Here is a 69,628-nt window from a genome sequence, read left to right on the forward strand (position 1 = left end):
TATGTGTTTCAAATCCAAGAAGTGCATGTCACAGCCACACCAAACAATAATTATAAAACACAGACATACTGAAAACAACAAAATTATGCAAAACTTATAGTCCTCAATGATCATTTAAATTAACAATATCCAAAAGTTCACAAATTCAAAGTAACACATTGATACTAGTGTCATCTTGTAATATATTGTAGTATTGTAACGTATCGAATTCTTGTCTATCACTTATCACAGATCATTACATAGTTACACGTGGCACTAGTCTATGAAGTAAGTAACAGAGTTCAATATATTTATTATGCAGTAACTACAATCACTAACATCAGGAATAATTATGTCCTGAAATTATTTTAATCCCCTTCTGTGTATGTTAGCACATATAAGTACACTTTTCTATTTCAGTTAAATTATCTGGTAAAATTACTGGCAATATAGTTATTTTTTGATTATCATGCTCATCTTTGAAAACCTTATGCAAAATCCTTTGAAACAGCTTCTATAAAATTTGGAGCAGACATGAGTATTGTAAATGTGCAAATGATGGCAAAAAGGGTAAATGCAACCAGGCATAATCTGTCTATGACAGCAGCTGCAAACTTCCATTCACTGCAGATCTCTTCACCCTCATCTTGCTTCCTGAACCGCATTGCAATGAACTGGACTTCCTCCAAGATCTTCACAATCACTGGAAGAGTATCCATTAAAGCTTTCTTTTGCACAAGCTCGATGTCTTCTGCTAAGGGGCAAGTCATCTTTCCGCCCTTGCTGCCCAGGTCGTTCTTCTGTGGGCAGCAGGGGCTCTCCATGGCGTGGTAGCTGTAGATGGTGTTGCCATTGCTGGACTGGTGCCCAGGAAGGACGTTCACCTCCATGCTGTTTACACTCAGCTGATGCTTGGAATAGCTGTATTTGCAAGAGAGGGGCTTTATATTCTCCCCAGGTTTTTTCATTCGTAAAAACCAAGCACACCAATTCAGCAGGATGATACGGACCTGAAAGAGAGTTACGATGGCAGAAATACAGGAGACTCTTCATCATTTTAAAAGCTGTTGAAACATTTTGTGACTATTACAATTAGTCTGTGCAGTCTCTTAGAAATACTGATGGATTTCTGTGTTCTTCAGCTATGTGCTTTCAAAATGTTTCTTTGAGGGTTGAGCTTTTTACCTAAGGATAGCTTTTGGTTTTGGATCTGTCTTGAACACAGGGGTGTTCAATGCCCACTTAGCTTATAAAGCAAAAGATATATAAAATTTTACTTTACAAAAGGGTCCTTGGAGACCCATCTTTATCAAACACTCCCAGATCTCTGCAATTGAGAAGACAGCACAAAATCTCCTGTATGGTTTTTAAACATTTCTCAGATTGTAAGGAAAAAGATACAGTTAAATACTTTTGGAGGCCAATGTTTAGATTTTGCTAGAAAAAATCCCTATATGACAGATTTTATAACATTGCTTATCCCCATCGCTACATTAGGTTTACACCTAAATAAAAGACCTCGGTTGGGTTTTTGTGGGTTTTTTGAAGGCTATTTTGTACTTCTTTTGAGGAGCTCAACCACATAATAGAGCAGACTTTTTTCCAAAAGCCTAAATAAATTACATTTAGCAGTTCAAAATCTGAGTGCCACTATTAACTGCTGTCATTTCCCTGTGTGCTGGTGCATCACAAGATGCTGTAATGTGCACATGACAGATTGTGCCTCATATGTTTCTTGTCACCATCACTAAGTGAGCTAACTCCGGAGTGTGCATCCAGAATTTTTTTCCAGTGAACTGATCTTCAGACATTTGGTCTGAAATCTGAGCCTGCTAGTATTCCTACTGGTAACGTTAACTGCGAAATGCAGGAAAAAGGCTATGGATTCAGTAATGTCTTGTGTGAGGAGCAGCTAACTAAATTAGCAAAATCTTGTAATTTTAAGATACTCCAGGTGTTATGCATACAAAATGGGCATTTATAATGTGCTTGAGAGGGTGCCTCCACGCAGACAGGCCTCTTTGATGACTTAATCATCCTGGCTGCAAGCCAAATAATCTGACATCAAGGAGAGAAAAGATGTGGCCTCTGGTTTCCCTTTTGAGCCTTGACTCACAGGACTCCCTGTGTAATCCTGCTCCTATTACATTTTTCATGTTTGACTTGGGACCACACTTTGCCTCCAAAGCTGTTCCAGATGCAAGAAAAATTGACTCCTGTGTTTGCACAGTACAGATGCAGGAATGGGGAAATTACAGCTAGCACTTTGAGTTCCTGCTGTAATTATAAGCATAATTTCAGAAAGGAGGAAGCATTAATAACCACAGATAGAAATAATATTACTAATAATAATAGCCAAAACCAATGACCAGTGAAAGGCAGTTACACAATTTTTTACTTCTGCAATGTGAGCTCTTCTAGGTCACAGCCTCATACCATTTTTTGTGAGCCAATTTGCTTGTCTCCCACTAGTGAATTTTTTGTTCTTCATCATTGTCATGGTTTTGGCTGGAATAGAGTTAATTTTTTTCCTGGTAGCTGGTACAGGGTGGCATTTTAGATGCAGTGTGAGAATAATGCTGATGAAACACTGATGTTTTGGTTGTTGGAAAGTAGTGCTTACCCTGAATCAAGGACTTTTCAGTTTCCTGTGCTCTGCCAGTGAGCAGGTGCACACAATGCCATGGGGAAGCATGATCAGGGCAACTGACCTGGACTAGCCACAGGGATATTCCAAAAGGATATAAAGTATGGGGAGTTGGTTGGAGGCTGTCATTTGCTACCCAAAACCAGGCTGTGCATCAGCCAGCAGGTGGTGAGCAATTGTACTGCGCATCACTTTCTTCTCTTGTATTTTATTACTCTCTCTCTCATCCTTGCCGTTATTATTATTTTTATTATTATTATTCATTACTATAATTAATATTGTTCATATTATTATATTGTGTTCTGTTTCAATTATTAAACTGTTCTTCTCTCAACCCACAAAGTGTCAGAGTTTTTTTCTGATTCTCATCTTCACGAGGGAAGGGAGCTGGGATGTGAGCAAATGGCTGTCTGGTACTCAGATGCTGGCTGGGTTTAAACTATAACAGTCCTGAAAGACTGCTTTCCATTATTAATATTATTTTGCTTTAAATATTTCATTATTTCCTCCACAGTCACCACAAACAAATAGTAATGTATAGTGTTGCAGCCTAAAAAACTGATTCTGCCTTTAATTGAACTTACTTAATTATAATGTGCTCAGACTCCTAATGCACACAAAATGGGACAACATGGAAGAAAATAAAGGTCTTAATTGCTAGCCAAGTGTCAATAGTGTGGGTTGCAAAGGGGAGAGAGAAGCTAACTCTCTAGGTCTGTGAAATTCTAAAACACTAAGTCAGACAAACCTTATTAGAAAATGTTAACATGTTTGCCTTAACTCTGAAAGGAGATGTGAGGTGAAAAAACACTTTTATATAGGAATTCTGCTTTTTCTTTCAAGACAGAGTTTTTATTCCTTAGGGAAATTACATTTATAACTACAGTCAAACCGATTTCCCATAGAAAAATAAATACCCAGAAGACAGTAGCACAGCTTTTAATTAGCTTGGATTTCAAATGCCCTATTTCCTTGAAAACACAGACACTCAGACATCAATCTGTTCTTGTCATACCAACTAATTCAAGAGATAGCTGCAGCATGCAGGTTTTTGGAAAAGAGCTGAGCATGATAATATGAATCTTATACTCTCACCTGCTTTGTCATATTTGGATTTCTATGAAGGAAGTATAGAGGTACAGCTGTCTTCAGAGCCCAATAATCCTTCCGTGAGCCTCTCCTAGCTATAATGCAGATGTACTGCTACCTTTCATCACAGCCACCTGCCTAACCTAGTCCAGAGCAAACAGTCTCCAATTAAAGCTCTCTTGGTAAGGGACATCTGCACCTGAGCAGAACTGTGCATGTCCAGGTTTGAAGCATATCAAAAGAGAAGCCTGAAACATAACAAACTTGCTTTAGGCCCATCAAAGAGCCAGAGTTCTCTTCCCTTTTCCCACAAAACCCCTTCTTCCCTCAGTGCTTGGTCTCTCCATATCTCTCTCTCATGCAACAGTCTCGGCTGTCAGTAGAGAAAGGTCAGTTGAGCTGTTGTCCATACCTGAAGTTATCCACTCCCAAATAGCTCCATAGCTGAGCCTTCTTTAGCATTGTTTTCCATGCTAGCTCAGCGGATATTATCAAAAGTGTCAATCAGCCAGCAGCTCTCATTTCTCAACTGAGTAGCCACCAAATGCCCTGACTGAACCCCTTGGATTTAAATTCCTCTCTTGGAAAAAGCTTTGTAAGTCATCAAAGATTAATAGAAAGGAAGGCACAATTCTAAACAGTGGAATAAGGGAAGCGAACACCTACAGGGAGGAAAAACACTAACAGGCACTCTCCTCCCTCTTCTGTTGCAAAGTGCAAGCACAGACCCCTTGAGAGACAGGCAGGAAAAATAAAGTGCTCAACTGTGAATGGTTTAGAAAGCAGGTGTGTTTAGGAAATGCATCCATTCAAATCTTCTGGGTCTGCAGAAGCTCCCACACATGGCCAATTGTCCAGTGCCTCCCCCTGCAACAGACTCCAGCAGACAAATCCATTTAAGCAGGAGGTGATAACAGCCCTGTAACAATATCCCATTAATCAAGGCTAGAGTTTGCAATAAACTGATGCCTGTCTCTAACAGGAAGAGGACATTGTGGGAAGTAAGTGAATGGTAAGGGCAGCAGCTGGTACTGGAAATTAAAAAAAAATGTAACGTATTTCACTTCAGGGTTGTTTTTTTTTTTTCTGAGCAAAAGTCATTCAAGGTGTCTCTGTAAGAAACACCTGACACAAGTGGACAGGCAAAATTGAAAAACAAACAAAGAAACTAAAACAACAGCAAAAAGAATAGAGAGAATAGAGATAGACTTGAATTCTAATAACTGAGACTTGGCCATGTCTTGTAGAGTAAAAGTGCCTACTTTCGTGAGGTCAGCCTCTTCCCTACATACTTGGCATTCACTCTTTTCCTCTTGAGATCCCTCAGCCCTGTCAGCTTGTCCGGTCTACAGCTTTTATAGTTTATCATCTGCACTCCCCAGTAATGTTTTCCACCGTTTTTGCTTCTTGATGGCATGTTTTGTAATGTAGGCCAGTTCAGTTGTCAAGCCACTGAACAAGATTCCTCCTGAATGAGAATTTGCTGCATGTTGCGTTTCCAGCCAAGAAAACAAGAGACTGGTAGAGAGCAAGAGCTGACTCGCAGGGCCTATGAGCAGGTCTAACATGAACCATTGTGTCTGGGTCCTCAAAAAGCAATCAAATGGGCTCTGTTACAGTGCTGCAGACTCTGTCCATGTAGACAACTGAAGCGTGTTTTCCAGATTTGTGCCCAGAGGTTTTGCCTATGGACAGGTTCATCCAGAATTCACATTCTCTGCTGCCTCAGAAGTAGGAGGCTTTTAAATCATACAGCACTTTGGGAAATAATTGTAAGTAGGCTTAATTGTTATTTGACTTTTAAAAAAATTGCATTGAAGCAGCAGTTTATTTTAAGAGAGGAATTAGAAAGCAGTTCTGAACTTGGGCTGACATTGGTAACCATGTGATACTCAATTATCCAGCATGTCAGGATAATAGTGCAGCATGACAAATGTGGTGAACAAGATATCAGAGGATGTTGTACAACCAGACTCCTACAAACAGGGTGGTAGATATTTGAGTGTGACTATCTGTATCTGCTTCTGCTTTTGTTCTTTTTCATTATGTAAACAAAAGCATACCTTGCCTATTATAAAATCTATTAGGAAAAGGAGAGAGGGGGAAACCCCATATTTTATTTTTTTTAACTTGAAAATCTAAAGGAAACATTCCATTTGAAAGCCAGCTGGCATTAGTTCCAGAGCTCACTGGCCTGACAAAGTCTGCTGCTGCAGAGAAAAGAGGGTCCACATGCTAATGCACTTGGAATAGATCAAATGGCAGCAGAAAAACTGCCCAGAAGAGACTAATGTTTGTTTAGCACATTCTGTCAGTACTGATGTCTGCTGGATAAGAAATTAAAGGTTTGCACTTACAAAGTGAGTGCCAAATGAGATAACTTCGTCATGACTCAACCACTCCATCAAAAGGTTGAAAAGAAAGGCCGAATAGTAAGAACTCTTTTTAATGGAGAATAAGAGGAACTGGTTTTAGTGGAAAAGAACATTTATGTGCTTGTTCTTTCCCTTCAATTGCAAACTACGCTGTTTGTAACTGACTCTTCAGATTAATGGAGAACAACTTCTGCCCCTCACCTGTAATAAGTTTATTGTAGCTTTTAGACAATTTTCTTTCAGTAGTAACCTCCTGAATGTTTATCACCAAAGCTGCTTACCCATTTGGGCATCTTTCCTGCTTGGGGATCATGATGGTGAAACTGCAGAACCAGCACTGTTACCACCACAGACAGACCAACGATGACCATGATGCTAGCAAAATACTGAGCTGCAAACAAAAGGAAAACTTGATTAAGGGTGGAGGGGATAAAAAGAGCATATAATATTCCTTGGCCATGCCTCAAGATCTACATTTGAGAAGCACCGCATCACATCTCAACACCTTCTTCCCTAGTCTGCTGCACTGGAGCATTTGAGGTGTGTATCTGCTCAGCTCCCTCCCCTCTTGTGAAGGAAGGCCTAGAACACATGAAAGGTGAAAATTGTTTGGTTTTTGCCTCTGAAGAGAAATGTAGGGCCTCACAGTAAGAATATCTTTGTGTCAGTTGCCAGGACAGTAAGAAGTTGGGCTGACAACACCCACTGAACACCAGCATTTCCAGTCCTAGGTCTTCCGTGGTACCAGAAGAAGTGCTGGAGGGAGATGCTGTCCTCATGGTGCCTCTAGATCCCTTCAAAAAGTGTCACTAGTTCCCAACCTTTCCCCCACTTCTGCTCCCAGGTGGTTAGGCATATTTCTCATTACTCTTCTTAGCCCTCAAGACCACTTCTTCTAGTTCCTATGAAAGTACACTACAGCCTCCTAGAATGCTAAATTTAAACCTGCTGGTGCAGGAAAGAAACCAAGATCTTGAAAGCCAAAACTGAGGCTTGAAGCCATATCTCTGAAGTGGCAGTACAGCTTCCTCATGCCAGGAGTGAGGCTGATATGCTGGAGTGTAAAGCAGAATTACCCACAGGGGAAATGACATTTGAAAGTTTCAGTGGCAAAATACCAGGGAGCATTACTGCTGGCTGACATAATGGTGCAGTGTGGGAGAGCACATCGCACTGCCCAGACTGCAGCCTCTTCCAACTCCCAGCCCTCCCTCCAGTAGCTTGAAGGAAAAGTAAAAAATGCAACCAAAGCTCCAAAGCAAGTTTTGTTCTGCCTGTATTTCTTCATACCAAATCCCATTGCTGCAGGAGCAAAAAGCTTGTCTAACAATAATGAGGTTCTAAGGCCTTCCTTAAAACAAGGCTGCAACTGCTTCAAGAGGTATGGCTTTTCATGACAAAATTAATTACGTATCTAGATTAGAATAGTCCCAAGGGTGAGATGAATTTAAAGGTCTCTATTGCACTTATTCATAGAGAGGAGAGTCAACAAGCAGGCAGAAGCAGAGCAAGACAGGTTTCAGGGAAGCTGTTACATGCCCCATGTAACAGAAACACAGCAGCGTTGATATTGTTGGTTTAATTACTGCCATGTGTTGTGGGGGTGCTGGTGCCTCTCTCGGAACCCACATCCCGTTTCTGGCTAGCTCTGGCACCGAGCTCGCATTAAAAAGTACGGTTTGCTATGCTAAGATACCTTTCCAATCCTGTAGGTCTTTACCTTTGGCAGGAGGCATGAGCAATGGGGAAGAAGAAGAGAGGACTCTTGTGAGAGGTTCCACAGGGGTTTATTCCACCCGGAAGTGGAACCCAGAAAAACAAGTTCCCCTCTCTGACCCTCCCTTAAGTATGGGGGTGGGGAAAGTGGAAGGGGACAGCCTGGAACCAATCCAGAAGGGGTGGGGGGAGTGACCCAGAACATAAAGGACAATCAATAGAACCTATCGATCAAATTGAGGGAGGGGGAGAACTGGGATCCTGCCAATCCCTCAATGGCCTTCCTGGAATTTTCCAGGCTTCAGGGCGAGGCTGTAAAATGATAGACAGGACCCAATCCTCAGGAGAAACCAAAAAAAGGTTTAACATGGGGTACATAGGGTAAACCATTGTAAAACAAAGAACAGAAGCATGCAGAAACTTGATAAAACCCAAAATGCACCACAACAATGAGTCACTAAATAACTTCCTTAAACTTGACGCATTTTTATGCCACCAGACTTCAAAGGCTTGAAATGGTCCATTTAAAATGACTTTTAGCTAAGATTATTCACATATCTTTGGAAAATTAGTCACCTGGTTAATCTTGGAAACAACCTGATAATATCTGACTCAAAATCCTAGCCAATTATTAGCAGAGGAATTGATGCTCCTAGGTTGTTTTTTTGTGCTATAAACCCAGGAACAGATGTTAGGAAACTGCTGTGTAAATTTGCTAGTAAATAGAAAACAGTTCTCTCCAGAACAAACTGGGAACCAGAGGGGAGCCAGGGACCCATAAAGAAAGATATTTTATAGTTTTGCCTGGTGGTATACAAGGAAGAGGCTGGAGATGCATCATCTGCATTTTGAGGGGATGAGTGGGGTGCTTCTGTTCAAGGTACACTTATGTCTTAGTTGGAAAGTAAGGATGGAGGATATAGTGCATGGTACTTGCGCCCAATGTGTTAGTATGAGGCAGTCAAATGTTTAGAAGATATCTGTGAAATAAGACTGCAGGAGGAAAATGCTTAAAACTCCCTCTAAACACCCCTCTGCATCCTATTTGTAACTCTTAGTTACTAGATCAGCTTGGAGTCTTTAACAATTCCCTTCACTGTGGGAAGTGTAAGGAGCAGCAATCCCAGATCACGATGAACATGAAGGACCAGGGGTCTGGTTGCTGATAATTCACCTGCACTGAGGCAGAGCTCAGAAGTGACTGACACATTCTGGAGAGGAAGTAGCCCATTTGCACTCTGTCTTCGGTAGCTGCCGCAGGCCAGAAAAATGCACCAGAAGATCTGTTTGGAGCTCCTCAATATTCCTGACTTATACAGCAACATTCCTCAGGGATACTGAGGTCTGTACCTGTCACTTCTAAATGCTCTTCATACATTTTAAAACCTGCTTTCTTCCGCTGAGGTGAGTGAACAAAACCAGCTGTTTTGGATGCTTGATTGAACTTCAAGAAATACAAAATATTTGCTCTTGTATAATTTATTTTCTTCCTTTTCTTTGCAGAAGCATTATGTAATATACTATCTGGACAGCAGTTTTAACATCTAGGACTTGTCATCATCTGTCCCAGGACAATCAGAAGATGATCAGGTGCTGCTGTCATAACAAATATGGATCTAATAAAACCACAGATCATCAGAAGGTCTTCTAAAAAGTCAGTGAGAACAGCTGTTCGTTCTTTGCAGGCATAGTTTGATGTCACCTATATTAAAAGGACAGCAGTGATTTGCAATTCATAATTTGAAGAGCATTCAGTACCATTTTTGGATGTTTTGTGTCATTATCTGATGTTAGTGAAGAAATAATTTATAATCCTAAATAATCTTAGGATTATTTTAGAGATGTTTTGAAAGACATACATTGGAAGTGGAACTGGATTAACTTCAAGGACTGATTAGGGACAGGGTAAACAAAACAGAATCCCCAAGGTAGATGTTTTGCATTGATTTTGTCACTGAACAGTGATATCATACTATATCATCATATCATATCATATCATATCATATCATATCATATCATATATTATCATATGCCAGCAGTTATCATATGACCCAGATTTCTTAACATAGTCAATCACAAGAAAGACAGAGCATCTGCACTATGACCAGTTACAGTCTTCTTGTTCCTGTGAAATAGTAGAGGAGGGAGGAAAGTATTGTACTCAGATATTTATATTGATCAAGCTGGATGTTGGATGCCTCCCACTGGTGCTCCTGTTTCTATTCTATCTCTTCAGAAAACATCAGGTTTTGCATGCGAAATGAATAACTGGGTTCGAGCCTCTCTAAGTCCAGTAATTTCAGTCATTCAGGGCTGAATGCTTTGTGCTTCTTGTAAGCTCAGAATGAGATATTCACTGCTCCTCCTTCTGGAAATGGTCCAGGTGAGAGAACTAAAGCCTGTGGAAGTTGATGAAAACCTCAGATACCAGCAGAGGGGCTTCCAACAACACTTCTTTTCTCCTGTGGTAGAGACCAGGCCTGGTGCTGTGCAGATGCTATGGCAGTCTACAAAGGGCAATGGCAGAGTTACTCAGAGGCAAAGAAAATAAAAAGATAGAGGAGAAAGTCTCTTTATGACTTACTGTTGTACACAGACAGCAAAGAAATACAGAAGAGGACATACGATTATGGTACTTGTGCTTTGAAACTCTTCTCCTTCCATATGCTTTTGAAGAATAGAAGTGGGAGTTTGAAAAGTACATCTGTTCTCTTATTTTGTTTGGTTGTATTTTTCTGTGAAGAAAAAGCATCCAAGACTCTTAGCTTTGGGAAAAGCATCCTTGATCATAGGGAATGAAACTAAGAGCTGCCATGAATGAGAATTTCTGTTTCATGAAAGAGATTGAGCAGGGTCCTGATTCTGACAAGGTACCACACAGGACTATGAAAGTATAGGGGGAAAAGCACTCCAAAAACTCAAAAAGGGCCAGAGTAAAGTGAGATAGCATCAGGTGAGAACATACTGGAAGATGACAGAAAATGTAATAGGGATTAATCTAATTTTCTCTCTAGTCAGAAAAACTAATGCCTTATGTTCATAACTTAAAACAATCCGTAACTCGGATTGTTTTAAATTGTCACTGAAGGTGACAAAACACAACATTGCTTCCCTGTCCTAGTAATTTGCAGTCTCATTTACTGTATGACTAAATGCAAGAAATCACCCCAAGCATCTGCTGTAAAAGTACTGAACTACAGTGCAAAGTGTTCAGGCTTACTGAAATGGCATAGGCATGGTAAGGAACACCAAGAAGGAAACATAGCTGGAAATATCATCATGATGGAGCCCTAAGCAGCAAGTAAGTTGTGATTGTTAAGAAAGCAGGAGAGCTTAGCAAAATAAGACAGAGAAATGCAGTTTTGATAACTGGAGATGGAGAAGATAACTTTATTTTTATTGTGCCTTATTTGATACATCCGGACAAAATATCAAGCATCACATGTTAATCATAGGAAGTGCCAGTTCATAATATTTATGAACCTCATGTTCCCCTTTCTAACACTGTCTACACAACAGCCTCCTGGTGTTCCCCACTTTCTGCTATAAACTCCTTTTAAAGCAAAATACAGACTCTTGATCCAAAATCAGTGGTGTTATTTTGGAGAGAGATGGTAGAAAATAAGAATTTGCAGCACTTTGGAATTATTTTGGCATGGAAAACAATCAGAATTATTAACCACTTCTCCTGTGCAAGGGGAAGCCTCAAATTGCAAGGTATTAAATGTGCTTACAGACGAAACAAATCATCTTACTGGTCTGAGACGTCAGAACATCTCCTTTTAAGATTTGACCTTTGGGCAGAAGCACACTTTATCTGGTTTGAAAAAGTTCTTTGAAAGTGATACTTCCTCAGAGCATGGGCTAGGATGGACAGAGAGCTGCTAAGTCAGAGCTTATTGAAGCTTTGGTCTAAAGCTGAAAGAGTCCAGCCATAGGTGCTGCTGGCTGTTCTTCTGTGTGACTGTAGCTTCTGTGCTACCTGGGACCTGAACTCAAGGTCTGCAGAGCTTTAGGTCAATACAAGTGCAAAGAGCTGTGTGGAGTTTTCAAAGCAGGCATTTTAGGGTCTGTCTTTGCACAGTGTCAGCCTGTCCTCACAGTGGTGGGACTACAGCATAGGAAAACAGAGGTGAATGTAATATGGGTGGGTGAAGTAAGTTCTGCACAGCCTGTCTCACTGCAGAATGGAACAAGAGGTAAACCTGTGGCTTACTAGGGCTGGGGACTGGTGTTTTCTTAAAAACAAAGGATCTGGTGCTGGAAGCAGACAAGATCACAGAATGAGGGGAGAAGTGCACACAATGCCGTGTGGCAAAAGTTTTGTCTCTCTGGAAACAGGGGAAAATAAGAGTCAGGATGATGTGCTGGTTAGACTCCTCACAGGCTTGGCCTAAATTTTCCAGAGCAATGGCTTGCTCTGAAGGCCATGTCTGATTTAACATGGACTGTGGATTGATCTGTCTTTCTGAAGCTCTGGCTGATTTTGGTAGGAATGAAATATTACATTAGGACATGAAGTTTTTTAAGTCTATGAACCCAAACTAGCAACCTATCCTGAGGCATTATTGAAGACTTTCCTACAGCAGTGCATGACAAATTTAATTCTGGTTACTGGATGTGAGACCACATGACCACCAACTGTGTAATCTTAAGGAGGCTCCAGCCAAAGGATATTAATGAAAGGTAAGAATTGTAGTTAGGAATGCGTATTGGCTTTGAGGAATTTTTTCCTTAGTGACTTCTTAATGCATGATTTCCTAGTCTTAATTATAAGGTTGCTTTTGGATAGAAAACACAGTTTAATGAAACAGATCAGGGATATGAAGACTTTAAAGGAATTTAGGCGGATGTCTATGGCCTAAGGAAGGAACTCACCCTTTCCTGAGAAATGGCCATATAACTATTACCAAAACCAGATCCTTGTCCACTATTATTTACCTAGAATAACAGAATCATTTAAGTTTGAAAATACCTCTAATATAATTGGGTTCAACCATTCACCTAACATGGATCAGAATGTCTTTTTAAAAATAAAATAGTCCTTACAGTGTAGACCAAAATACCTCAAATGTAGTTTTCAGATGAATTACCTAGTTCTTTAATTTCAAAAGGCAGAGCCTGAGCTTGTACAAAGTCTCTAAAATAACAGTACTTGTTAATAACAGTATTTTTTTAATTTTGATTTATTTGCTGAACCAGGAAATTAACACAGTGGGACATAGTTCTGTCTTCCTATGTAATACACTGCATGAGTGCAATAATAGGGACTGGAAGGTACATGAAATTACTGGCATTTATAGTGCAAAACAAATCTGCATAATTATATAGGTTTTCATAAAGAGAGAAAAACAATTATCTTATACCTGAGCTGTATCACACAGGCTTTGAGATTTTACCCTGTGATTAACACAGTCAGACTAGTAATTTAGTTGTGTAGCACATCTGGAGTACTCTGCATTTCTGCATAGACTTTCCTAAAGTAATGAATTCCAGTTTCCTACTTACATGGACTCTTGGTAAAAGTAACTTTAAAGAGAAAAATTACAAGTAAAATTATGACTGAAGCAAGACACACTTCCTGCAAGGCATGATTAAACTACAGTAGAAAGGGTAAGTTTAGGACACAGTTGCTGCTGTATAGCCGTGGTCTGAAAGACTTTTAGACGCTACACTCCAGAGGTTTTAAGTGCTAGGAGGGACTTCCAGTACCCTGTAGAGAAAGAATCCTTGTTTGTAAAGTTGACTTGTGCTGGATTCTAGCCAAACCATTGTGTTTTTAGATGTCATGGGACTTCAACTCTTTTGATTTAATGGTTGAGCTTATCGCTGGGCTATGGGTGATTAATGTTTTAAACAGAAAGAGGCATTGTTCTCTGGTTCAGCCTTCTCCTTTCACTGGCATCTCTGTGGAAGAGCAGGATTCAACTTCCGAAGTGTTGTGGTGCCTTTCTTTGCATAGATGTGTGCTGTTGAAAACTGGGCTTTGAAAACAAATATTTTCCCCAAAAGGGAGGGTGTGCTAGAGACGGATGGAAGCCAACACATTGCTGGGCAAGGAGCAGCTAGCTACTGATGTGAATGCAAACCCCAAGAAAGCTGAATGAGAGCATGGGGCCAGCCTGTCCAACTGGAATATTTCTTTGCACAGAAAGTGGATTGCTCACTGTGGAAAGGAAAGCTCTACCAATAACCCTGCAGCAGAAGCGGCAGGGTCCTGGTGCTCAAAGGCACTGAGCAGCCTGCTACTGATTCCTAGGTCAAGTCTTGTCACTTGCTCTTTACAGAAAAAGAAGTTGACCTGTTTTAACATATATTAACATGATATGTTAATATGTTAACTGAGAAATGGGAATCTCTCATCTGGGGAAGTTGGTCGTGTGGAGTGAGAGAATCTCTGCTTTAGGAAGCTTTATGAACAGACAGAGAATGCAGAGCATATATCAAGGAATGGGTGGCCCACGTTGCAAAGGTACAAAAAAGCAACTGTATTGTCCCACTTGCATCTTTCTAATTATTTAATCTGAGAAGTGCTTTCTTTAATATAATTTGAGGCTCCTCTTAACTAAGAGGAACTAAGTTATGATTTCCACATTACTCTGTAAATATGTTTCAGATCGCAAAAGCTAGTACTTTTCTTGGTGTCATATTAGACCAGTTCTCCTTTGCTATCTCAATAAAGACACTCCAACAGCAGCTGTGAAATGTTCCCATATTATTAGAGTTCAATAGTTAAAGCCAAGGTCAGAAGAAAAAAGTACGGCATGTTGAAGAAAAAAGTGCAGCATGTTAGGCATTATCAAGAATAGTGTGGCCAGCAGGAGCAGGGAGGTCATTCTTCCCCTGTCCTGGGCACTGGTGAGGCCACACCTTGAGTGCTGTGTCCAGTTCTGGGCCCTCAGTTTAGGAAGGACCTTGAGACGCTTGAGCACATCCAGAGGAGGCAACGAGTCTGGTGAGGGGCTTGGAACACAAACCCTGTGAGGAATGACTGAGGGAGTTGGGGATGTTTAGCCTGGAGGAAAGGAGACTCAGAGGTGACCTTATCACTCTACAACTTCCCGAAAGGTGCTTGTAGCCAGGTGCAGTTGGCCTCTTTCAGTGGGCAGCAACTGACAGAACAAGAGGACACAGTCTTAAACTGCACCAAGGGAAATATAGATTGGATATTAGGAAAACATTTTTTACAGAAAGGGTGATAAAATATTGGAATGGTCTGCCTGGGGAGGTGGTGGAGTCACCATTCCTGGATGTGTTTAAAGAAAGACTGGATGTGGCACTTGGTGCCATGGTTTAGTTGAGGTGTTAGGGCTGGGTTGGACTCAATGATCTTGGAGGTCTCTTCCAATCTTGTGATTCTGTGATTAGTGTCTTTCTGTGATTAGTGTCTTTGAAATAGCAAAGGCTGTGAGGATGCATGCAGATCCAGAGAGGTGTGGATGTGTATTTGTTTTTAAAAACTCAGGCTGTAAGAATATAATGCATATTTTTAAAGCATGTGGAGTGATGTTTTCAAAGTATCTCTGCACACACATGCATGAAGACCAGTAACAGTGACTCTTCAGCAGATCAGCAAGAGATCTTTCTACTCCAAGATCAAATTATATGCATCCTTCACAAACCACATGCTTTAGAAGATTTGTTTATTCCTGCAACTTGCTGCTAACCATGCTGATTCTTCTTTCAAAACCTGAATGAGCTTTCCAAATGTACTCCTTTTCTTCATATTAGTTCTGAGAATTTTAACTGAACCAGAGATCACACTGAAAAACTGTGATCACGACCTGGCATATTCAGTTCAGGAGCTAAAATATCCCATTTGAGATCACCTGTAAGACCACTGTGAGGAAAAGATGCTATGTTACACTGTTAGAGTAAGGATAAGGTTTTCAGAAGTCGAGATTACATAAAAGTGCACATCTCAGCTTTGAGCACTAACTGAATAAGGGCTGTTTGGGTGCAGAAATGGATAAGCAGTCTCCTTGGAAATTTGGAGTCGAGCAAGGAGTTAGTAGAAATACTGTCGAAGGGTGATACCAACCCAAATATAAATGCAGAAGTAGCAGAAAAGGGTGGGAAAAAAGTGGTATTGGGTAGTCAGAACAAGAGAGACCTCAAGAATGGTGAAACAAGGTGGAGGAGCTCACCTCCAGAGTGAGAAAATGCATTAAGTCTGGGGAATATGCAGAACCAACTGAAACTCTTCACATAATCATGATAAAATAAAGTTGCTAGAAAACTGAGATGTTGAGGGATATTTTTCACTACCAGAAGCTCTTCAGGAGAAGAAGTTATATGAAGGAGCCACTTGAATATGAGGGGCATCCTGTCTGGATGGACAAGAGCTGCTGGAGAGCTGGTGGATCAGCTTCAGTGAAGAGACCAACAGGAGTGATTCTATGGTGAGAGGGCATAACAGACCATCCAAAGACAGTAGACAAGGGGACTTCTTAGAACAAGTCAGGGAAACCTCTGTATCACAAACCCTCATTATCACCAGGGGTTGATCTACCCTGATGACTGCTGAAAAGGCAGCACATATATAACGTATAACCAGGGGTGTGCATATTGTGCTTCACTAACAATGAAGAGCTGTTGAGAACATGATAATCACTGGCAACCTAGGCTGGAGTTGTTGTGAAATAGTGAAGCTCAGGACCAAAATCTGAGTGAGGACTGAACAGCAGAGCTATTTAACCTTGGACTTCAGGTGAACAGACTTGTCATTTTTGGGGGGAAATTAGTAGCTGCAATCCCACCAGGGAAGGCTCTGAAAGATAAAGCAGCATAGGAAAACTAAAAGGGCTTAAAGCACAGCACCTCAAAATGCACAAAATAGGTAAGCACACCACTAGATGAGTGTGGCTAATCTGTGAACTCATGTTAAGGCTTCAGTGCAGAAGTGAGGGGGTTGTAGGAAGCAGAGACAGGCCACAAAATGAAAATTTGGAAGCATTATCTGGTCATTAGGGTTGGTTATGGTCATTATGGTCAGAAATGTTAAAACTCATTAATTGAGACTGATGAGGGAATCAAGGGCAACAGGAAGAATTTCTATCACTACACAAACACCACACAAATAGCTGAATAAGGCAAACATGGACTTGCCGCTGAATGGAGGGGATGATTTAGTGACAGTGAACAGTGATAAGGTCAAGGCAGTGTGTACTTTGCCTCAGTTTGCACCATCAAGGTCTCTGACATCTGTTTATTTACAGATGGTTCAAGGATGAGGAATACAACCAGCAATAGGTAAGAAAGGACTCATGGATTGATTGTGAGATCTGAACTTGCCCAAATCCATGGGATCCTTGAGAATCCTAAAGGGATCATTGCAAGACCAAGGAGATGGATAAAGACAGATGATGCATCCACTTCTAAGAGGCTCAGAAAGACAATCCAGAGAACAACAGCTTTGTCATTCTGACTCTGTCCCTGAGTACATCAGGCAACAAGTCCTCACGGAACATTTCTGGACAGTTGAGGAAGAGGATGAGGGCTGGGAATAGCCATCCAACATTTAATAAGAACAAATCACGTCTGACCAACATGACTGTCTTCAAAAACAAATAAAAATATTTGCAGAGAACAAGAGAGTAGTGGATATCATTTACGGCAACCTTAGGAATTCTCTGATAAGCAGAAATTGTCAGTTATTGCAGCATCAAAATCTGCAAAAATACAGAATTATTCATAGCTTTTCTTGGTACAAATCCTACCTTCTATGATAGAAGACTGTATTAGTAGAAACTGTTCAGGTTAAACCTCATGGACTGGCCATATACAAGTGTACCCCTTTGCAAAGTCTAAATGGGATTTTTTATGTATTATACACAGCATAGCAAAGTTAAGTTAGCAGTAGTTCAAGATAGCTTGTGTCTCCTCCCTTCACCCAAGTTTCTCTTAGAATTGTGTCTGTCTCTATTGTGTCCTACATATATGTTCAAAAAGAGGTCTTATTAGTTTTTTGGAAGCTCCCGTATGACTCAAAGCTAAGAGTCCTGCTGACTTTCACTGAGATGTGTATGTTTTTTTGAGGCTTCCAGAAACTCTTACCTATAGGTGCTATGGTCTTTACTCTGGCATGCTTATCCTCTTTCCCCAGAATCAGGCCTAATTTTAAAGCCTTGAAGAGAGATAATGAAGCTGTCTGAGTAAATGGGTTTTTCTGGTCCTAATCATTATATAATGTTTTTGAGGCTTTAATTATACAATTGTGAGGTGTATCTTCCACCAGCACCTAGATATATTGTTGACTATTTTGTAATTTCTACTGTCTAGAATGTATATTTTAGTCATGATTTGTAGTCACAGGTCTTTCAGATAGTGTTAATTCTTTTTTATTTTGTAAAATAGGACAGGTTTATTTTCTCTACCCTGCAATAAGGCCCCATGAGACCAAGGTAAAGGGCTGGTCCTATAAAAACAGAGGCTGTAACAATGTCTGTCTGGCCCACAATCCCAAAATTATGATCTGTCCCATAGTTTTCAGTACATATTAAAAATGCTCCAGTGATATACTTGAATTTTGACTGTTATCTCCTGAATTTCTCTTCAGAGAGAAGAGAGAAGGCAGGAAGGATTTGTGTAATAGCAGGGAGGCGGGGTGATGCACAAGAAGAAAGATGAATTTTCTCCAGTATTGATTCTATGTCCTCACAATCCTTGCAGTTACCTGCTTATCTAATATTCCCAGTGCCTTTTTGTAACCTCATGTATGTCCTTTTCATACATGCATGTGGTGAAGCCCAGGCTGACAATCCTGCATTGCTGAATGCGAAACTGGAGTAACAAAAAGAGTCAGTCCTCAAATTGGCTTTGAACAGCTGTTGAGAGGCATCATACATGGTGCACAAAGCAGTGAAAATTGACTTACCTATTAGTGGGACGGAGTCAGAAGTTGCAGGCATGATCTCAGCCACAAGCAACATGAATACAGTCAGGGAAAGAAGGACAGTGATACCTAGAGGGAGTGAACATATTTAGGAAGAATGAGGAAAATGGACTCTGCAGCTGCTCCTCTGATGTCTTTGCTGTTAAATATAGCTTTGTCCTGAAATACAGCTAAGCCAAACCCATGACTTCATGTCTGTCAATGAAGATTAGAACCTCCACAAAGTGCGAGTAAACACTCACACTCTATCTCCCCTCTTAGATGCAACTCCATCTCTCTCTTCATTTTTATCTAATACACATAAGCCCTTGCTTCTTCAAAAATAATGGAGAAATCTTTTTTGCTAAGTGTAACAAAGCTTGCAAAACTGGTGAACTACACTGCTTTTCCAAAACATTGCACAAAGTGCAAATGGTTGTTAAGGGCTAGGACAGACTTGCACAGACAGCAGCCTAGGTTTTGCTATTGCATATTATATAACATCCCTCAAAGACATGCAGTCTGTTTTAAAAGAAGCTCTTTGTTCTATCTGGAAAGATTGTTGCTAAAACTGATATTGAGAAATCTAAAGGTGAGTGTATGAACATTAGCTTATATTTTTGTGTCAACATCGTACTTCAGCTCTAATAATTATTTTCCTTATCCCCATCCTACATTTCATAGACAGCAATTGTACCCCTTTGTTTTAGTTCTCGTAAGGCAGGCTGCTCAGATACCTTTTATTTTTTAACCAAAAAAACCCACTGAGGACACTTGATATAATTTAGAAGTCTCTGTTCTGAAATAGAATCATGCACAATTAACTCTTAAGACCTCATCTGGGCCAGCCTGGTGTATTTACAGCTCTCCCCTATATTCTCTTGGAAGAACCCTTCCCATTTTTATCAACACAAAGAGCAGTAAATCTCATTTATCCCTTCCATGCCTGTGTTCATAGGGGACTCATGGCTAGGTGTTTTGGGAGCTGAACTTTGAAGGTGAAAATCTGATGCTCAGCTGCGGCTGTTCACAGACCTTCACTCTTTGCTTCCAAGTATGTTCTATCTGAAAAAAAGAGCCAATGAGCTGTGAAGTGCATTGAGGTGTACTAAAGAACATAACAGGCATGACAGAATAATATCACTTCTGCCTGTGCCAGCAACAAGTTCAGCTTCCTCCCATTCCAAAAGATATTACATGTGTAGCACAGGATGTGTGAATGCCAAACAGAAAGCTGTTATCCTTGTTCCTGCAACAAAATAAGTACTTCTGTTGCTCTTCTAGTGAAATCTTTATTCATGAAGCACCATAGGACCATGAGGTATTTGTTTTCCTATTTTGTAGGATACTTATGAAGCAATGAATATTTTAGCACTTACCTAAAGAAATCTTCTCCCCTGAATCAGCTGGCAAAAGAAATACAAGCAGTGCTAAACCAGATATAAGAACACAGGGAATGAGTAAGTTCAAGCCATAGTAGAGGGTGCGTCGGCGCATGGTGATGGTGTACGTCACATCGGGGTATGGTTCTTTGCAGCATTCATAGTACATCTCATTCCTCTTCCCTGGGACACCTAAAGAGAGGGTGATCAGAGGAGAGGGAAGAGGTGCAGGACTCCTGGTTACCTCCCCTGGACAGGACCAAGAAGTGATGGTTTATAAGCCAATGTATGTCACCTCTGCTGTTCTTAGTCCATGTTCTGTATTTTCTAGGATTCACTTTTGTGCCTTCTGAGTCACTTGAACCTATCTTAGCTAATAAAGCTCATCTGGGGCAGAACAAAACAGTCCTGGGCATCACAACCTCAACAAGAAAAATGGGCATTCTGCCCTTCTGCACTCTGTGAATGGTCCCATACCATTGATATGATATTCACTAGCACATGCAACAGATTTTCTGTGTGACAAGTGCCACTGCTTCTTACTTTTCTATGATCCTCTATACAGATTTGCTCTTTTTTTCTCAGGAAAAACAGACAGGGTATGGCTTATTTTTCAAAAAGGATGCTAAGTTAAGCTCAGAGTCTGTCAGATCTGAAGAGGAATAGTTATCCAATATGCATGTACTGCAGGGTTGCCCACGGTGATCCCGCTGCAGCAGATTGCCTGAGATGCTGCGTAACAGGGACTGCCAGGAAGTGCCAGGAGAGCTGGAAGAACTCAGCACCTTGTATCCTCCATGCCAAAATTGCTAACTTCTCTTTTGTTTCTGTGGACATGACAGATGATTTGACAATGTCTGCATTTTGGCAGAGGCTTAGCAAAGTTTTGTTGAAGAATATAGCTGTGGCTTGCCTAAGGTGCTACTTAACACTTTTGTGTATTAGTTAAATAAGTCCCTGATTTGTTCTCCCCTGGTCAGGGTTGAAGGCAGATAATCCACAAACTCTTAATCAGATATACTAAGTTATTAGACAAAAAAAACCCACTATAAAGGAGCACTGGACAAAGAGGATTGCTGTGAAATAGCTGAACTTTAGGAGGACTTCACTATGGAGTCTTCTGGCTTCTCATGAATATGAATATAATTTCTCAAATGCCCTGAATGGTAAAAATAATGCATGCAGTTGGTCAGGGCACATATTTCCTCATCTGCATGTCCAGACAAAGATAAAATATCTTTTTTGTAACCTCTCCTTGCAGTTGTCTAAGTTCCATCAATTTCCATAACATTGCTTGTGACTTACAGCTACATAAATGAGTTCAAAATAACTCACTAGAAGATCACTCTGAATAACTAGTTCTGGGCATAAGTTCTTTTGAAAATGCAGGTATCTTCCAAAGCACAGAAGAGAGACATAATAATCTGTGCGTTCTATGAACTGGTAGATACTTTGATGCTTTTCTTGGTGAGAAAGACCCATTTATGTAAAAGTTTGGCTGAAATACTTTTTACGCCAATCAATTTTGCTTATGTATTAGAATAAATGTGACAGTAGTGTTCCATGAACTTGCATGAGACACATCCAAGTTTAATACTGACAAACTGCTCAGATGTGTCAGGACTAGTAGCTTTCATTTATGTACTCAGTGGCAGGCAATTGCTTCAAAACACAGTGTTTTCAGACACAGTTCAATGAATGTTGCTGAAAGGCTGTCTCTAATCTGTGATTTTTTTCCCCATTCCCTCTTTTTTTGCTTTTTCTTAGATCTAGATTTTTAATATCTGTATTCCATGTCCAATTGATTATTTCTATATATTTGAGGTTTGCCTTTGAAAATTAGACTACTGAAAATTTGTAGGTTGGCCAATTTACCCACTAAATCCCATTCTCCATTTGAGATGTAGTTGGAAATATCAGCCTCAAGCATCTGCAGGTCAATCAACCAGCCACTGTGAGTCCAGGAGCCAAACTTCAAATCACACTTCTGCACATCAAAAGGGAACCAGCGGACATCAATGTAACATGTGCTCTTCAAAATGCCTGTAAATAGAAATCAGTCACAATCAAGCACGTGCAGAGTGCATTTCTTCTTACCCTTATCTGTCTCTGATTGTGAGCAAGCACAGAATTAAAAAGTTCTGTGTGATACAGTCAACCAAACAATTACTGCAGGTGGAAGATGCTGCCATGAGTGAAATAACTTCTTTTCCTCCACCAGTGAAGATCTCTTTCACTGCATCCATGAATTAGGTTGTCTAGGACACTGTGGCCACCTAGGAGCAGCCCGGCCTGTCTCCCAGTGCCAGCTGGCCCTAGCAGATTACAGGCAATGTTGCTTGGTCTGACAGGAGCAAAGAGTACACCCCAGGGACTTACTGTACTGTGACCAACTCTTTGAAAGGAGCTCCCTGGTCAGGCCCTGCCTCAGACCCACAGTGCTTTGAAAATACATTGTTGTGCTAAACCTGCTCAGTGCTGGCCTTTATCATTTGTGTGGTAACCAAGCCTTGAATTTAACTGGATGTGTCTAGTTCTTGTTCTGGGATGCTTTGAAGGTATGGAACAACAGCAGAGCAGCCATCAGGGAAGTTGTTACTAATTCCCCCTGGTTCCTGTGGACTTGCCTGGGGACAATGCTACGCTATAACACAAAGCTTAGGACTTTTTTGTCCACCACAGTGAGGAACTGTGGGATAACCTGTGGAATAACCTGTGTGGTTGCTGGTAAGTCCTGGCTGCTGGACCATGCAGGCAGGGAATCAGCAACACAGGTGAAAAGAGACTGAGACTTGGGCTCAACTGGCTGAGATCAATACCAGTTGGTCTTTTCACCTGGATTTTTAGTCTTGGCTTGGCAGGAAGGGCTTCAATGCTGAGTGAGTACTGCTCTCAGGGTCTCCTCTACTCACAAACCTCTCCACACAACAGAGACCTAGAGGGACTGCATATGAAACATGATGACATGGTGCACACTACCTTACTTAGGTGACACCTTAGGTGGGCCTGTGGATGTTCTGAGCAAACTGCTCAGGAGAACATTTTACTGATTCATAAAGTGTACATACCACTGAAAATGGACTTAAACTTTCTTAGTGGATCTGTCCTGATATTAGAAAGGTTGTAACATTTCCACAGATGGCTTTTAAACACCTTGGTTTCATTAATAAAGAAAACCAGCTTGAAATTATTTGATTAGAAGTAAACAAATACTCTCTCTACCCTACCTGGAGGAATATATTGGCAGGATCCAGAGTAGTTCACCAGCACATTTGTGTGAAAAGTTGCATCAAATCTTTCATCTGCACTGTAACACAGTATAAACAAAACAGAACAAAACAAAGGAAAAGCAAGCTGAAATGTGAGTAAAGATGTAACTGTCAACATAAAAATAACCTTTTGGCTGAATTAAGTCCCTACATCTGGGTGAAGAGTCTACCCTTGACTAATACCTCAGTTCCTTGTAGTTACTGTCAGCCTGCACCTGGGCAGGCTGCTTGCACGATACAATGTCCTAAAAAAAGAGAGATGCAGTGTGTTGCATGTCTCAGAAAAAATGCAGAAGGAAAAGAAGCAAAAGTGTCACATTAGCTGTATCCAAAATCTGGACAGTTGGGACAATGAGGTTTTTCTAGGTCACCCGTCAAAACGAGACAACTCACCACATAAACTGAGTTATCTGTTACCTTACCCAGATACCTGTTGTAAAGCAATGGTGGCCTGACATAACAATTCTGCTGTCTCTGGAGATGCAGAGAGGACATAGATTTGCTTCTAGCATTGGAAGAAACCACTGGAGAGAAGTTATTTTAGGGGCTTGTAGGAGGAGATTCATTGGAATTCCAAGAGCAAAAGGAACCAAGAAAAGAGAATTTCTTTATTATTCCACCAATTCTGAGAAAATTAAAGGAGTTATGAGCCAGACAAGGACCTGATTCTTCAAATGAGCAGGTCTGGGGGCATGTTCTAGAGGGTTTTTGGGAAGAGATTAACTGCAGAAGGCTCCCCTGGCTTGTAGAGTTTTGCCTGTAGTGGCTATGAGCAGGTCTATTCTGCATGACTACACCATACTACATACCCTATCTTTCAACCAGATTTAAAAAATACAGAACCTCCATTACTCTTCTGATCTGTTCTTTATCCATGTCTTGAGTCCTGAATCCTCAGTATTGTCCCCAGCACAAAACAAAGGGGATGCACTGAAAAGCCGAAGTCCAGAACAAGTGATAATTATCAAAGACGTAAAAGACAACTAAAAGGGATTTTATAAATACAAGGAGACAAGGAAAAGACAAAGGATCAGACTGATTCATCACTTGCTATGGGAGGGAAAAAACAACAGGGTGCAGAGAGCTGCAGTATTCTGCACCCTGTGTGCCTCTCTCTCTTTACAACTTGTTCTCACACAGGGGCAGAAGTTGATGGCAGAACAGGGATGAACAGGTTAAGAAAATGTAGATAAGACAGATTCTACTCAGCAGAGCTGATGAAATTTACTCTCAAGAACTGAAAGGACTGGCCAAAATACCCTCTGAAACATTAACAATTATCTGTGAGGGCTTGTGGAGAAGAGGGAAGGACATGATGAATTAGGGGAGATCGAAGAGAATTCTGACTTCATCTAAATGTGAAATTATAGACACATCAGCCTGACTTAAAAGAAAATGGGGTGAAACATCTGGCACAGATTTGTGAATGGCCAAATGCATTGAATCAATCTATTTTTCTTACTAAGAGGAGGCTGGTGATCTACCTGAATTTCAGCATGTTCTTATAAACTACAGTAATATGAGCCTCTTTTTTAGAGACAGAAAAGGAATAGACATTAAGAAGCAAAGCTAAAGTAAAGAAGAACACTTAAACAATCTGGGTCTCTCCAGGCCTCCTTTAGATATCTTGTAGTGAGGGTTTGGAATGGAAGATGGATCATAGTAAACTCCGGAAACTAACAAAATGAAATTTAATCTGAGTAATTAGAAAGTATTACCCTCAAAACTATGAGAGAAATACATAACATGGAAAATCTAGTAAGACAGCAGAGCTGAACAACAACATCTGGGGTTTAGATCAAAAAATAAGTGCAGAATTAAGATATTATTAGAGACTACCCCAAATCCCCTCCTCCTGGAAAGCATTAAGGAAACAGCTGTCTAGAGAGTTTCTATTTCACTCAACAGTCCAGAAATGCTGTCTAGAGAGCTAGATTAATCTCTGGAGAAGGAAAAATAGATTAGAGAATGTTCAGAGTAGAAGAAGAATGATTGAGAGGTTTATAAAATATGTGATAACAAAAGTGACATGAAAATCCATTTGTTTACTTCAATCAGAAACACTATAACAAATACAGGATAACAGTTCTCCTGCAGATACGGTAATTTTGAAGAGACTATGGTTTCACCTCTGTGTTCACTGAGAAAAAGTTAAAGAAGACATCTGCAGAACTGCAGCAAGGAAGAGTTAGACTGGCTATTAGGAAAACCTGTTAGCTGATGCTTGCTTGTTTTTCTTACTCTTTAAAGGTAAGAGCCGAATCCCTAGAGGGCAAAAGGCCCTTGTATCAATGAAGCACAGCTGATTTTCAGCACTTAGTTCTAGCCTCCTTACCAGCCATTTCACATCTTGCTTACCTGTTATACAGAAGAATGTCTGGTACCCAAATCTGGTCAGCAGGAAATCGCAAGTTCTGCACTCCTGGGTATTCATACTGATCCCAAGACAGGTAAACATCAACCCAGGACTGTTGGCAAACATATATATCAGATTATTTGAGCTTGTAAAAGTCTTCTAAGTTATCTGGAATATTATGGGAACAGAATAGATTTTGCTAATAGCAATAGCAGCAGTATGATAATAGTTTAATGCTTGGCTTTAATTATTAAGAAAGACTGGCATATACAGAGGAAATAACAGTGTGACTACTGAAGACAGTGTCTATCTCTTCATCTTGTGGTCTGAAGTAAGGCATCCAAGCCTTTCCTGGTCGGCTGGTAGAACCACTGGCAGTAGCCACCTCCATGAGGACTGCTGGTTCTGAAGTGAAGTGGTTAATGGTAGGTGGACCATGGTCTGAATCCCCTTGGGTGGAAATAATTTAATCTGTTACAAAGGTTGGGTGACTCTTTTACTAACCACCGTGCTATGAGAGGTAGGCAAGTGAACTTTATATGCCAAGAGGTTGTTTCTGATCCCATCTCCTCCACCTCAACACAGTTAATTCAAGAAACTTGGAGGAACAGCTTTTGAGAAGAACCTTTTTGACTTAAAATGAAGTTTAATGAGAGGCTTGCAAGGGAAACCTTTATCAGTACTACACCTGTAGAACATCTCTGCAAGGGACAGGACACCCACAGGCTCCGACCTAGCAATCCTATAGTCATATAGGTTTGTCTGGGCTAGTTAATTCAATATAAAAATGCTCATTTCTGCTGCAAATCCCAGCCGGTTTCTGAGGAAGAAACTGCCTGCTCAGTTGAACATATTAATAAGAGATAGTGTTTGGCTGTGAAAATCAAAGCAGAATTAGCTTAATCATTCAAGATTACCACTGTTTTTTCCTTCAAGGACTGCTTCTTTCCTGAGCGCAAGCCCTTAAGGACATTTGTTTATGCAACATAAAAAAACACTGTATCCTGCAGCCAGGCAGACCTGATGGGAAACTCCCTCTGGCAAAGGAGGTTCCTTCCCTTAGTGAAGGTCAGTTTTGCTTATTCTGCATGAGCAGTGCAGGTGAATCCTCAGCTGGAGCAGGTTGCAGAAGAGGGAGGAGGAACGTTTATGGAAGAGGTTTGTAAAGCACGAGAGCAGGCAATATCCCAGAGAGGTGCCTGGGTGCCACGAGCAGCAATGCAGCATCAGGCCCTCTGTGGCCCCTGGACTACCCACCACCCCATATGAGTAGTCTGCATGTGGCCCAGTGATCACTTCTGTGTTCAGGGACAAGTGCCCTGGCTCCCAATTTCAGGCAGAGGTGGGTCCCAGAAGTGGCAAGTGCAGGTTGCCCAGGTTTTACTGGGTATCTATCATAAGTCCCCATCACTGCTTATGGAGAAAGCCTTGAGCCTCTTGAAGATTCTCTTCTTAGCTATAATGGGACCCTACCTCTGGGCTCTTGTTACTAGACCCCTACATCCACTGCCAGAACAATGTGGTCGGTTTCATGCTCCAATGGCCAGCAGGTCTGTCCAAAGACAGTGTATTGTAGCCTCCTGAATTTAATTTTCAATTCTAAAAGGAGCACAAGGGAAATTTTAAAGGACTCAAAATGCCTTCTTCTATTGCATTATACACAAACTATAAGATAGCGATCTTGCTTTTCAGCTAAGAAATCACATTCAGTAGTTTTCAATTAAAGAATTTCTTGACTTTCCTGACAGAGGTTACTCACCATCTGCAGCCAAGCATTGGTGATCAACACCTGATTCTTCTCATCCTTTGAAAAAAATGGGGAAGGAAAGAAAAGACAGGAGAAAAAGGGATGAAACAGTCTGATTAGAGATGGAAAAGTTTCTGTGTCTTTTAGAGAATCCAGACTTTTGGGGGACATAAATCAAACTCCATGAAGTAGATTGTGAGCTCACTGTAACACCATCATTTGGCCCAGACAATAGTGATCCTTTTTCTTATCCTTTAAACCTATAGACTCCCTGTGTTTATCATAACTGATCAACCATAGAAAGGAAAGTAATAGATGATTTCTCTTATTTTTCTAGGGACAAACTCCTTACCAAGTTTTACCTTCTAGCTACTTGCTCAAAACAAGATGTTTTCCAGTACCACACTGCATGTCATAACTGAAGAGACTTTATGTTGTATTTGCTGCCACTGCAAAGCAATGGCGAAACAATGCCAGAAGTGCTGTTCTTTTCAAGTGTCAGTCTTAGCTTTGACTAAAGGAAGGAAAGAGCTGGCCTTGGGCAGAAGCTATCACTTGGCAAAAAAGACACAAACGCTGTGTGAGAGGGAGCTCACATGACACCTGCACAGAGCAGGAGTCTGCAGGTTCATTCCAGCATGCAGAGGCCATGGAGAAGAATCTCTTATAACAGAAACAACGACACTCTCACCACCCAGTTGGGCCCAAGTTCTTTGGAGAGTCACAAGGTGCTCAGTTTTCTGCAGTTACCCTGTAGCTGCAGGACCCTGCACCGTGGGGATGGAGAAGCAGGGCTGCAGAGTCACTGTGGTGTGATATACCAATAGTCACACCCTGCACTTCCCAGGAGCTGAGGCTGTGCTGCTCAGGGGGACTGGCTCACTATATGCCCAGCTGTCCCTGTGTGTGTCCATGCCCTAGGAAGCCTGGTTGTCTGCAGTGCTTGGGGTGGGAGACATTGCAATTGCAAGCTGCTTAGCAGGCATTTAAAGCATACAGAGCTCCCTGGACATGCATGCCTTCTCTGGTTGTCCTTCTTGCAGTACTGACTCTCTAACAAGGTAAAAACCCCTAAACTGCCTTATTCACTTTGGAATAATACCAGTCTGCTCACCTCAAGCTACATTTGTTCTGCCTTTCCTCCCATCCTGAGGTACCCTCACTACCCAAAGAAACTACCACAGAAATCTCAGGGGAAGAGCTGCTCAAAACCAAAATGCAACCCTAGGTGTGTGTGGTCATCTGTGAGTCCTCCGGAATTATTTCTCTGTCCCATGCTGGAAGTGCAGATTCCTAGGCTAAGGTATGAAGGAAAACTGCCCAGAGAAGTCTCCTAATTACTGATTCCAGACACTAGACCAGTGGTACTGCTAAACTGTTAGCATGAACTTTGTCTGTAGCTTTATCTCCTCTTTTTATATTTGGGTTGTTGGAGCTCCAGAAATACCACAACCTAGAAAGGGAGACATCATTGACCTGGAAGATTCTTGATGGGTTTGGCACTCTGGTTGGAGTTAGGCTCTGCAGCCAGGGTCGTGTCCCCGGGAAACATAAATTTCAGGCATGGAAAAAGGTCTTTGCCACAGTGATCCACACAAAACTGTCTTTCACACTACCTCCTCTTGGGTCCCCTTGAGACCTGACTGCACTGCTTCTGCTGCTGTGAGATGCCACACAAAAATCAAGATGTGAACATTATATTATTATACTGTTAATATAACACTAATATTGTAAAAGTGTTAATTTCCCTTTCTCCTCTCTGCCGCTCCAGCAAATGCATGCCTCTCTATGCAAACTACAACCCACCTCCAGAGGCCTGGTCCTTCTGCACCCCCTTTTGTTCCCTTGGTTGCTGTGGTTGAAGCAATTCTAAGAAAATCTGCAGAAAAATAAGAGAAGGACTGGGCTTGTTGAGACAAGTTTTTTAGATGCTGAAGGATTCAAGCACTATCTTCAAAAATAAAGTAAAGAATAACCCCAGAGTTGGTAATAGAGTCATCGAAATATCTGTATCCACTGACTTGGGAAATGAAAGCAACTCAGAAACACAGAGATTGTGTCCCAGGGATCCTCAGAGGCCAGTCACCAGCCCATCTGACTGATGCATTCCTGGCCACCAATGACTTCTGAGGTGTTCTGTAGGACTGGCAAGCATGATGGTCATCTGGACTGCACATCAAATACTAACAATATGTTGTGCTGTTAGCCAAAATAATGCTTTACACTTGTAAGCTGCACATGTCCTCCTAAGAAAGACTTTCTGTGTAATGTTAAAGGAGCTTGAACACCATGATTAAAAACGTGGTCAGCAACAGTCAGCCATTTCCTTTGCAGTACAAAATAAAGAATTTTCCCCATCTACACTGAAACCTACAGGGAAGGGGAAGAGGGGACATTCCTAATTTTGTCATTTACCTATAAAAACCACATGGGAATGCATTGAAGCCCAATGTACATCTGTGAGGGTGGGGGTTTCCAGCATGTGCACATGCCTTCCATCAGGACCCTTTCATATGTGGCTCTGATTTACACAGAAACTCATTTTTTTTCTGGCACAGTAAGTTTATACTTCAACAGCTTGCAAAGGAAGATATCTTAGGCTGACTTCCATATTTCACAAATCAGTTTGTTGTCCTTACCTGTTTATCTGTGTGTCAGATAGTAATGGTTAATCAGCTTTAACTCCAAACAATTATTCAGGCAGGTATTTCATGTAGCATTAAAATTATTGTCTTGGGTCCACTTTGCCTCCTTTTCACAGGGCTACTGTGCTTGGATATGTTTTGTAGTCAAAGGAAAACTTAACTTTTTGAGTTCTCAATTACTTATCTAGAGAATAACAATGGTTTTCCTTGTCTTGTGTTTACATAGCAGCAAAACCACAAAGTCTAACTCGGGCTTTGCTTATGTCTTTCTTGGGTGAAAAAAAAAAGTCACTTCAGGAGGTTTTCTTGGGCATTCAAAGACTATTCCCATTCTTGCCTTCAGGTTGCTGAGCTCTTACATGGCATTTGACATTTTGGCAAGAAAGAAAATGCTTCCATATGCAGTCCTGGTCAACAGATGCAGTCTGATGGGTCCTTCTTATTGCACAAAAGAACAAAATATTTTTCAAACAAGGATCTGAGTTTTCCAGAAGTGCCTGGTTTGCAGAAGCAGCAAAGCTGACTTTACATTGGGAAGGCATTTGTCCAGGTCTAGCTCTCCTACTAAGTCTGTTCTAGAGGACCCTGAGGAACCAAGGAAAAAAGTGCCTGCTATGGCTGTCAAGGAGGTGAGAGCCATTGGAACCTCGAGTCTGAATCCACCCCATTAGAGGGAGAGACATTTCAGAGCTGAGGTGTTTGTGGAGCTTTCCATCTTTGTGGTGGATACTGAGCTACATAGCTTTGCATTCTGTAAGGAAGTGCTTTGGCCTTTGCAATGAGGTGGTTCCTTGCCTTTCCAGAGCTGCAGAAGAGTTACATCTCCTGTCATCTTCATCATGATCTGTGTGTTGTATGCACTTCTAAAATACCTTGGCACAGAAGGAATTGTATTTTTCTGTTACATGGACACTCACAAACAACGTGGAGAACGTGCATGCTTTACTCTGTCTCAGGAGGTAACTGGTCACTTAGCTTTGCCTAAGTAAAAGCTAATTATTGAGTATGGGAAATGCTGGAGGCAGATCCCTCATTCTGTATGACTGGTTTCATCAGAGGATTTTAAAGGTTAGTTGGGAGGATTCCTTTCCTCCCAGGAGAAAACCTGAATAATCTATCACACTGGTTTTTTCTGTTCAAGATTCCTGTCTTGGCACTGTCAGCCTTGGGGATGACCTTCCCTCTGCATTGGGCTGGCTCTCAGCTCCCATCTTCTGTGCAGCAAAGCACTGAAAGCAGCCCTGCAAAGACTCTAGGTGAGGCTGAAAATGATCAGTTCCCAGAGGTGCTTTTCCATCACTCCCCTGGCAGTTCTCCTGGTTTGCAAACGTTCAGCTCAGACAAATCATTTCACTCCTAGTATTTAAAAATGCTGGAAATGCTGTGGTCGCTAGTGAGTGCAACACTTTTCTCTGAATCCTTCCTGTATTTTTCTGGGTCATTTTCTCCCCTTTCTATCTCTAGCCTGACTCCAGTTAATCCTCTGCCCTGGATATCTGCTTATTCCTACAGCCAACCTTTGACCCATGGAAAGTGACAGTTTGGTTTGTTCTGGTGCACATGCTATGACATGTGAATGCTTTAGTTTCGTTTTCTTTTCCCTGCCCTAAATTCAAAGCCTATAATGTATGTACATCTGCCTGTCCTGTGCATCGCTGCCTGTCCAGATTGTCCCTTGCCAGGTCAACATCTAAATAAAATATAACTGCCCTTAGCCACATAATTACCTGGAACATATCACCTGGATAAAGAACCCAAAGTCCTTCCTGGATCAGTAGTCACATCATATGATTACATGTCATCTCTGTAGCAAGGCATTTGTTAGAGGTGACCAGCCGGAGTCATTAATTCTTGCCCTTTCACAGAGCCATAGAAATGGGAGTTTAATCAACTATTGAATTATTTCAAGACAACGATCAGAAAAGTCCCTAATTGAACAGGTAACTCTCAGTGGTCATGTGCAACTACTTCAGGTAATTTTTAGATTTTTTTTTCACACTGTTTTTCTACCTGAAGATCTGAAGATGAGGAGGGAAACAATCAAGTGACATGAAGACATTAGCATGGACACTTAGAAAGTTCTGTTAGCAGAGACACTGACCTTTGAGTGGGATCTTATTCAAAATATCCAAAGCAATTGATCAAGCTTTCAAATGCTTGTATGCTCAGGCTAGGACTGCACAGGCATTCCTTTCCATTGCTGAACCCCAATCTGCCCACAATCTTCAGCTGATTATCTAAAATTCAGCTCAAATACGTTGAATGGTTGAAGGCTCACAGAACCAGTAATTTTGAGGAGTGCCCAGGTTGCCCTGGCAACATTCAAGTGAGTATCACTGGATAGCCTTTGTATTTCAGGGGTCTCATTAAAAAGTTGGAATAAACCTCGCCATGGTATCAACTACACAGGGATAACTTAAGTTTGTCATCTCAATCCCTTTAACAAAGCACCTTCAGGAAGAAGATGGAAATCAGGAGGGCCTAGAGTTAAGGTGAAGTTTGGGGAGAAATGCAAAAAATATAAAGGAATAACAAAATAACAAACACTTGCTGAGTGTTTTGTTACCCACCAGGATGAAGATACATCTAGGCAATCCTGTTGCTCAGGATTTTCTCCTATGAATATTTGGAAGTGATGTCTCACAAGTGTTTTTCATCTAGGTTTGAATCACACTTCCATCTGATGCCACTAAATTCTCCTTGAGGTCATGCCTTTCTTGGTTCCCTCCTGTCCTGTAGAGATTTGTGTTCTTTCATTGTGGGAAAGAAGTGCAATCTGCCTTTGGGTTTTTCACTGTGTAGCAGTGTAGTACCCTGCATAGGCTCTGTGGTCCCACTGTTTTTACGACCCACATTCTTCTCTCCCCAGAAGAGCAGTTTGGGGAAGTACCATTGCATTGCATTCAGCAGAGTCTATTCACTTGCTTTTGAGACAGGAACTTTACATATTGGAGTGTTTTGTCCCTGTCAGATCACATTCTTCCTCATGCAATCCCCTGAGCCAGGAGCAATCACTTGTGGTGAGAGTGGAGACTTTAAGAGAACCCTGTACTGGGAGAAGCACTGCATTGAAAGAGAAGCCTGCAAACACAGGGATGCCAGCCATATTTGTTAGGCTATGTAATGCATGGTTATCAAAGTCCTCAAGAGGTATTCCTTGCAATCCTTGGCTCCCTGGATGTCAGAGACCATCCAAATATGGATGTTAAATGCACAGGCCTGGATACAAAAGCTGCTGCAGCAAGTACTGAACCCATGCATTCCACAAAGGTGAGAGTGGGAGAAATGCCAGTTTCTGCTGCCAGTCAGGGCTTCAGAGTGGGCAGCCCTCCCACTCACTGGCACAACTGGTTAGTGAGAGTATCCCAAGCCTACTTGAGCTGTGTCTTGCCTTATCACTCAATATTTTCCAATTTTCACTGTGGTGAAAAAAAGCAGTCTTGTTCTTGCCCTGCACATGGGACATGACTTCCTTGCCTGGGCTGTGGGTACTTGACTTAGGAAATTTTACTAATTTTATTTTTCTAGGTTGTAGCTTTCCACTAGTCCCTGAAGATCAGGACTGCTGTGAACTGTGACACAATGTAGAACTTACTGGTCTTGAGACTGTTTGACTTCAAGTTCTTCCACAAAGACCTGCAAATTGCAGGATTCCCTGCCCCACAGTTCGCTGGGAAAGAGTGAAGCCACCAGCTTTGTCCCACTGTTTCAAAGATACTTCTCATGGAAACCCCAGAAGCTGGGTCAGAGGACCTCACATGGCCTTCCAGCACAGTGCTGCTCTCTGACTGCTTGGATAAACTGACATACATGCTTAGTTCCCGGGAGAAAGGGTGTTATGTCACCATACAAAAGCTGTCAGTCTTCCATTAAACTCACAAAACATCCACACATAGCATGTAGGTGGTTTTTATATTCTCCAGGGTGGATCTCTCCTCCTGAAATAGCCCTCCATGTATTCTGTGCACAGTCGGCAGGTGCTTCAAACAAACAGGACTAAACACAAATCTTTATTCTAGGATATTAATTATTAATTGTATTTTTCAGCATTTGAAATCACAAGGAAAACAGCAGAAGGATGATTGAGAAAGCCAACCCTGAGTACTTATTTGAGACTAAAATGTAGTCTATCTGCAAGGTTGCCTTTGCTTTTTCTTCCTATATTTGCATGCTGCTGTGATAGTACAGCAAAAAATAAGGGATGTAGGTATGTTCCAAAACTCAAGTGAGTTCTTAAATCCTGTGATCAGGGATAGAAAATGGGAGGAAAGGTTTTTACTCAGGAACTGAACTCACTATCTCTCAGGACTTACCCTCAGAGAACTAAGACAAACTAAGGAAATTCTAGGCTCAAGGCCACCCCAACAGCTTTGGCTAAACTGTTTCATTGAAAATCTTTGATGCCTCAGATTAGTTACCCAAAATTAAGGAACATACATGAGCTCAAGATCTAAATTCTGATGTCTACAAACAACAGAGTACAGTCTTTTCACCCATCAGACAGAAAATTGTTTAATTATTGCGAAATGCCCAAGTTGGATGACCACAACTAAAAATCTCAGAAGGAAACAAGCCTTTCTTTTGTTAGAAGCACTGCAAGTAAGTACAGCTTGAGGGACCAGACTGGAAGAAAACAAACCATGGAATTGCTTCTCACTAAGTGAGCTGCCTCCATTCTGAGCTGAGCAGGGCAGAAGTCATATAAAATAAAAATACGCTGCTAAGGTTCAGGTAATTAAAATTCCATCATAATGTTTCATGTAAGCGTGTGCAAGTAGTATTAGTCAGGAAAGCATACCACACATGCTGCTTGTCTTCACTGTGGTAGCAAATTTAGATGTTGCATGTTGAATTGGTTTAGCAAGACTGGGATTTTGATAATGTCTGGCACATAGGAGACAGCCAAAATAATAATTCATGGCTCAATTAGCTTTGAATTTCCCAATTTTCAATATCCTCCCACGCTAATGGAGAGGAATTTTATTTTTTTCTTCCTGGAGTTGAAAATTGGTCACACTAAGTGAGTTCTGTGACCAAGAGAGAGATTTTGGGATTTAACTCAAATGAATCTGTTGGTCTAGAAAACTTTCTGTAATTTTTCTGTCTGGAATTTTAATGATCATGATCACTAATTGATTTTCAGCTTTTATAACAGTGTCCAGTCTGTTTTTCTTCTCAGTTGCACTATTTTCCATCAGCCTTGCTGCTCTGGTCTCATTGAATTGGCTCTTGCAAGATGAGAGTGAAAAAAAACTTTCCAGAAAGATACATGGTTTGATAGAGTAAGTCTTTCAAGGAGAAGCAGAGTAAACATTGCTCACAAAAGCTATTCAAGAAGCCTGCAAATAAATGCAAAGGCATTATTAGGAAAGGAAAAAAAAAGATACTTTAATCTAAAAGGGCTGGAAGAGTCAGTTAAATGGTCATGCTTACATAGTTGAAGATATCTATCTGTAAAAGATTTGTACAGGATGTACTACAGGGATTATGGTTTAATCTAGTAAATACTGATACTATATTGGGAATAACAAATGAATAGGTGCTTATGTGCACTGCATATTTTTGTTCCCTTGAATCACTTGTCTGTTGATCTGGGTTTACATAATACCCAGCATAGATTTTGTATGTGTGAATGCTGGAATGAAAGGTGGGAGGGAATGACCTAGATGCTGTAAGGTCAGTTTAAGAAATAAGAGGTGAATTAGAGCTAGAAAATAAACCTTGAACTTTCTGGCCTTTCACTACAGCTGCAGAACCAGCTGTAAAAATCTTATGAAACAAAATCATTTAAAAACAAGGATATCGACTGCTAAAGGCATTGAGACCTGACAGAGATTTTGTGAAAAACCCGACAGTAGGAGGGCTGTGTCAGACAGGATGTACCCCAGGCCCAGACACAGCCCCCTCCTGCCTTCTTACCTTTAACTTCTGGCACAGTAAGACAGGCAACTCTCACTCAACTCTCCCTGGCAAAACTCCCCGGTCTGAGCTCCTGAGGACTGAGTTCAACAGTCCTATTATTTGATGAGCAGATCACCTGAGAAATGAGCAGGCTGGTGAAGGTAGCTTCAATGTCAACAGATGCCTGCATTTAAAAGTTGTTCTTTTACCAAACACCTCCTAAAAAAAGCCCACAAACAACCCAAAAAAACCCAAACAAACGAACAAACAAAACAACAACAACAACAAAACAACTTCTTCAGGGTTGTACTCTTTCATTTAGGGGAAACTAGTGCAAACTTAAGTTTGAATCCAACATTTTGATAAGGTCTGCTACAGAAGGCAAAAATATCTATGCTGCTAAGCTAGTATGCTCCTTATAGTGATAGTGACTGCACCCGAGTGCTTGGTGAAAGTATGTGAGGATCTTTTCTCTTGTCTTCTCTGAACAGCAAGGCTCAGACTCAGTTATCAGGAAAAAACCCAAAGTGAATCTTTGTTTTATTGTCCTACTAAACTCTTGCCTCATCTTGCTGCTTTCCAAAAATGTGGAGAGCTTTGACACACTGTAGCAACAACATCTGTAGTTTAAAAGTGAGATTGTTTGCAACCTTGTGATATCCCAACCATGAGATTTGGGATAATCCTGCAGTTCCTAGGATGTACAATCATTTTACATACCATGCAATTGAATCAAAACAGTCTATAATAAATTTTTCCAGATACAGCATTTGTTTTGGGTTTGGAGTCCAAAATACAGGAAGATTATGTATTTTCTAGTTTCTGGAAGGCATAATGACTCATGGATTGTTGAGGATTTTTTTTCAGCACTTTTATATCTTCCCACTGGTCACCTGTAACCCCTTTTTTTGTCATTATGGCCTCTGACAGTGGAAGATCGAAGGTTGAACATGGAGGAGAAAAGTACTACAGGACTCCACCATATGCAGGGACCTTGACAGCTGTATTTTTTTTTTTAATAACTTAAGAGTGCAACCACATATACACGCCTTCAGATAAGGTCTCCTGCAAATGCCAAGAGAAATTAAAACAGTAAGTCATGACGACAAGTAGTTTTCACCTAGAAGCTTCCTTTCACATTATGCCAAAGGAAAATGCTTTTATTTCCTCTGGTGCAGAAAATGCTGTGCCTCATTTCTTAATTACTCTAGTCTCACCAGCTAACTGGGCTCTTGGACAAAATAAGAAGAGAATTTTTGTTCCAAGTACTCTCGCATGTCTACCCTTGCTTGTGTTGGCAGGGCTTAGCAGGGACTGACAGTGCTCTATGGGAGAGATCACCAGCCAATGCCCTTCTGATGCACAGGGAGTGCCTGGGGGTAAGGCTTCAAGCAAAAGTGACCCTCAGAAATGGCATACACGTGAGGCAGCTCAGCATGAAGTTGCCCTTACACACAGAGGACAAGGCAAACTGAACTGAACCCTGCTCTAACAGGGGCTGTAACTGTCCCTCTTTCTGCTCATTTGTTTCCTGAATGTAATGGGCCTGTCATGGCTGTAGTTGTGGATTAATATAATTTTGGGAAAAAGCCCGAACTCTAAAGTCCTTCATTTGCATTTGTCTACCACAACTGTGACAAGTAGAGAACATGTTCTTCCCAGCTTTGAGTGTGATGGCTGGCTTTGAATCCTAAAAACCATACATACCCTGTGTAGGCAAATACATGCACATAGAGGCAGAAAACAATCCAAAGCAGCCATGCTTTGAAATTTTCTTTGAATGGTTTTCAGAAGAGGTGGTGAGATTTTAGGTAATTACTTCTACTACTGCTTGGAAAACCACAGCAATCTCAGAGCAGTCTTTTCTCCCTATGTTGCAGAGTGCAACTAGATTGTTTAGATTGTCACCAATGCTGTTCTCAGCAGCCAGTCCACAGAAGATGAATTTAGGATTCATTACATTTTAATACAGTATCTGTAGGAAATAGACTTATGGTGGCATGTGATGGAACCTGTCCCAGATAGACGTGCTTTAGATGTGATGTCAGGTCTTGGCATGAATAAGGCACAAGATTTTTTGAGTATCAGTGGCATACTCCTTATTTCCATGAAACAATAAAACAGGAGATTTGTTTTAATCATATTCATATTGTTTTCTCCTGCAGGGAAACCAGAACAAGGTCCACTGTCTCATGCCCATTGCAGTTACGGCTAGCAAAGTATCTCAGTGAGTCCAGCAATGCTTTAGTATGCATTTAATACTTCCCTGAGCATGGAGTGCTTGTTTCCTCTCCAGGGAGTATGGTGTAAAAAGTGCTCTCATGCTGGGACTCTGACTAGCACCCTGCTCTCTTACGGTAATGGACCACACTGGGCACTCAAGTCCTCAGAAAGAGCAGCTTTTCGTTTTGTTCATGCATACACCATTGCTAGGACTGTAATGTTGTCTGTCCTCTTCTCCAAGAGCTGTGCACCAGCTGCTTAGTCTTCTGCCAGGCAGGGCAGCTGAAAAGGCAGAGTCTACTCACCCCTAGACTCCCATATGATTGAACAGAGGTGCCCACTTGGTTTGCCTCATGGCGTCTCAGCTGATAGAGCTTTCCTCTTTCTTGTAGCTCGACTCTTCACATCATTGTGACTATAACGAGCCTCCTTTTAAATAGACATTTACTCCAGCAGTTGGAGCAGACAGATGCTGCTGTCTGTCCAGCCAGCAATGGAGGATGAGGGGCTCACATGTATAGTGCTTATTGCTGGCATATTTCTGCATTGATTCTTGAATTAAAGATGCAGGGGATCAGTGTTTTGTGCATTTTCAGGCTGGTTGGTTTAGCCATTTGATGCCACAATGACATTTTTACTACAGAGATTCAACTGCCAAGTGATTTTCTGTCCTCCACGGAGGAGACAGGCACCTTTTCACATCATCCAAGACAAACATTTCAGGTAACTCTGGGTGTTTTTTAAAAGACTTTGAGTGCAGTATGCAAGACCACAAGCCTGGGACAGGTCATTAATTGTGATTAAAACACATTAACGTCTAGCATCTGTAGTGGGTGCAAAGTCGTAGGGAAGAAAACCTTCATTTCTGAAAGGTATGAATGTCTAGAATACCTATTTCCTACTGAAGACAACAAAAAGGGAACACTGGAACTACATTTCTTATAATATACAATGACCTAATGTAGATAAAGTATTTTTTAAAAATACCAATCTCTTCAAAGGTTGGGTTTCACATATGAAAGTGAAACACAGTTGAAAAATTGTTTTATATAACTCTTCCTGACTTTGAAAATGTACAGTTACAGCCCTGTGGCTGAAGAGTCCCCTTTAGTACCCCCAACCTTCAAACTAGGTTGAAAGAAAATACCACAAATAAAGAAGGACTGAAGGAAGATTTTTGGAGCTGAGACACCTCTGCTAAACCTAGAATTGCTTGCTGAAATTTATTTGAAATTAGCTGCAGGAAATCTTTGCTCTTTCATTCATGTAGAGGCCTTTGGTTGACAGTACTGATTTCCTCTCTCTTCCAGTTCAATGCAGTTGGTAACATTTCAAAACAGAAAGATGCATACCCTATCTGACTGGCTCCTGCCTGCCTCCAGGAATACCACAGCTGACTGGAGCTGCCACTTGTATGTTGTGTTGCTGGGGGGCTGCACCTTCAGGGTCCTGCTTATCTCTCCAGGGAGAGCACCAAGTGTACTACACATTTTCAGAAAGATTGTGAGAGGTTTAAAAAGTTTAAATATTTGAGGCTCCCGTTAAATTGCTTTGCAACTGTACAAATGTTTCCACATATCTCTCTCTGCTCCTCATGCCCTCCATGACAGTGACAGTGTATCAGAAACTACATCCAAATACTGTTTATGGAAAAGGTAGGATGAAGTTAAGAGCACTAGTGTGTTCACCTGTTTGCTCTGCTGACAGGATGAAGATGGTCAAAATTGTTCTCCTGGCTTGTTTTTCTCATGTAGATGAAAGAAATCCTGTCTATATATATCATGGTTTATCATACAGAATCCTCTTCATGATGAAAAAAAGGATTTGGATTATCATGTTAAAATTTTCCATGGGTCAAATCTCCAATTCTGTAAAAGCATGTTGTAGTCAAGACAACTAGAGGGGCTGTGCCTCCAGGTTTTACTTTTATGTATTTCTAAGCTCATCTCAGGGCAGATTTATTCAGCTGCAGTGCATGGTAAAAATACGATGGGAGAAGAGGCCAATGCCATTATAATATCTAATGAAAAAGTATAAGTGCAGTGATGGTAGCTTTGAATGCTGCACATTGTCTTGAGTTATTGCATCCCACATAGCTCTGAGAAGAATGTATCATTAATAATTTGTAGTAACACATGGCTTCTAATTGATTGAATTCTTTTTTTGTTTAAAACAAACTGAAAAAAATACATAATTAATCTCCTTGAAGCTCATGTTGTGTCAGAAATGGCTGCACTTTTAGAACGATATTCACTCCTCTAAAGTGTCAAAGTGTGTTCTCCAGCACTTAGGGAGGATCCTTAGCAAAACACATACTGCTTTCATCTCTGATAGCCTGATAAAGAGGAAAAGTATGTCTCCTAGATGAGAGATCAAATTTGCTATGCTGAATGGGTGCCACAGAGAAGAGAAGAGAAGAGAAGAGAAGAGAAGAGAAGAGAAGAGAAGAGAAGAGAAGAGAAGAGAAGAGAAGAGAAGAGAAGAGAAGAGAACAGCAACTTACCACATCAATTATCTGCAGCAAGGAAAGCTGGAGTTCGACTACGAGTGGTTGGGAGTCATTCAGTACAGGTCGTTCCAGATGATTGTAGTTCCTCAGCAGATCCCTGTACAAGCGTCTCTGGCTTTCCCCCTGCTGAGAGACTAGAGGAAAAGAAAGAAGGTGTCTGTCATTCACACTATCACACAGTCACCATTGTTCATTTGTTTTGCTGAAAATCCTTCTTATTAGGTTTGTAATTAAAAAGCAGTTCCTAAAAACACCACTCATTCTGCACATGAATGTGACAGACACAGCTTTTCTGCATATATGAATGATGAACTCTCAAAAAAGGATAACTACTAACACTCTAACTCATTACTAACATTCAGAAATTAATGAACAGAATTTGGGGCTCTGACTGAATTGCCCCCACTCCTTGGAGTCCCTCCTACTGATGGACAGTAGAGTTGTAGTTCCAAAACCACCAGACAGCTTCCTGGAAGGCAAGCAAATGAATTTGCTCATATGCTTGTTCTTATTTCTGAGACTCTGGCTACTGTAAGCTGGGACTGGTATTACTTCACCATATTGTGTTTTTTACCAAGCATAGATAACAGGTATCCTTATTTCTTGGAGCTGATGTATCTGGCCTTTTTCTATGCTCAAGAAACATTAACCCTTCTTCCTACCATCTTCAGTTTTGTGTAGCAGTCTTTCTACGCTTTGGGTTACTTCTCTTGACTTTTTTCCATCTGAGGCAGCACACTTTGTTAACACCTACTGAGGTGGTGTTATGAATGCTAGAGTATTTAACAGATATTACAGCGATAATGAATTTCTGGTATTACACACTTATCTCAGTTTGCACTGGGGACAGACTCCCCACAAAGCTGTCATGCAAACAGCTGAGAATGTTAAAGATAGCAAAACTTCAACCTATGCTTTATTTCCTAGTTGCCACCTTTGGGGTGGGTGTGGAGAGCATCTGTCTAACTATGATCAGGTTTCCATGCCATGATAACTGTAGGTGGTGAAGGTTTGGGTATCTTCCTTCAGCAAAGCAAGAAGTTTCCTGGGGTATACTGCTCAGCACCCCGGTTCCCCCTAAACTGTGTAGATCTTGGTCCTGTGGATAGTGGCAGCCTGAGCTCTACTTAAGAGCTGCACCTAAGAGAAGGAAGGCCATGGACTGCAGGTTCCCTGAGGTCAAACCAGTCCTGTCAACATGAGTGTGTATTCTCTTTACTGTATAAATTCAATCTCTGGCAGAGAATCTGCACTCTAAAACATTATTACTTTGGGCTGAACCATTTTATTTTCCACTGCAGCTCCCACTCTCCATATATGATGGTTTTTACTTCTTGATCAGAGCTCTGCAAACTCAGATCAAAACTTCTCTCACAGAAGTTGTGATGAATATTTTCTTGACAGTGCAAAAAAATAAAACAACCCACTCTGCCTTCCCAGTCTCTTACTACACTTAGCAAACCCTTCAAGCTTGAGATAAGCTGTCCTACAACAAAGCAGCCATACCTTTTAAAACTAATAATAAATTCAGTTTATAAACATTTCATAGGTCTGTTTAACTTGTGTTCATTTCATTTTTGCTGATACTCAAGGGAGCTTTGTGACCTTCCAACATGGAAGTGCCTGATAAACAAGGAAGAAGAGCATTTTGGTTCACTTTGGTAAATTACACCATCACATGAGTTTCATGGGCCCTTTCTCTTCTTGAATAATATTCCACATGATCACAGGCATCCAGAGGAGCAAGTGCTGTAAGCATCCCTTCAATAGCCTTTAATGACACCTCAGTATTGAATGCCATGTTTTCACCAATGGCAAAGACAAGCACTGACCACAGTATTTTTCCGTCAGCATCTTAAGTAATCTTCTCTGCATATTTAAGCAAAGATTTATGTCCTCTGTAATGGCCCTAGTACTTTCCAGTGCCTCAGCAGGACCAAACTCCATTATGAAAGTCTTGTGTGTGAAGAAAATCCGTGAAAATCACCACACATTGTCCTATGGAAAGAGGCTCTGAGTTTGGAGCAAATTTCCTATCCTTTCACTCACCTACCCACCCACGTTCCTGTGCTTTAGAGAACAAATGACTTCCTGAACTATTGCTCTCATCCTGAGTACTTAAATAATAGTTGTCCTTAACCTCTCTTTTAAACTGGCTGCCTCAGCTTTTACAAGAGGAAAAGGGCCCTTCACCAGTCTCTAGACCCAACTGGGCTGCTAGACTGCCCTGGTACCTCCATTGTCAGGGTGCATTGAAGCATCCCCCAAGGGAGGTCTGACTTGCAGAAATCTAAGCATAACCCTTTGCTGTAGGCTTTGGAAAGCTGTCCTTGCACAGTGTGCTTCACCCATGCTGAAGCCAAGCCTCTTTCCCAGTTAAACTTTGTGAGGCAAAGTAGCTGAGAGCTGCACCTAGTTTTCCATTTTTCTTCAACTCTCCTCTCTGTAATGTGATCCTGATACTTTGCAATCTCTTGTATTCAAAACTGAATAGTCGTAGCTGATGTATTCTGAATCTGCCAAGTTGGCACTGGCGATCACGTATTTGTGTGCTGCATGGTTTTGCTTACAAAATGACATAGATTCAGAAGCAATGGGGCCTTGGGGTGTCCTGGCAAACAGCCATAGCAGCTGTTGGTACCACAAAGAGCTGGCTAGCTTAATCACACTGCCATCTCTGCTACACTGCCATCTCAGTGCCCTTAGAGAAGGGCACTGAGGTGGACGTCTAGTCTGACTTTTATGTTCACAGACTTTCTTTAAATTGTAATTTTCAAATACTTAATGTTTCATACTCCAGAGAGATTTCTGCTTTTTTCTCCTATAACATTTGTGCTAATGCATTGTGACACTACAACTCTGTGTGCTAAATGGAGTGTTTGCTGGTGATGGGGAAACCTGAATCTCTCAGGAGTAGCGGTAGAATAAGCTTTATCACTGACTACCCCTCAGTCACAGAAGTTTAACAAAAAACTGTGGCACTGTTTGATCTTTTAAACCAGGCTGGATGATGGATGTCAATATTTAAAGTTGCCAAGTCAGTCTCCCAAACTCACTGCCAGACTTGTTTGCCCATGTGTTACTGGTAAGTAAAAGTAACTGGCAAAGGGCATGATGCTTTCTAGGTAAAGGATCTGAGAGTTTTTATAACCCACTGCCTCTGATAGTGTCTCCCTTGCCTCTGAAATATTTTCGAAGTAGTAGGAAAACATACAAACTTATTAAAATTTGAGGGAAGAGCAGTGTAGGATGTTTACCTCAAGTTTAGCAAGACTTTTAGTAGACCATCTCTGAAAAATTCTCACACATATTTGTCTATGTCTTACAGGTTAGGTAAGTGAACAGTGGACAGAAACTTGGCTGAACTGTCAGGGTCAGAGAGTTGTAGTCAGCAGCAAAAAGTTCAGCTGAAGGCCAGCCAGTGGTAGAGCATTCCAGGGGTGGATACTGGGAACAATGCTATTTAGCATTACTATGAATGATGGGACAGAATGCACTCTTAGCAATTGGAATTGGAATTTTTTTCAGATGTTACAAAACTGGGAGGAGTGGCTGAATACAGAACAAAGTTTTCTTCCACTCAGAAGGATCTTAAAAAACTGGAAAAATAACTGACAGAAACCTCATGAAGTTCAGTGAAATAAAGTATAAAGTCATCCTGCACCTGAGGAGTAACTCCAGGTACCAGAACAGGCTGCATGCTCGCAGGCTGGTGAGCAGGATAGCCGAAAAGCCCTGAGGAACCTTATAGGCACCAAGCTGACTATAAGTCAGCAATGCATCCTTGTAGCAAAGGTCACCAGCACACTGAGCTGCAACAGGAAGAACCACACAAGTAGATCAAGAAAGGTGATCCTTCCTCTCTACTCAGCACTGGTGATACACACCTGGAATGCTGGATCCAGTGCTGAGGCTTATTAGTAGAAAGGAGACATGGAATTACTAGATCAAGGGCTGGATTGTTCCTCAAGATCTACTCTTGAATAATCCAAAAATGTTCTCTAAACTGCTCCCAGAATTTGCAGACAACTGTGAAGCACAAGGCAACCAGTCCCCAGATTGGTTGTCAAGAGCTTTATGGAATGCAATTACTCATGCACTACATTAAACTTTTAAACACCTCTCTGAATTCCCTCCATGCTTCTGTATGTGCAAAGAAGTCTGGAAGAAGCCCACTGATTGAATGATATGACCAATAAAATGCTACCAATCTTTTGAGAATAGATTCTAGAAACATTTAATATTTCTTTCCAGGATGTAATAGCTGAGAATTGCACAGCAAGGGAACCTGCAGCTAGGTCCAGCCAGACTATCCATATGGCATTCCCAGGAAGGACAGATGATCTATCCTTTCCAGGAGCTGTGCTGTCATGTCTGGTCTTGGCTGGTTGATTTTCCTGCTCTGCTTTGCATGCCAAGGTCCCCAAGCTAGAAGGCAAGAGTCCAGCCCTTCCAGTTCCCCATGTTTGTTCACAAAGTAGTCAGCTTCTTAAGTGAGAATCCTGGTGTGAGACACATTCTGGCTGGTTGTGCCCAATAAAGAATAAATAATAAAATATGAACAAGATTTTAGGTAGCAGAACATGGATTTTCACTAGTTTTTCAGCAATGGTACCTGTATTATCAACCATTTTACCTCTGTTTCATAGTGTTTCCTGGTTTTGTTTTCATAATCTCTCAATTCTCTGAGATGGGGAGCTTCTAGCTGTTTTCTAGCCATTGCTTATTTCTTTAGGCAGAGACCTGAGTCTGAATACACAAGTTGTTATTTTATTCATACAAGATTATTGGTACCTAAAGTGGTGGCTTTCAGGCAAAATATAATATTCTTTCCAGATCACTTTATATTAACATATATGCATGCTAACATGTCTCTGAATTAGAAAATGTCTCTTCGTTTTCTTCTGCTGTTTTCAAAGACAGTTCCTAGAATCACTTTAATACATAATATTTTTGAAGAACATGGTAAGCTACAATCAACAGCATATTTCTGATCCATCACATTGTTGCTTTTATATATTTTGCCCCTCCAGTACTTCATAAAAGGTCTCAAAATGCAGTGATACTGTGGTTGTGACATTTATTCACTCCCCTTGTACCTTCTGCAGGTATTTTGCCAGATCTATGTCACTTTTTTCTCTCTGTACTGTTACTTTGACATGTACCTTTTGTTTTGGTGTATTTGTTCGGTTTACTGATTCATAAAAGAAAATTAGTGAAGTTATGGAATTTATAAAAAACAAACACAACAGTGCCATTATACTGTGAGGTATTATTAAGCTTAGCTGTGTAATGATTGTATTTCATTTTCTTTCAAATGGAATATTTACAGAGGAAAAATCAATTTAAAAAATATGGTTATCAGAGCTAAATCCTGGAACTTAAAACTATTTTCCTAAAACTTTCCTGCCACAGCTCCTCTTCTATTATTTATTTTCATTTTAGCTTATCACTGTACTCTTGAAGGGATTTTTTAGCTATTGCTTTCAGAATCCAAATAGAATGATCATGGGAAACATACACACACACACTACATGCAATAATGCATTTAGGGGCAGTAACATGAGAAGTATCAGGAAAGAAATAGATTGTTTCACAGACAATTTCATTTGCATAAAGAACTGCAATGGCAAGAGCATTTACAAAATGAGGCGTGTTCTAATGATTTAGTAGCTATAGAAAACAACTTGTTTTGAATATTTTGCAGATTTTTGAGAATGTAAAGCATGTCACCACATATGTCACTTAATCCCCAGAGACACAGATGTGCCCCATCTGCTTTTGTTCTTATGTGCAGCATTGTTACTTTTATCTGTGGCTGGAAATGCATTATTTCTTTAAATGCCGTTTGATTTAAAATGCATGTTATCATGCCTTCAGGGAAGCGGATTCACATAAGAAACAATGGAATCACATCAGCTACCTCTACTCTGTGTGTCTGTGTCTCTGTGTGTGTATTTATGTGTTGTGTATTTGAATATATCTCTCACTTAAAACCGCTTTTTAATCTACTTCCCTTCTGGGTAATCTTTGACTCTAATCTTTGTCTCTTGCTATGCAGATTGTTTCTGCATCTTACACACAAAATTCATCAGATACCCAGAGGAATGTGAGAAATGAAATGATTTCCCAGCCAAGAAGGACCTAATATTCCTGAAACTGGTAATTTCTGCTCTTTCATAGCAGATAAAGAGTTCCCAGCAAATATGGGTTTTAAAAAGGTATGCTAAGAAAGATTTCTTCTTAAAGACTCTAGGCCCAGGACAACATGCTAAAACTATATAATTAAAAGATGGGCTTATATTTAAGGTTGTGGGTGTTTTAAAGGCTGAGTAAGGTGTGTAAGGTAGAGAGACACACTTTGAGGTATTAACAGTGGGATACCTCTCAATTATAGTTATCACAGTTATCTAAAGGGCCTCATTACTCCAGGTCAGAAACCTAGATAGCTACAGCCAGTAAAGGCAAAAAAAGTACATTTACTGTAGTGCTAGTTTACATTAGCTCTATGCAATGCAGGTGTCATTACTAGATACACAGCAGGAGGAATCTGGAGCAGTGATGAAGAGAGGTACTCCCCTTGCTATACATTACAGACTGCTGCGGCTGTCTGAAGGAAAGTCTTGCCAGCCATCCTGGGATGTGTGGAGAGGAGTAGTAATGGAAGGCAAAGGAAAGAAACAAAACCCTAAGATAAAAGCAAGATACCAGTGATATGGTCATCAGCGTACTAGACTGGGTTTCTGCACTCCCTGCTCCCACTGGCTAGCAGAGCATCTTGTCACATGCCTTCATCTCTACGTGTTCCAGCACCCAAACCATTTAACCCAGAGAAAGCCCTTCTTGGGAAAGTGCTATGAGCTTCACCCTCCAAGTGCCATCAGTGAGGCAGCCATGGCAATATGCACAGCATTCACAGATGGCTCTGAAAAGGGTCAAGTCTGTCTGCATCTCCCCATCAAAAATCCACTCTACATAATGTCAGGCACATGTGGAGAGCTCAGATCTGGGAAAGTCATAAGTGAACTGACAGGTGTAATAATGATGTCTGTGGAAACAGTTAGGCAAGTCTTATTAGGCTCAGAAAACAACAGGTAGAGGAGTTATTTTTCCTAACCTAGAGCAGTGATAGAGCCTGCAATGATGTTGTGGTTTGACCCCATACTGCAACGGAATACCATGCAGCCACTCGCTCACAATCTCCCCTCTCCCAATGGGATGGAGAAAAGAATTAGAAAAAAAATCACAGCAATATCACTGATGAAACATATTGATAATAAAGCATAATTAAACATAATAATAATAGCAATAATAACAGCAGTAATAATAATAATAATAATTACAATAATAATGAAAAGGCAGACAACAAAAAGAGACAGAAATAAAACCCAAAGAAGAGAAATTATGCACAATAAATACTATTAGTCACTACTCACTGATCTGTGCCCCAGCCCACCCCTGAACAGCAAATAGCTTCTAGTCAGATTCCCCCAGTTTATACACTGAGATTACTAACTCCCCAAGAAGAGAAAAAGAAATAATTTTGTGCCAAGATGTGAAGAGAGCAAAGATTCCAAGAGCTATTCCTTAGTTACAGGCATGTCTTTAGCAGAAAAAAAAAAAAGCTTGTTCCCCTTTTTTAATGATTCAAAGGTGAGGGAGAGACCTTGCCTCTAAACCATTGCCTCAGTATGTTATTGATGAAGTACTGGTAATACGGTTTAATCTCTCTGGGCAATGCAGAGGACAGGCTGGAGTGGAAATAATATAGACAATAATAGTGTGAAAATTAACTACCCAGCTTCCTCAGAGATGTTGCAGTGCTTCTTTCTCCTTTTCCCTCTGCAGTGCTCATCAGCTGGTGATAATCCCAGAGACTGCTAGTTTCCCCAACTATGAACTTTTGCCTTGCCAGCCTGCAACCTGTACTTAAAGGCTACACAGCAAAGACATTGAGGATGCATTAAGCAAGGCTAGAGATGGCTTCTCCTGCCTTTATCCCTCATCACTCAAGTCACAGCTGTTACCCACGAACAAAGGGAGAGCTTTACTGCCTGCAAGACACAGGCAAGGCACAGATGTCCAGAGTGAACATGGATCTGAGAATGCAAAGAAAGTTCCAAGTTTGTCTTCACATTATCAGAAGTCAAATGCTGGATAATGAGAAACAAAATGTAAGAGCTGTCTAAAAGGGATGAGGGTTAGTCTGATAAAAATTTGGACTGCACCTTGAATGACTGATAATTTGTTCAGTGCTTAGTATGTGAAATGGGAAATACTGAGATACATTTTCCTAAATCTGAAACAGTTTTACACTGAGAGAGCAAAACTTTCATAACACACCTATAGATAAGAATCAACCCTGTTTTAGGCAGCACCAATGAGCTTTCACCAAGTCAGGCCAAACTTGCTGATAATCTATGTGTCATGTGCTCCAATCAGCTGGCAATAGTTTGGAGGTCTTGGCAGCAGAAGTGGCTGCTATCAAGGAACTTTTTCTAAGGGAAAGAAAGTCTGAGGATTTGGTGGCCTAGGCCTTCAAAGACAAAGGGAACTGTAAATAGAGGCATGAAAATTCTTAGGGAGGAGACTGAATTTATTTCACATTGAAGAGAAAAGCTGCTTCTAATACTACCTAGATGAAGTAAATGCCTGTCTCTGAGCAAACTGGACTTGTGACCAATCAAACAAGGTTTGTGGAGATCTGACCTGAGACACTTGAAACCGTATGTACTATGCTTTGGCTGATTCAGTCCAGATTTGCTTATATGCATAAAAATTGGCGTAAAAGCTTACATCTGTTTTGTTATTGGACTTTTTTCCCCAGACTTTAAAGATAAAGGTCCCAGTGGCAGCTGAGCGTTGGTTAGCTTTGATCTGTTTTCAGAACACCAGGTGCTATAGTCTTTTCCTCGGGTACATGGCTCAGGTCCTGGTTTTGTTGGGATGAGTGGTTATATGAAATCTAACCTCTCCCTGCTGCACCCTGCCAGCCAAACCTGCACTGGCTGAGTCACTCATCCTGAGTAAGAGCAGAAATGAATCACAGTGATATTGAGGTACTTCTAGAGAATGACAATCTGGGGAGCCTGATTTTGAGCTTTGGTAACTCCAGTCTACTGCTCCTGAATTATGTTGGTGCAGATAAAACAAAATTAAAACAAAACTGGTGCTGCATGTGTCTAGGAGGAGCATGATTGTCACGTTGTAACACATTAGCAATGCTGCAGATGCAGGATTTTTGATCTCTGAGTGAGACCAGAATGAGCCTGAAAGTCAGGAAGTAACTCTGTGCTATCTGGGCTGCCCTCTTGTATTGTCCAGCAAAGAATTCCTGAGCCTGCTACAGCATTTTGACCCAAAGGTGAAATAATATGCCCATTTGACAGAGGCCTTCTCTGGAGAAGGATGTCTCTTTTTACCCACAGACCTGTTTCCCTTAGGTCTACCTTCTGTTTACCCTGCTGCCCTCTCTTTGACATCTATCAGACAGCACATGATTAGATCTGTGCCAGAAATGCTGAAGTTCTTGAGCAGAGATACCAATCCAATAAATTTAAATTATAATTGGTGACCCTAATATCTTTAGAAATTACATTACAAGTCTTAGACTTAGAACAAAGCGCTACTGCAGAGAGTATGCTTCAGGATACTTGTTTGGTTATAACAGAAAGGCAAATAATTTGCCTGGAGCTCCTGGAGCTGCCCAGTTGCCATTTATGTATTGTTTGTGAAGCCTGAACATGAGCAGGTTTAATTCAGAATTGTTGCCCATTTGCTACTTGAAACAGTGGGAACAGCAAACTATCTAGCAACTTTTGATTTAAGTTTTAATCTCTTCTTCCCATTGTTATGATTGCTTGAGTTAGATTTTAGTTTGCTGACTACCTTTCTAAAATGACACAATATTAAAGGGAAAGCGCCCCATCAATTGCCAAGACTGCTCTATCACTTCTCCAAGATCTTAAAAAAAAAACCCACAAGATGGCTAAGGATTATGTAATGTATTATCTGCATCATTACATGACCTCCTACTTTTGATTTTTCCCGAATGCACTGACTCAGATCTGACGAGAACATTAAGCGGCATCATTCTCCACAGCCAGCCTGCACTCAGTGAGACCCACTGCATGACACACAGTTAAGTCTGTGTCATGACGCCTCCATAGGGCAACACTGATCTTTTAGAGTGAGTGGAGTGGAGGCCACAGACACAACAGATGAATTGGAGTTAAAGAGATATGACTTTGATCTGCTTGGAGATGAGACAACAAGGGGGAGTTTCTTTTGGCCGTCTTCAGCTTCCATGAGGAAGAGCTCCACCATGAAGAAGCCAGGCTCTCCTGGGAGGTGCACCAGTAAGATAAAGTTGTATGATGGGGCATTCCCACAGTACTAAGAGAGGCTTTATTTTCTCAAGGGTACCCTGCATAAGGGACACCACTGTCCTCGGAGATGTTTGCAGCTTCACTCCTCAGACAGCAACCCAATAGAGAAGAACGGTTGGACTGGACGATCTCTGGAGGTCCCTTCCAGCCCAACTATTCTACCACTATATGAATCTGTATAGATCAGACCCTCTCTCACCTCAGCTGCCACAGACACATCTTTTCCAATTTACAACTTAATTTTCTTCTTTGGCATGGTGAAGATCTAAGTGACCAGTGATGCTTTTCCAATACCCACAGCTGACCTTCTGGAAACATACTGTACTGTCTTTGTCCAGTCTGCAAACTGACTCCAGCCTCTTTGAGTTCTCAGTGAGAAATGAGACCTCCTCAAGCATGCCTCTTTCTTCTAAGTAATTTTACTGCCCAAATAAATGTTGCATTAAGAATAGGAATGAGGAGTGTGGTTTTCTCTTCAACCTTGTGGAATGCACAAGTGTTGAAAATATCAATTTCTGAATGGTGGTAAGGTTTGCAGACATCTGTCTCAGCACTCCATTAACCACAGATTTTCTAATTGAGCAAAGCCAATTGATAGCAAGGCAAGACAGAGACACCTGCATCTCACTGTTTACATGCACAAGAATTTATGTTTACTACAAGTTCCCCTTTCATAGCATTATACTGACTTAATTGCAAGCCCTGGGTGGGGAGATTCCCACTTCCAAACACCCCATCTGGTTCTGGTCTCAGCTTTCTCCTCAGCTGTTTTGATCAATGCAGAAAGTATTTGATAAGCAAAACTCTTTTCTTCAAGCTGTATTTTCTCAGGAGTGTGTTCTAAATCAGCCATAAACTCCTGTATACCTTTCTCATTTCCTGGGTTGATACTGACTGCCAGTGCTAGCCCTACCTGTCCCAGTCGGATTTGATCTCTTTCTAAATTAGATTATGTAAGCAGTGGATATCTTCCAACAACCAAGTCAGGACTGATGCAAAGGGGTTTGATCTACTTTAATCACACCCTAGAGCTGAAGAGACCATATCTCCCTCCTTGCTTGTCATATACAAATGAAATTATATATGCTACCACCATCACTAATTCATGTTCTTTTCCACACGCCTTAGGAAAACAAACCAGGGAGAAAAAAGCTGTCTTTAAGAGATGCATCCTCTGCCTGGAATGGGAACTTCTGCTCTGAGACCATCCGACAACTTTCTGAGCCAGAGCAAGGCTGAAGGCTCCCAAGGCACCACCTAGCATCATCCCAAAGACCAGACAGGTGCTACTTTTTCATGCATTGTATCTACTACTGGATCCCTCCCTAAATGCAAGAGTGCTATACCAACAGGTGCATATAACAATAGACACTGATGATGTCATGACCCAGGCGCTTTTTCTAGACCATCCCACTTTTTCCAGTGATATTTGAGAAGCGTTAACATAAGATTTAGCTCAGATCACTATCAGCAAATGTGCATAGAAATACCTCCAACTTTCCTGGTATCTGGCAACTTCTCAGAAGCTTGGGCCAGCTCCACTGTCGCAGCTGTGCCTATGATAGTACAGATCAGCCTTAGAGCTGTGCCAGTGAATGCACATGGAAGATTAGTGACTGAACACAAGGTCTGGTTCATTGAACTGAAAAGTCAACCTCAAGAAGCAAGCATGTACAGCAAGTTACTGTAGCAGATAGTAATTCAGAGGAACTAGGGGTTTGCTTAGGACCCTGCCTGCCCATCTTAGACGCATTGACACATATCAATGGCACTACTGCTCTTGATCACAGAGCATATGTACATGTGCCATGGACAAGTACATTTACTCCCCTGGCTCCATGCACATGCAATGCCTTAGCGCACTCTCAGCATTCAGAGTGCTCAGCCTGCTGTCTGTGCTAATAAAGTAGTAGCAGGAATCTGACAGCAATTTTCCATGTCTGCAAGTTGCACGTGTGGCATCTTTTTCTGCCATCAATATTGAAGAAAAGACCTACCATTACAAACTAAGGCCTAGCTCGTATCTTTTCTATTTTTAAATGTATATCAGCTGCATTGTTATCTTTGAAAAGGTATCATTCTGTGCATCAACATAGAGAATGTGGAGAGCTGAAGTGAATACAACCTTCAGATCTCTAATTAAGGGTATGAAAGATTCTAAAATATCTAACTTTCACACCTGGTTCTACTCTGATAACAGTTACGAGATGTTACAGCTACTTCACCAACCACCTAAATTATCAATGACATTACACTGTACTCTATTAAGGCACAGGGATCCTTTTATCTGTTCAGCCGTATCTCTTTGGAGTAAATGACTTTGATTAAAACACATCATTGCAGATCCATCAGGCCTACACAGCCAAGGCTGAAGTTTAGACTCCATCTATAGGTATTTAAGTAACATTATTTGTTCTTCCTACAACACAGATCTCTAAACTCATGTCTAATTAGCTCACATTAGAGAAATTGTAGCTTGGCAGCAGAATCTGGCCTTCTGAGGCTATCCTGCCAATGCTTCTGCTGTTGCAGAAACAGCACCTGCTTTCATGGAAGTGAACCAAGAAATTTGTGAGGATTTGCTCCAAGAGATCATCAGTTCTATTCTGATGTGATCACTAGACCTTATCAAAATAAGCAAAGGTGTGAAAAAGCATGAAGTTGGTGTAGCACAGCAATTCAATTCTGTATTGTGAGTGAGCCAAAGAAAAGCTGCTTTGCACCAGCTGGGTACACCAAGTCAGGCTGAATTACTTCATCATTTACAACTCTGAGCTCACTTACAGCATCCTCTGCCACAGGATCCATCCCATATAGCTGAGCACTTATATTCCCACCAGACTGCAGAGGAAGGTTGCTGTCCTCATCTTGCCTTTGCTTTTGTTGGGCTTTTCAAAACCACTTTGCCAGGTATGACCCTGATGACAGTCTGTACAGAGCAAAGAAACCAAGAGATCTCACTCTGCTCTGTGCAGCATAAGGGCACTGTAATGGTCTCACTCAAGAACTAAAAAAGGATATAAAGGCACAATAATTAGAATATGTGGTTTGAATGGAGACTAGCCAAGTGCATGTTTAACCTTCCTGGCAATTCAAACCCTGTAGGTGCCTGTGCCTTGAGCTGAAGGTAACTCCTCAGAGAGGCTATGTGTCTTTGTGGTCACTACGATGTTTCTCAGAATGTCTGCACCACCTTCTCTGCACCACATTCAAAAAAGGAGCAGGAATGAGTCTGATCCCTCCTTTCCAATCACTCCCTGGACAAGGTTTTTCAAGTCCCTCCACCCAAGGTTGCTAGGTAGCTGCTGAGACTCACTGGGTCCTTCTACGTTCTAGGTGCTCTTTCAAGGATTGCCCCTGGCCTGGAAGGGATGTCTGACCCTGAGAGTATTCACCTGGGATATAGGAAGGTTGAAAACCAGTTTCCTGATTTTTCCTTAGACCCATGTCTCAAAAAAAGCATCATTAGCTTTTCAAGGAGGGCTGTAACGACCTAGCTTAAATTACATGACTACTGGGGTTCCTAGCATTATTGCGAGTAAAGTCAGGTTGAAGCAGACAGTTGAGGAAAGAACTGGAAAAAAATCTTGAGTTCTAAATGTGTTGTTTTGTTTGGTTTATCCAGTTCTTGTCACAACTTTCCTGTCAAACAGCCCTACAGAAGTGTTCAGTACTTGATAAATTGCTATGAACAACATTGAGACAACTCAGCGCTAAGTGAGACTGACGTTAGCTATGATTTGAATTTGCTGTGACTTCCCTGTGGGTGAACTAAGGAACCTAGGGGGAGTTCATCTGGATTTACTGTTTAAAAACTCTGTTACTGATAACATGCTAAGATAATTTTAACTTTCTTCTCTTCTGCCCCAACTGCTCAATTCCCATGCCTTTCCAGGTTTCCCCCTGCCCTTTTTCTTTAAGTTAAAAAAATCTGTAAAGCAGAGGTCAGTTACAGACCAACTTTATCAGAGATTCATTTTATTCCACTTTAGCATTTTTCTGTAAAATGAGTACTTGTAAGCTGTTGGTAAAAGTACCTAACAAAAAATCTTCTGAATTATTTATAAAAGCAGTTTGTCTTCTTGTGCTGCTGACAGAAACTAGGCATCCCCGTGATGAATTTGAGATTACTCATTATTTAAAAGGCAGGATTTACATGACATAAAACTCAAAATGGGAATGTCCACAAAATGACATCTCATAACTAGATGCTAAAACCTGCCTGTTTGTTCAGCTCTGTAAGTAACACATAAATGCCTTGAAAATAGCAAGGTCCCTAATTTAGCAAGGTGGAGAAACATTTTTCTGCAGTACCATTGCTACATTAGGCAGATGAAATGTGGATCTATAATAATGAAATGCCCAGAGGTTTTACAGCTTCAGAGGAATTAATGAGGAATTATCTATGTGGCATAAATAGTTCAGTACAACATCACATATATGCAAGTTTTCAGTGCCCCTGCACTTCTGAAATAGGTGGACCATTTTCTCTGCTTTAAAAAGATCATACTGCTTTATATATAAATTGTGAGAAACATGACATGGTCCTTCACATCTAGAATACTCAGTTTTAGAATTTTTGTTTGCTGCAGGCATGTACGTTTCAGCTGAAAGGGAGCCATTAAAGCACATTTTGTGTAGAATGCAGAACATCTTTCATGATTGTGGCTATTTCAACATTCTCACTTAAAAACACATTGTCAGCCTTGCAATCCTGAATATTTTGAAATAATCACACAGCTCCTATTTTTGTTTCCACCATGCTGAACTTCTGAAGATAGCTTAGGCAGACCTAACACCTTAGATGACAGAAGCCCATTATTATTCTTATTAGATGTTTCCAACTATATATTCATTTCTGCCTTGACTGTTTCTTATTAAGCATACTAAGAGTATGTTTAACATTAACAAAAACCAAACCAGAAATAGTATATTTATGTATTTATACAGATTTAATCCTCCTAAATGAGGCAGAGAAAATAAACAGCTATGAATTCTCTTCTGCTTGTATTTTGCCGTAGAATACCATTGCACCCACACACCCACAGGGTTCTCAAAGTCATTCTGCCCAGCCTCAAGTTATAATTTCCTGTTCTCAAAAAACTATAGGAAAGTTACATTTTTAAAGAGAGTGAGAAAATACTTCCTGTGAAACACAACCATTTCAGTTAATTTATGGAAGTTAAAATTACTCACCTTTAACTGAAAAAAAACCCCACCAAAACCCCACAAAAACAAACTCACACACTTCTTCCTTTTTGAAATAGTATGGCCAGCACTGTAAGATCCACAAACTTACCAAACTGATTATAATAGTCAGTTAAACCAGCACAGACTCTAACAAAGTTCAAAATACAAGCAGAGACAAGACTTTCTGAAAATAAAAGTTGGGGTTGGATGTAACTAGCATTTAGAAGAAAAAAAACCCAAACCAACAAATCAAAACAGCAACAAAAACCCCAAAGCACAACAACAACAACAAGAAAAAAAAAAAAAAAAAAAAAAAAAAAAAAAAAAAAAAAAAAAAAAGGGAAGCCCTGGATAAACACAGATGAGCTTACCTTTGAAGAGTGAGAGGAACAAAGATGACCAGAGATACAGGGCAGAATAAACAAATGCCAAGCACTTTTCTGTGAGCATTGTCAAAATAAGCTGGCTCTCCTTCCTGAGCAGAGGGTGAAAGAGGATGAAGTCTTGAAGACAGCCTGCAAAGACTGATGGATTTGGCAATTACAGTAATAAGGCATCAAACCAGCTTCCCACCAGGGAAGAAAAGTGCATTTGCTCATGTGCTACTCAGTCCACAGGAGCCAAATCAGCTCAGTGCTTGGTCAGTAAATCCAAACACAAAGGAACAGGTTATATTCCCTTAGACTCACATTGCTCAACACACTGAGCCTTTCCCTGGTCAGGAGCAAATGCAAGTGATCCTCACACACAGCTGTCTGTGTACTGTAAGAAGGGGGAGTGTGCTGCCTCGGAGATGCTTTCCACATCTCCACATATTGTACCTAACTCGAGACAGCACGGCTGCAGCGTTTCCAGTGTTTGCACTCGAGTGCCTCTAGAGCTGTTTCCCGGCGAAACGAATGTATGTGTGTGTCCCCCTCTGCTCTCTCCCAGCTTCCAGGGCAACTTGCAGCAAACACCTATGGTACACACCTGCCTTTTCTCCTAGCAGAGGTGGCAGGGGAGATTCAATAGGGCAAAAGTTTGGTAAGACGAAAATAGTCAATCTCCTGTCTTTTTTGATGCACCCCTTCCTGTAATCACTTCCACCAGATATAGGGAGTTGTTCTGAGTGCTCTCTTCCCCAGCTGCCCACTGTGAGATTTCACACACACTCTGGCTCCCTTTCCCCTCCAAAATTTTATTCACCAGCCAATTAAAAGGAAAGGTGAGGCAAAGTCTTTAATGAATTATATTCATCATTTGGGCCTTTCTTCTCTCATTTGCCTGTTCTGAACACTCACCTACTTCTCTTTCACTGGAAGCAGGGACAGGGTTTTGCACGTCCCCTTGTTGACTTTCTTGGGGCTCCTGCCTTAGCAGGGTACAAACCTGGGCTGACGCAGAGCAGCAGCAAGCCGTGACTCCGGGCAGGAGGAGGGATTTGGGCGCTGCCGTAGTGAGGCTGCAGCGGGCAGTGCAGGCTGGTAGGGGAGAGCAGAGCCCCGGGATGTGGGGCACAGGGTGTGCTTGAGGAAGAGGACTTGCTATAGGGCACGGGCTGCCCGTGGAGTCCCCCTGGCTGGAAACATCTGCCCTGGGATCAACTGCAGAAATGCAAACTTGTAATGATCAGGAAAAACGGGAGAAATTAGTAGTCAAAAGCACCAGGAAAGGGGAGGAAAGCAGTACAAGTGGGGAGAGAACACCACCAGCATTAGTTAGTAATACTCAAATGTCTTCTGCAGTTTTCATGCTTTAATTTTCTTTTAATGAATGTTAAATAGATTTGGAAGGCTGGGATCACAAAGGATCCCAGTATACCCTAGCTGCAGCCTGGACTGATTTAGCTGAATCCTGATGCATTCTCACTCTGCCACTGGATGATGGGTTGTTTTCCGGGGTGTCTGGGAAGGGTCCTCAGAGCTGATGCCACTCCCTTTCCAGGCTTGCCAGAGTGCCCCGGGTGAAGTTTCACTGGCCAGCTGAATGTGGAACACCCAGGCACAGTCTTCTCCAAGTTCTCCTAGGCCCCTTCTTGCTCCCTATGGGTGGGAATAGGGACAGAATGGGACCTGCTGCTGGGACCCCTTGAAGGCTGGCCTATGAGAAACCCTTGGGTGGCATCAGGGCCAGGGACCATAGAAGGGCTGTCCTCCCATTCTCCAGCTACACCTCCAGGCCCATTTGATGTTGGGCCTCTCCACTGAGCCTGTGTGATGGTGTCAATAAGATGGTGGGCAAAGCTCCTTGTGTGCCTGTGCAGGGAGGCCTGTAGAAGCTGGAACAGAGCCTCATTTGGGCCAAAGTAGTGCAGGCTGGATGGGACAAGGCACTGCACTGTTGCTGCTTCCTACCATCCTCCAAGAGCTGCCCCAACTCCTGATGCAACCATGACAGCAGTGATGGAGAACAGTGAGGTAGAGGAGGGATGCTGAGATGTAGTGCGGGAGATGGTCACTGACTCCAGGCAGAGCCACATGGCTGATGGCAGGACTATTGCAGTGATATGGGACTGGGGGCAGCAGGAGCTCCTACTCTCAGGTAGAACCTGTCTGATTGTGCTGCAGGACAATGCAGTCTGGGGGCAGCTAAGTGCTCAGGAGATCATGTATCAAACTTTCTTTGAGTTTGATACAGGATTGCAGCTCCCTGCAGGGAGATCACTTGAGTAGAGTCCATAGCAGGGACACCTGATCCTACAGCCAGTTCCGCTGACTGGGGAGCACCTGTACCAAAACTTCTGCTTTTTCTCCTTCTCTACTCCCCTAACATCCACACAGTAGAACAACACGGACCATAGTTTTGTCCATTATTTTTGGTTTAGATCTGGGTTTTTCTAAAATTTCTTTAAAAATTAAAGCTTTCATCAGTGAGTGCAACTTCACACATATTGCAGTTCTGATCATTGTACTCACCTTCAGCCACTGAACATGGCTGTCCTCCCACTGATGGCCAGAGTGTGAAGACTGGGAGTAGCTGGACACCTGGGACCTCCTCCTCTCAGGTGAAACATGTTCAGTGGTGCCATTGGGTGGAATGACATGCTCCTCAAAACTGTCATCCCCTCACACCAAGAACAGGATGGAGGTCACTCTACTTGTGCAGAGGGGGGACTCAGGCTTGCTCCCAGCCCACTGCAGAAGGCACACTTAAGCAGAAGCAGACCAGCCATGGCAGTGCACAGCTGGCCTCCTCCCATCTGTCCAGGCAGATGGGACAGCAATTGTCCAGTTCCTTGGCCATGCTTGCCATGTGCTGTGGGGTCTGGAGACACCTGGGGATGACAAACCACTTCACTGCCTCTCAGTGACACTGCAGAGTGAATGTTGAGCTAGAAAAGTGAGGCCACAACTAGCTGGCCCTAGAATGGATGGAAGTAATACCCTGAAGTAATGTCCCTCAAGAAGGAAACCTTCCCCACTCCCCAGATGGAATTTTCCCCTCCCAGATCATTTCTGCTGCTCCAACAGTGATTCCTGAGTGCCCCAGCTGCCTCAACAGAGAGGTCTATTTTGCAAATGACTCACAGGGGCACAGGCTGAAGGTCACTGATCTCACAAGGATGGCAAATCCACCTATATTACTGCTCTCTGCAAGTAGGAGACTTGGTGCTGCAATATCCTATTTTGAGCCTGTGAATGTAGACAGGCAGAATCCAGGGGCTTTGCAGCCCAGTTCCTTTTCTGCACTCCTTAACTCTTAATCACATTTCAAAATTAGGCTACAAGTGAATTCTTTGAAATGCCTGGGTTGCTTTGTTCCACAGACAGCCATTTAACCATGTCATCTGGCAAAAATGAGCATGTCTGACAACCAAATATACACTAAGGAGTCTAGAAAAACATAACTTACTGCACTACTGAGCTGCAAACAGGTTCTTTGTTGGAACTGCTGCTCACACAGGCTTCATCATCAGTGGAGAGGCCTGAAGGTGTGCTTCTCACAGGCTGTTGTTAAGGAAGGATACAGCAAGAACAAGGTTATTGTGCAAGCCTGTTGTGCTCCTCCTCTCCCATGTCCACCTGAACTGTGCTGCCACTGCAAAAGGCTTTCCCAGAGAAGATAAATCCAGACCCTTCAGGCTGAGATCCTACAGTAAGGATGCACACTTGCCCCTCAGCTCTGGATGTTTTCATTGCTCAGTCCCTGTCTCCTAAAGAAGCAGACAACTTGAATACAGAAACCAGGATTTTTCACCAAAGAGCTGCGAGGCAGACATTTTCTCTCACTGCCATTTCCCTGTGAAACCTGGGATGAACTGCTGCAAACTGGGGCTTATAGACAACGTCCATGTCAAAGCTCTACCGAGTGGTTCAGACTGTGAAGTTATGTGACCTTGTGAAATTATGCGACTTTTTCCTCTTCTTCTAGAGGTTGTGTCTCCTCTGGGTCACATTGGTACAACTCAGCAAGTGTGGAGATAGGCATTTTTCCTCTGTGGATGGGTTTGTCTACAGGTGAGACAGCTCTTCTTCTACCACCTTTCAATATGCTTGCTGCTGAGTTTGCCCAGTCAGTCCTTCTAGCACTGACTTGCCTTCCAAACCAAACCTCAGCACCCCATGCTGTGAGCCAACAGAGATAAAGGACAATTGGCCACAGTCACACTTTAACAGCTGAGCAAGAAGAAAAGAGGATGAAGAAAGCCCTTATAATGCAGGAAGTGCTGCAAAGTGCTTTATCCCAGAAGTGGTTTGGGTGAATTATGAGTGATTTGGGGAAGTCTGGCAAAGGTGTCAAGTGCTGGAGTGGATATAGTGCATTGATCAGAAGTTATGTCACCAGGGTTTCACCATGCATGTCAAGGTGCAGAGACCACTCACTGGGTTCAGCTCCTCTCCAAGGAAGGTGTATGACACCAGGGCACACATACACAGGCCAAGTGATCGTGCTGGTGAGGCTGGAGGATAGGAAAGTACTGCAGGATGTGAATACTTCCTGGTTAAGCAAGGAGCTGGGCTGGGGTGATCCCAATTCTGCTGGGTGCTGGGATAAGGAAGCCAAAGAAGTGAGCTATGGAGGGGTCCACTGCTGGTGCAAAAGGAAACAGATAGTGGCAGGAGGGTCTGCATGAACTAGGAATCTCATGGCTCCCCATTCCTGCAGGCATCAGATGCCTTTGGGTGGCCATGTTGAGGGGACAACGGAGTTGCCACCTGAGCTCTGCATGCTGCAATGGCACATGGAAGAGAGCTGCACAACAAAAGCAAGGTTCAAGGAGCTCCAGCCCTCTCAGGCAGGTGTGCAGTAGCCCCTTATCCAAGGGCTTAGGTTCTGATTCTTCAGCCCCTCCTTTTTCCTTTCCCCACACAGGTGAAAGAGAAGCACAGAGGCACTGTACCAGAGCTCAGCTGAGAGGGTGATTTCCTCTTCTTAGGTGCTGTGGTCTGCACCACTGGGCATGGCAGACGCTCAGCTGGTGAGGGAGCAATGCCAGCCCCCGGCCCTGCTGACAGGGTCTCAGCCAAGACAGAGTCTGTGCTCATGGTGCAGTGCTCCTCAAGTCAGCCTGCACCCTTGAGGCTTGCAGATCCTCTAATCTGTCCTATTTTCCATGTCTACATTTCTTTCTCCAAATCAGTGTCCACCTTCCTCTTTCCCGTTCCGCTTCTTTCCTGCTCTCCATCCCTTTTCTTCTCTGTTTCTGCCCCACTTCCTGGTTTTTCCACTCTGCTCCTGTTACCCAATTTCTCTTCCTCCTACTGCCAAGCCCTCAGGCTTGTTTCTGTATCCTTTTTGTGTATTTTCTAAGCCCTTCATTCCATGTCCCCACACGTCTTTCTTTATCCTTGTCTCCTTTTGCTCTCTCCACCTCCTTTCTCCTCCTCCCTCCCTGTTTCATTCTCTCTATCCCCGCTTCTCATCTCACCATCCCTTTTCCTCTCGCAGTCCTTCCCTTCTCGGACACAGCCCCATTCCTCATGCAGAGCTCTAGGTGTTTGAGGCTGTGGGGATGGTTCGGGCTTTTCTGGGGCACCAGAGCCGGTCTGTGTGTGCCCAGCAGTAACCAAGAACCCTCAGTTAGTGTGGGGGAGCCTTTTTAACCTGAGCACACGTGTGGCCATGTCGACGCTGCAGGGACGCGCTCCAGGAAGGTCTTTGCCGCTGCGCCAGCTCCGGCCAGCAGAGGACACCCCTGTTTCATCCTCTCTATCCCCGCTCCTCATCTCACCGTCCCTTTTCCTCTCGCAGTCCCTCCCTTCTCGGACACAGCCCCATTCCTCGTGTACCCTTCCCCTCTCTTCCTCTCGACCTCTCGTCCCGGGACAGCGTCCCTTCCTCCTCCCTGCCTCTCTCCGTGCCCGGCACATTGGCGCTGTCCCCTCTGAGCACACCGGGACCGTGCGCTGACCCGCGGCCTCAAGGCCTCGCCCGGCCCTGCGCGCTGCCCGCTGCGGCGGGGCCTGCACCTCCCCGCGCCCCGGCAGCGCCAAGCCCCGCGCTGTTCCCGGGATGGCCCCGCCGCACCGCTGCTCCCCCGCACCGCTGCTCCTCCGCGGCGGCCGCCGGGCCCCCGAGCACGGCCTGCCGCGGGGAGCGCTCCCGCCTCGGGCGGAGCTGTGGGGAGCCGGCACTGCGGCGGCGGGAGCGCGCTGGGGCGCTGAGGGGCGGCGGCGGGGTGTCCTCTGCTGGCCGGAGCTGGCGCAGCGGCAAAGGCCTTCCTAGAGCGCGTCCCTGCAGCGTCGACATGGCCACACGTGTGCTCAGGTTAAAAAGGCTCCCCCACACTAACTGAGGGTTCATGGTTACTGCTGGGCACACACAGACCGGCTCTGGTGCCCCAGAAAAGCCCGAACCATCCCCACAGCCTCAAACACCCAGAGCTCTGCATGAGGCCCCATAGATTCAGTCTCCCATAATCACAGAAACACAGAATGTTCTGAGATGGAAGGGACCTACAAGGATCATCCAGCTGAATTCCTGGCCCTGCACAGCACATTCCTTAACAACCACACTATGTGCCTGAGAGTGTTGTTCAAATACTTCTTGAACTCCGTTAGCCTTGGTGCTGTGACCACTTCCCTGGGAAGCCTGTTCCAGTGCCCGACTACCCTCTGGGTGAAGAACCTTTTCCTAATATCCAACCTAAACCTCCCCAACACAAGTTCACCCCATTCCCTCAGGTCATGTCACTGGTCACCAGGGAGATCAGTGCCTGCACTTCTGCCTTCTCTCACAAGAAGCTGAACAATGGGATGAGGTTTTGTCTCAGTCTCCCCCAAGCTGAACAGATCAAGTGACTTCAGCCACTCCTCATATGGACTCTCCTAAAGGCCCTTTGTATCCTTCCTTTGGATGCAAGAGCTTCAAGACCCCAAATCCCTGCCTGATCAAAACCAAGAATGCCTGATTATCCCAGGGCCCCAAAACATCCCCAACCCTACTCTAGTTGCCTCCCTCTGAACCTTACTCAGCAGCTTCCCCCCACCCTACCTAAATGTCCCCAAACACTCCCATCCCCATGCCAGCAGCTCAAACCCCTCTTAAGTCCTGCTCCAGGGTACCTCCACTTACTCCACAGCCTACCTGAATATTTCCAGTATTCTCCAATCCTGTCAGAGTACACTCCCAAAACTGCTTTCAAGGCATCCAAATACTTCTAAATGGGACCTGGAGAATGTCATCTAGGTGTCATGAATACCTTCGAACCCTAGCCAAGTACCCTCAAAACCCTACAAACCTGCCTCACAGCCCCCAGAGTTCCCAACCCCTGCTTCTGAACCCCTGAAAATCCTTCTTCAAAGACCCACAAACCACAATTTCCTACAAACATTCCATAAACCATTTTTATAGTCCACAAAACATCCATAAGTCTCTTCCAGGAGCTGCCAGACAAATCGTAAGTTTGTCCATGGCCCCCAAAATTCCCATACCCTATGTCCAGATCTGCAACCACTAAAGACCCTGAAGCCTTTCTCTCCTGTCCGGATGTCCTAGGGTGACTATGATTCCTGTATCCCCAGTTGTCCGTTCTGTGTGTGCTGTGTGTTCTGTACCTTTAAGACTGGTTCTGAGAGTGAGCAGGGAAAGAAGAAACACACAGTTTGTTTTGAAAAACAGTGTTGACTCTTCTGCATCTTCCCTTCTCTCTTGAGACTGTGTGTTCATCGGATGCACGGAGAGCAGCCAGGGAGAGGGTTTTTTTCCTTTTAGTTAGTCTAGCTAGCTGAGGCAAAGAAGCTTCCTGGACTGTTTTTTTTTTTCCTTTTTCTTGGGACTGTTTAAATCTGCTCTAGACTGAAAAGCCCAGAGGAACACCAGGTGCTGCACCTGTGGCCCACCAGGCCTGGACCTCGGGATTTTCCAGCACCGAAGGGACTGGCACTGGTAAGAGACTGAGGGGAGCTGAGCTGACTCACGGCAAGGACTTCTCTCAGTTTTGTCATCTCTCTTTTACCAGCGAGAGGTTTTATTGTTTCATATTATTCATTCCTTATGCTTGTGGGCAGTTTGTTTGTTAAATAAATAGTTTTTTCCACTTTTCTCTGAGGAAGTTCTTTTTCTGGACCAGCTGGGAGGGGAGGAGCTGTTTGGGTTTGCTCTCCAGAGGAACTCCATTTGGAGGTTTCCTCCCAAATTTGCCCTAAACCAGGACAGTGGAATAAATCACAAATCACATCCAACTTCCCCCAAAGGCTGATCTAAAATGTCCACAAACAACCTAAACCCTCCCAACACTCCCTTCCTCCTTTCTCAGACTTCTCCAAGGCCATGCCAAAGGGTCCATACACTGTTTTACGAAACCCCAAATGAACCAAAATGTGCCATAGCTCTTGCTGGTTCCACAAGACATGATACCCTGCCCAATTCTACTCAAAGCACCCAAAATTTGGGTTCTTTGCACAAGGGGGATTGTCTGAATAGACCGCTTTCAACACTGAGGTGTGCTGCTTTCCCACAAAATAGGGTCACAACAGCCATAAAGTTTTACAACTACCTGGCAGGTTCTGTGAAACTTGTCTGCAAGTAAATTACTAGCATCACATCAAGGGATTTTACACAATGCCTGGCTCCTCCAGGACCTCCTCTGCCTCCCCACTATTATAAATGATGATATAGCTTTTGCATTTATATATTAGCTTTTGCATATTATTAATAATCAGAAAGATTTTGATGTGGTACAATTTATATCTCCTTTTAACTGCTTTTTGGTATAGTATAATATGTCAGATTATGTATGCATCATATAGCTTATATAAATAGTAGTGTGATAAATATATATCATACCTTAGGCTGTAGCATAACATTAAAATAGAGACTATGTGATGTTAAAATGTTAAAATTTTATTCATGTAACTAACTAAGAGAATGGTGTAAGATAATTAGGTGGTTCCTCACATTTGTCGACTATCTTATCTGGATGGTAAGAACAGTGACAAAAACCAGAATCCAATTTACTGACTCCTTATTAGTAGGGAGTGTAAAAACAACAGGATGGAGCCATGAGAAAAAATAAAATATTTTGATTTAATTTGAAGGAGGGCATGCAGAAAAGTCAAAGGTTAAAACCAAGCAAAAGAATTCCTGGAACACAAACTCCAAGGAATGTTTGAATATATATTAACTCTTATGAATATGCATGTATCCACTGTAATGTAACAATATATAGAGAATATTGTCTTAAGCAAACAGTTTTTTGGCCAATCAGCAAAACACTCCAGTATCACAGTCAGCACTGTGATTCTGGGTCCGGTCCAGCTGGGTGGAGCGTGGTGAAAATAGAGGGGTAGGTACAATGGAGTTGGCTGAAAAATAAAATTTTAATGGTGGTAAAATAACAAATGCAGAGACCACATGATCCGAAGGGTAGCATCCAAAAACCCGGGGGCGGGGCTAACTTAACAATATATAAGATTACCTGAGGGCAAAGGTCCAATCCTGAAATCAGGATAGGGACATGATTTTATATGTTAGAGGTCCCAAACCAATAGAGAACCAGAAGCAGAGACATGACCTATTTTGGAATGATGCCATTAGCATCCTAATTTCCATATCCCACCTCCCATGGTCTCAGGTTTATGATTTCTGCTTAAGCTACCTGGGTTAAGGTATTATCCATCTCAGCTAGTTCCGTTCCCAGGCCACAGGGCTGGATATGAGGGGGATATATATATATATGTATAAGGGATATTTTCCATTTTTTCCCTTATTAAACTTTTAAAAATGTCAGAGTGAGCATTTTTTCTCACACCACTCACTACAGTTTTATTCACCAGCCAATAAAAGGAAAGGTAAACAAAGGCTTGAATAAATTATATTCATCATTTGGGCCTTTCTTCTCATTTGCCTGTTCTGAACACTCACCTACTTCTCTTTCACTGGAAGCAGGGACAGGACTTTGCACTTCCCCTCGTTGACTTTCTTGGGGCTCCTGCCTTAGCAGGGTACAAACCTGGGCTGACGCAGAGCAGCAGCAAGCCGTGACTCCGGGCAGGAGGAGGGATTTGGGCGCTGCCGTAGTGAGGCTGCAGCGGGCAGTGCAGGCTGGTAGGGGAGAGCAGAGCCCCAGGATGTGGGGCACAGGGTGTGCTTGAGGAAGAGGACTTGCTATAGGGCACGGGCTGCCCGTGGAGTCCCCCTGGCTGGAAACATCTGCCCTGGGATCAACTGCAGAAATGCAAACCTAGAGCAGGTTTATTTTTGTGTTAGATTTGTTTTTATATTTTTTTTACTTTCTCTGTAAAGAAAGGCATTCACCAGTGAGTACAACTTCACATATATTGCAATTCTGATCTCTATACTCACCTCCAGCCACGTGAGGTGGCTGTCCTCCCACTGATGGCCAGGGTGTTGCAGGGCTGTGCAGATGTGGGGACAGCTGGGCCCCCGGGTCCTCCTCCTCCTCTCAGGTGAAACATGTCCGATGGTGCCCCATGGGGTGAAATGACATGCTCCTCAAAGTTGTCATCCCCCCACACTCAGTACAGGATGGAGGTCACCCTCCTCTTGCAGAGGGGGCACTCAGGTTTGCTCCCAGCCCACTGCAGAAAGCACACTTAGCAGAACAGCCATGGCAGTGCACAGCTGGCCTCCTCCCATCTGTCCAGGCAGATGGGACAGCAGTTGTCCAGTTCCTTGGCCAGCTCTAGGACCATGCTTGCTATGTGCTGTGGGATCTGGAGACAGCTGGGGATGTTGAGCTGCTCCATCACGGGTGCTGCAGCAGTGGTTGTCATGATAGAAAAGGACCCTAAGAGGGATAGAAGAAGTGCCCAGGTCCCTAATGAAGAAAACCATCCCAGCTCCCAGTGTGAATTTTTCCTTCCCAGAATCATCTCTGTTGCTGTGAGAATGACTCCTGAGTGCCCCAGCCAGGGAAAATCCTTGGATGTCTCTGAGGTCAAACACTGAGAACGGCACCAACTAACTCCCTGAGCACAATACCACCAACAACAGCTTTGCATGCCATTCCTTTCTGGCTGTGGCAGCAATGTCATCGGCTTAAAAAAAGCTTTTGGGAAGCTCTCTCTAGCCCACAGGCAACTACCAAAAGGTCTTGAAATTACCGTGGAATGACAAAGTGTTAGACTTAGCAAGGGATGCTTATGCTTCAACTATTTGATTTTTGGATGTGTAACTTTATCAGTTCTGTTTTCTTTCTGCTCCAAGCAGGGGATGAGCACTCATTTGGGGTGCAGCCAGGCCATGAACTCCCTGAGCTGTCCTATCATCCTCCATTCATGCCACATCTGGAGGATCAACTGGATTGTGCTGGGCATGCAGAGTCCATGGAGTCCCTTCCCATGGGAGACAGTTCTCTGTGATGTTCTCCAGCATGGTTCCAAATCTCACAAGCAGCAGTCCTCCCAAATCTGCTGCAACATGAGTCTCTCCCATGGGCAGTCTTTCCAAAACTGCTGTGGCCTGGGTCACTCTTCCATGGGGTGCAGTCCTTCAGAGACAGGCTGCTCCAGCCTGGGAGCAGGGCTCCTCTCTCCACTGGGTCTCCCACTGGATCACAGCCTCCTCCAGGCATCCACCTGCTCCAAAATGGGCACCTCCCCCACGGGCTGGGAGGGGATCTGTGCATCCCCCTGTGGATCCCCACGGGCTGCAGGGGCACAGCTGCTCCACCCTGGTCCTCACCACAGCTGCAGAGGAATCTTGGCTCTGGCACCTGGAGCACCTCCTGTCTCTCCTTCTCCACTGACCTTGGTGTCTCCATATTGTTTCCCTCTCATGCTCTCACCTCATCCTCTTCTCTGGCTAGAATTAAAACTGCACTCCCACCTTTGTTTTGGTTTCTTCTTAAATATATTATCACAGAGACATTATCATCTGCAGATGTCCCAGCCTTGGCCAGCAGCACCTTCATCTTCAGAGCCATCAGGGATTGGCTCTGCCAGATATGGTGGAAGTTTTCAGCAGATTCACAGAAGCTACCTCTGTGGTCTCCCCCACTGCCAAAAACCATGCCAAAAAACAGCTTTTCTTACTTGATCCCTGGTGATGCATACAATTTCTCTGCACTTCTCCCAGGCTACCTGTGCTTGCCTCCATCCTCTGTGTGTTTCCTTGTTGTGTTTGAGTTTGCCCAGGTGTTCCCTCTTCATCCATGCAGGCCTCCTGGCATTTTTTGCTTCGTCCTTGCTGGGGTGCATTGCTGCCAAGCTTGAAAGAGGTGATCCTTGAATATCAACCAGTTTTCCTGGGCCTCTCTTCCCTCCAGGACTTTATCCCTAAAGACCACTGAAGAAGCCAAGATCTGCTGTCCTGAAGTCCAGGGTAGTAAGCTTTCTGTGTACCTTCAGCACTGCCCTGAATATCTAAAACTCTACCATTTCATGGTCACTGCAGCCAAGACTGCCCTTGGGCTTTACATTCCCCACCAGCCTCTCCTTCTTGGTGAGAACAAGGTCCTGCATAGCATGTCTCCTTCTCTATCACTTGAAAATTATCATTGTGTTCCAGAAACCTCCCAGATTATGTCCTGCTGTATTCTCCCTTGAACAGCTGTCAGGGTGGTTCAAGTCCTCTCTATGGACCTGGCTTGTGAATATGAGGCTGCTCCTATCTGTCTACAGAAGGACTCATCCTGGTTAGGCAGCTGGTAGCAGGCCCCTGCTATAATGTCACCTGTCCCTGCCCTGCCCTGCCTTCAATACAGATCCATGAGCTCTCAGTTGGCTCCCATCCATCCCAGGGCAGAACTCATCCATTTCCGCGTGTTCCTGGCACAGAGAGCAACACTCTTTCCTTGTCTCTCCTGCTTGTTTTCAGAAGAGCCTGTAACCTCTCATTCCAATGCTTGAGTCGTAGGAGCCACTCCACCATATCTCTGTGGTGCCTTGCTAGCCCATCTCTAATTCCTCTTGTTCCCTGTGATGTGTGTGTAGGCACAGAGGCATTTCAGTTC

The 69,628-nt window shown here is 42.6% G+C and overlaps 1 protein-coding gene across 1 annotated transcript; it reads right to left on the minus strand.

Moving 5' to 3' along the window:
• Positions 1-467: 467 nt before the first annotated feature.
• LOC310923146 (neuronal acetylcholine receptor subunit alpha-7-like) lies at positions 468-56,739 on the minus strand (the record flags this gene model as incomplete). The annotated part of the gene is made up of 10 exons (XM_083884285.1): positions 468-989; positions 6,372-6,481; positions 18,683-18,769; positions 20,059-20,253; positions 21,937-22,104; positions 23,289-23,368; positions 25,689-25,798; positions 27,446-27,490; positions 40,706-40,845; positions 56,661-56,739. The coding sequence occupies 10 exons, from the start codon at positions 56,737-56,739 to the stop codon at positions 468-470; spliced, it is 1,536 nt and encodes a 511-aa protein (XP_083740411.1).
• Between the last annotated feature and the right edge of the window lie 12,889 nt (positions 56,740-69,628).

Source organism: Zosterops lateralis (genome assembly GCF_965231275.1).
Source record: "Zosterops lateralis genome assembly, chromosome: Z".
In the NCBI taxonomy this organism is placed as follows: Eukaryota; Metazoa; Chordata; class Aves; order Passeriformes; family Zosteropidae; genus Zosterops; species Zosterops lateralis.